The sequence below is a fragment of the Triticum urartu genome, chromosome 5A (genome assembly GCF_056163025.1).
Source record: "Triticum urartu cultivar PI428250 chromosome 5A, HENAU_Tu73, whole genome shotgun sequence".
NCBI lineage: Eukaryota > Viridiplantae > Streptophyta > Magnoliopsida > Poales > Poaceae > Triticum > Triticum urartu.
This window is the reverse complement of record NC_141877.1, coordinates 24366249-24438337: the sequence shown is the minus strand read 5'-3', so window position 1 is coordinate 24438337 and position 72089 is coordinate 24366249.

Genomic DNA, 72089 nt, shown 5'->3' with positions numbered 1-72089 from the left:
CACAGCGGGCGGTGTTGCTGGACTAGTTTTGACCTGTCGAATCATCTTGTTGTACCGGGATACCGAGTCTGATCGGTGGGTCCTGGGTGGAGGTCTATTTCTTCGTTGACCGTGAGAGCTTGTTATGGGCTAAGTTGGGACCCCCCTGCAGGGATTGATCTTTCGAAAGCCGTGCCCGCGGTTATGGGCAGATGGGAATTTGTTAATGTCCGGTTGTAGATAACTTGAACCTTAAATAATTAAAATGAATCAACTGAGTGTGTTGCCGTGATGGCCTCTTCTCGGCGGAGTCCGGGAAGTGGACACGGCGTTGGAGTTATGTTTGCGTAGACTACTCTATATAGTTTCCGCTCGTGCTTTGCCTCCTCTTCTCGCTCTCCTTTGCGAATAAGGTAGCCACCATATATGCTAGTCGCTTGCTGCAGCTCCACTTTACATTACCCCTTTCCTACCTATTAAGCTTAAATAGTCTTGATCGCGAGGGTGCGAGATTGCTGAGTCCTTGTGGCTCATAGATTACTATTACACCAGATGCAAGGACCGATGATACCTCTCCGGATGGCGCGTTCGAGCTGAAGTGGGAGTACGACGAGGACTCTCAGAGTTACTATGTGTCGTTTCCTGATGATTAGTAGGGATGCCTATTCGGGGCTAGATTCAGGGCCTAGTCGCTTGTTGGGGGTCTTTTCTATTTTGGTGCCGTAGTCAGGCCATGAGTGATTGTATGATGGATGTTATTTATGTACTTTGATGTGACGTGGCGAATGTAAGCCAACTATGCTATTATTCCCCTTTATATTATATATGTACTTGGGTTGTGTTATGATTCCCGACTTGCGACATTGCTTTCAATGCGCCTATGTCTCTAAGTCGTGCCTCGACATGTGGGAGACATAGCCGCATCGAGGGCGTTACAGCTTCGTCCTTGGAGTGCTCCGGACACCACCACCACCTGAAGATCAAGCCTGAGTGTCGACTTAGCACTATGCATTTTCTAGGAACTTTTTGGTAACTTGTTGCCAAAGGGGGAGAAAATGTATAGATCATAGGCTTCGAGAGAGAGTGTTGCTGTTATTCTCTCTTGTCTTATTTGGTGGTTTCTCGAACTTTATTTGCTTTTGTGTGAGATACTATGCCCTTATCTGTGTGAGACATCGATGATCATGTGTTTGATCATAAGGTACACTTAATGTTTGCTTAATATTATCATTCTATCCATCTTATGTGATCACTCACTATTCTTGGTGATGAGTGCATGTATTTCATTCTTATCATTTTTGAGCGCTCCACCAAGATGTATGTGACATGGAAGAGTAACCCATGACTCTAACTCCTTGTGCATTTGCAGTCCAAAGCAAATTTTAAATATGCACAAATTTAGGGGGAGCTCTTACTTGTCACATACTTCTCAAAGCGATGATGTATTTCATGATTATTAACATTTGTTGAAGCTTTGATCTTTATGTTGTCATCAATTACCAAAAAGGGGGAGATTGAAAGTGCAACTATCCCTAGGTGGTTTTGGTAATTCATAACAACATATAGCTCATTGAGCTAATGCTATTCCAAGATGATTATTTCAGGAAAGCTCAATGATTGGCATGGCATGGATGTGAAAGTGGAACCCTCAAAATGCTAAGGACAAAGAATTGGCTCAAGCTCAAAAGTTCAAGACTCTTCATTTTATATTTTAGTGATCCAAGATCACATCGAGTCTTTAGGAAAAGCCAATACTATCAAGGAGGGATGAGGTGTTGCTTAATGAGCCTCTTGCTTTATGTGCTTGGTGATATGCTGCAAAATCCTCAACCACTTTTCCATAGCCACAAATGACCTAAACTCTAAGCCAAACTCGGTCATACCGATTCTTTCAATCCGGCGCCACCGAGTTTCACTTGTCATTTGCCACTGCCAAACCCTAGCAATTCGGTCCTACCGATAAGGATCTCGGTCTCACCGAGATGGGATTGCAAACTCTCTGTTTCCCTTTCGTAACTTTTCGGTCTCACCGAAAGAGCGAATCGGTCCCACCGAGATTTCAATGTACATTCTCTGTTTCCTTCTTGTAACTTTTCGGTCTCACCGAAAGAGCGAGTCGGTCCCACCGAGTTTACCTGACCAACTCTCTGGTTAGCTTATTGCCAAACTCGGTCTCACCGAGTTTGTGTAATCGGTCTCACCGAGATTACGTTGTGCCCAAACCCTAACCGAATCGGTCCTACCGAGTTGCATGTCAGTCCCACCGAAATCTCTAACGGTCACTAGGTTTACCTTTTCGGTCCGATCGAGTTTGATGATTCGGTCCCACCGAGATTGGTAGATTGTGTGTAACGGTTGGATTTTGTGTGGAGGCTATATATACCCCTCCACCTCCTCTTCATTCGGAGAGAGAGCTATCAGAACACATACACCATTCCAACTCATATGTTCTGAGAGAGAACCACCTACTCATGTGTTGAGACCAAGATATTCCATTCCAACCATATGAATCTTGATCTCTAGCCTTCCCCAAGTTGCTTTCCACTCAGACCTTCTTTCCACCAGATCCAAATCCTATGAGAGAGAGTTGAGTGTTGGGGAGACTATCACTTGAAGCACAAGAGCAAGGAGTTCATCATCAACACACCATTTGTTACTTCTTGGAGAGTGGTGTCTCCTAGATTGGCTAGGTGTCACTTGGGAGCCTCCGACAAGATTGTGGAGTTGAACCAAGGAGTTTGTAAGGGCAAGGAGATCGCCTACTTCGTGAAGATCTACCGCTAGTGAGGCAAGTCCTTCGTGGGCGATGGCCATGGTGGGATAGAGAAGGTTGCTTCTTCGTGGACCCTTCGTGGGTGGAGCCCTCCGTGGACTCGCGCAACCGTTACCCTTCGTGGGTTGAAGTCTCCATCAATGTGGATGTAGGATAGCACCACCTATCCGAACCACGGGAAAAACATCCGTGTCTCCAATTGCGTTTGAATCCTCCAAACCCTTCCCTTTACATTCTTGCAAGTTGCATGCTTTACTTTCCGCTGCCAATATACTCTTCGCATGCTTTCTTGAATTGTGTGATGATTGGTTGACTTGTCCTAAGATAGCTAAAATCTGCCACGAACTAAAGTAGGGAAAAGGTTAAGTTTTTATTTGGTCAAGTAGTCTAATCACCCCCCTTCTAGACATACTTTCGATCCTACAGTGATGCTTAACCAAAATCCTATGTCTTCGAGTGAAGACTATGAGAGCGAATCTTGTTCAGAGTTGGACAAGTCAGCTTTGCTTGTAGCCCAAGTAAAGTTGCCGTGTGTGTTTGAAATTTGACCGTTGGAACATGTGTCAGTTCCTTAGTGACCCAGGGTCATTTCGGACAAATCAAGTCGGGTTGCCTAGTGGCTATAAATAGCCCACCCCCTACAACCATAGATGGTTGGCTGCTCAGAGTTAAAGTACGGCTTTTGTCGTTTGAGAGCAACCCACCTCGAAGCCTTTGAGAGAGAATTCCTTGAGAGGATAAAGCCCTAACCACCCAGAGCCAAAGAATGTTAGGCATCACTTAAGTCTTCTTGTCTGTGTGATCTGAAGACTTATTACACTTGAGGACTGTGAATCCTCCAGCCGGTTAGGCGTCGTGTTCTAAGCATCCAAGAGTCATTGTGGATCGCTGGTGAACAAAGTCTGTGAAGGTTCGGAAGTCTACCTTGAAGACTTACCAGAGTGATTAGGCGAGGAGTGGGTGTCCTTAGCTCAAGGGGAATAAGGTGAAGACGAGGTCTTCTGAGTTGAATCTCAGCCTCCCTAACCAGACGTACAATTGTCACAGCAACTGGAACTGGTCCAGCAAATCATTTTCTTCAACGAGTCACTGGTTTCATCCTTCCCTTCCCTTTACTTACTGTTGGTCCTTGTGAAGTCATTGTACGATTGCATCACCATTTGGCTTCACTGAGTGATTACTCGTTCTGATTGGCTTTACAATATCTTCCTACATGATCCTTACTGCCTAGCTGCTATTAGTCATTGAGCTTTCACTTCATTGAATACTTGACTATGGTTTGCCTAGTGTAGTCTACCTTCTGGTGCATGGTAATAGGTTTATTTCTATCGTTTGTTTTCGAAACTTCCATGTTTTGAAGACTTTCATAAAAATCTCCTATTCACCCCCCCTCTAGTCGATCACTAGCACTTTCAATTGGTATCAGAGCAAGGTACTCCCTTGTTCTGTGTGATTCGGTTTAACCACCTGGAGTTTTAGCTATGTCGACTACAGGGATAATCAAAGTCTCCGCCGCGTGCCCCGTCTTCGATGGAACTGAATATCCCTACTGGAAGAATAAGATGCGCATGCATCTTGAAGCCATTGATGTCGACCTATGGTATGTTGTCAAGAATAGCGTTCCCAAGGCTGGAGAAGGTGTCACTGCTGCTGATGTCAAGAAGTTCGTTCAACTGGACTCTACTGCCAAGAATATCATCTGTGGTCGTCTGACCAAAGGACAGTATGGCCGCGTGAGTGCTTTGGAAACATCTAAGCTAGTCTGGGACTGGCTCTCCAAGGTCAATGAAGGCATCTCAACCCAGAGAGATTAGAGATTCAGTGTCCTTCGCAACCTCTTCAACCGCTTCAAGAGAAATGACAATGAGAATGTCCAGCTCACGTTTGATCGACTCACGGACATCACAAATGAGCTTCAAGCCCTCGGCGCTACTAAGATCACCAAGCATGAAGTCGTCAAGACACTCTTGAGATCACTTGACAGTTCGTTTGACACCCTAGCCCTGATGATTTAAGAACGTCCTGATTTCAAGACACTCGATCCGTCTGACATACTTGAAAGACTCAACACACACGAGTTTTAGCTTTCTGAGAAAAGAGACATCTACGGTCCCAAGTATGGGCGAACTCGTGCCTTGAAGGCAAAGGTTGTCTCCTCATCTGAAGAAGAGTCTGACAGCAGTTCTGATGATCCTGAAGACATTGGAAGGGAGCTTGCTATGCTTGTGAAGAAGTTCCAAAAATTCACGAAGAAGAAAGGCTTCAGAAAGTCTTCACGATCAAGCTCAAGGAATGATGAAGCTTCTGCTCATGACTACAAGAGGAGAACATGTCACAAGTGCAAGAAACCTGGTCACTACATCTCTGAGTGTCCACAGTGGGACAATGAGAACAACAAGAAGAAGAAGAGCAAGGAGTATGACTCTGACGACAAGAAGAAGAAGAAATACTCAAAATCTTCTTCCAAGTCTTCCTCCAAGTCTTCATCATACAAGAAGAGCTCATCTGGCAAGGCACGTGCGTTTGTTGGCAAGGAAATGGACTCTGAGGATGAGTCCGCGTCTAAGGAGGCGGAGGTGGAGTCTGAGGAGGAGTCCGATTCTGGTGTTGCAAGTCTGGCTACAGCATACGTTGCCAAGTCCATCTTCAACACTGAAGACAATGACTTCATCACCGACACCGATGCAAATGACAAGGACTACTCCGCTCCTTCCTACTGCTTCATGGCACGTGCTGCCAAGGTAAACACACACACTACTCACTATCAAACATCTAGTGACGATGACTCTAATTGTGGTTCCAAACCCAGCTACAAAACACTTGCTAAAATTGCAACTGAACAACAGAAAACCATGGAACACATTCAAAAACTATTAGACAAAAGCGATGTTCTGTTAGATGCTGAAATGACTCGATCTTAGTCCTTAATTGAATACATAAAAAATCTTCACGTTAAGTATGAGGAACTTGAAAGTCGTCATGAAATGCTCTCAACAGCTCATGAAAGGCTTTCCTATGATTATCTTCAAAGGAAGCAAGATCTTGAGAAATTGAGAGCGGCTCATGAAGATCTTCAAAAGGAAAACGAGTCACTTCGCGCCGAACAGATCAGTTCAGCTCAGGAAGGATTTGAACCACCATGTCTTAAATGCATTGAGTGTGATAACGCTACTTCTGTTGCTGAATGCTCTACTACTGCTACTGTTGTAATATCTTCAACTGTTGATGTGGAAACTAACCCCTCTGCTGAGGACACCACTGCTATTGCTGATGAGAATGCTAGGTTGAAGACATTGCTGCTTGAAACAGGGATGTACAAAAGTCTCAAAGGGCATCAGACACTTTGTGATGTCCTCAAAAGGCAGATCCTGAACCGAAACCCTAGGAAAGAGGGTGTTGGGTTCGTAAGGAAAATGAATGCTGATGGCTCTTACTGGAAACCTGAGCAGTACCCCAAAACCACATGGGTTGCTGCAAAGGAACCTTCAGCAGATCCATCCACTCTATCTGGCTTCACTTGTGCTAACCCCATTGTTATTGATGAATCCTTTGATGCAAACTATAAACTGTTTAAGAATCAGAATGGTGAAGTGTTTGCCAGGTACATTGGTACTAACTGCAGGAATGGACCGCCTATGAAGAAGATCTGGGTGCCGAAAAGGTGTTTGGAGAATCTTCCTATGAATGTCATCATGACACCACAGGTGAAGAAGACAAACCCCAGACCACAGGCTTCATATGGTCCAAAGGCTTCATACAGACAAAGGACTCACCGGAGTCAAACTAACACAAATGTTTTGCAGGGAAGCCATACTCAGGCCTATGAATATGAGTGCAGTCCTTTAAACCACCATGTTCATAAGACCAAGAACTTTTCTGCTTATTCTTATGAGTACTACTGTCCACCTGCAAAGCTTTTTGCTAGGGCTCCAAAGCCAAAGTTCTCAGATGCTGCACTTAGACTCATTGCTTCGAAGCCACCCCTAAAGATGTGGGTGGCTAAGAAAGCTTAACTCTCTTTTGTAGGGAAATGTCTCCAGCCGAAAACCAAAATCGTCTGACACTATTGCTGAGGACCTTAAACATCTTGTAGGGCGCAAGATCAAATGCCCAAATGGTCTTACTATGTACTTTGTTTCTAAATCTCTTGCAACTTGCCCTATCAGTCCTAATCTCGACCTAAGCTTTAATAATCCACTGGTTCGTCAAATGTTTTTGCTTCACAATTCTCTTCGTGAAGCCTATCCCCCTAACTGGACTGTAGGGTATGACACCAGCTGCTTCAGAATGGATTATTGATAGTGGGTGTACAAATCACATGACTGGCAAGCGAAGCCTTCTCATGGACTCAAGTTTACGTCCATCAGACAAAGGTCACATCACATTTGCTGACACTGGTAAAAGCAAGGTATTGGGTCTAGGTAGAGTTGCAATCTCAATGGATCAACACATGGATAAAGTCATGCTTGTTGAATCCCTTGGTTTCAACTTAATGTCTGTCTCAATGCTTTGCGATTTAAACATGATTGTGATGTTCGGAAAATATCATTGCCTTGTACTAATGGAATCTGACAAGTCTCTAGTGTTTGAAGGGTATCGAAAAGATGATTTGTATGTGGTAGATTTCTCAGCAGGACCACAACTTGCAGTATGTCTTCTAGCAAAAGCTTCTGAATGCTGGCTCTGGCATCAAAGGCTAGGGCATGCTGGCATGAGGAACCTCCACACCCTTGCAAGGAAGAAGCATGTCATAGGCATCGAGGGCGTCAAGTTCAAGAAGGATCACTTATGCGGTGCCTGTGTAGCAGGAAAGATGACGAGGGCCAAGCATCCCTCGAAGACAATCATGACAACGACTCAACCCTTCGAACTGCTACACATGGATCTTTTCGGTCCCACTCATTACTCAACTCTTACTACTACCGCTTGTCTCTATGGCTTTGTCATTGTTGATGATTATTCAAGATATACTTGGGTGCATATAATCCTTTACAAGACTGAAGTACAGGATGTCTTCAGATGCTTCGCCAATCGAGCAATGAACAACTATGGCGCCAAGATAAAGCACATCAGAAGTGACAATGGCACCGAATTCAAGAACACTGGCCTTGATACATATCTTGATTCTTTGGGCATCACACATGAATTCTCAGCTCCGTACACGCCACAGCAGAATGGCGTCGTCGAACGCAAGAACAGAACACTTATTGAGATGGCTCGGACGATGCTTGATGAATACAAGACTCCAAGAAAATTCTGGCCTGAAGCCATTGACACTGCATGCCACATCATCAACCGTGTTTATCTTCACAAGCTTCTAAACAATACATCCTATGAGCTCCTTACTGGCAAGAAGCCAAATGTCAGCTACTTCAGAGTATTTGGCGCCAAGTGCTGGATCAAGGATCCACATCACACGTCAAAATTTGCACCAAAAGCACATGAGGGTTTTATGCTTGGATATGGAAAGGATTCGCACTCCAACATAGTCTTCAATCTCTTTCATTACAAAGTGGTTGAAACAGTGGATGTGCGGTTCAATGAAACTAACGGCTCACAAAGAGAGCAACTGCCAAATGTGCTAGATGAAGTTCCATCCAGTGAATCAACCAAACTTATGGGAACTGGAGAAATCATACCTTCTGAAGCTCAACCTGAAGAAGAACTTATCATCTCCGCACCTGATCAACCTGAAGACAATGCTCAGCCTGAAGACAATCCCTCTAACAATGATAATGATCAGCAAGAGCAAAATCTTCGTCCTGTACATCCTCGTGTTGCAAATGAAGTCCAGATTGAGAGAATAATTGATAGCATCAATGCACCAGGTCCACTCACTCGTTCAAGGGCAACACAGCTAGCAAATTTCTGTGGGCACTTCGCATTCGTCTCAATAACCGAACCTAAGAAAGTTGAAGAAGCCTTCATGGAACCTGAATGGATTCAAGCTATGCAAGAAGAGCTTCAATAGTTTGAGCTGAATAATGTATGGGAACTGGTTAAGCGTCCTGATCCTCGGAATCACAATATAATAGGCACCAAATGGATATATCGCAACAAGCAAGATGAGCATGGTCAAGTTGTTAGAAACAAAGCTCGTCTCGTTGCTCAAGGATACACTCAAGTTGAAGGGATTGACTTCGATGAAACATTTGCTCCTGTGGCTAGACTTGAAGCCATACGCATACTGCTGGCCTATGCAAATCATCATAACATACTTCTGTATCAAATGGATGTGAAGAGCGCTTTTCTCAATGGAAAGATTAAAGAAGAAGTGTATGTCGCACAACCACCTGGCTTTGAAGATCGAAAACATCCTGACATGGTATACAAGCTCAACAAGGCACTGTATGGCCTCAAACACGCCCCTCGGGGTTGGTATGACACACTCAAAGACTTCCTGAAGAGCAAAGGCTTCAAATCTGGTTCCCTCGACCCCACTCTCTTCACGAAGACATATGATGGTGAACTATTTGTGTGCCAAATATATGTGGATGACATTATCTTCGGCTGCACCAATCAGAAATACAATGAAGAGTTTGGATATATGATGCAAGAGCAATATCAGATGTCCATGATGGGTGAGGTGAAGTTCTTCCTTGGTCTTCAAATACGTCAGCAACGCAACGACATCCTTATATCTCAAGAGAAGTATCTCAAAGATTGCCTGAAGAAGTTTGGTATGCAAGACTGCAAAGGTTTCACAACGCCAATGCCAGCCAAACATTATCTGGGTCCCGACGACAATGGTAAAGAGTTCGATCAAAAGGTATACCGCTCCATGATTGGTTCCTTACTTTATCTATGTGCATCTAGGCCAAATATTATGCTTAGTGTTTGCATGTGTGCTCGATTCCAAGCGGCACCAAAGGAATCGCATCACTTAGCTGTGAAGCGAATTCTTCAATATGTGGCTTACACCCCAACTCTAGGATTATGGTATCCAAAGGGCTCAGAGTTTGAACTAGTTGGTTTCTCGGATGCTGATTATGCTGGTGACAAGGTGGATCGCAAGTCTACATCAGGCACATGTCATTTTCTGGGACGATCACTTGTCTGTTGGTCTTCAAAGAAGCAGAACTGTGTATCTCTCTCTACTGCTGAATCTGAATACATTGCTGCTGGATCTTGCTGCGCTCAGCTTCTGTGGATGAAGCAAACACTCAAAGACTATGGCATTCATCTGAAGCAAGTTCCACTCTACTGCGACAACGAAAGCGCCATCAAGATTGCCAACAACCCAGTTCAGCACTCGAAGACAAAACACATCGAAATTCGTCATCACTTTCTCAGAGATCATGTTGTGAAGGAAGATATTGATATCATACACATCAACACTGAAGAGCAATTGGCAGATATCTTCACCAAGCCCTTGGATGAGAAGAGATTTTGCAAGTTACGATGTGAGCTAAATATCTTGGAATCCTCAAATGTACTGTGATCAGGCATACATCCTAACACTTATGCATATTGATGACGTAGATGTGCAACACACGAAGTAAAGTATATCTTCAATCATTGAAGACATACATTCTAAGTGTGAATACATTAATGTGGAATTTGACTTCGGAGCGCCACGATAATTGTGCGCCGTGTCTGGGTCTAATACTTCCTATACGGTGGGTAACGCCACCACCAAATTATTCTGTTTGAAGTGTTTTACCCATGGCGTTACATTTGCTATGTCTTCACATTTTGTTTGTCTTCATTCTCAACTTGTCATGATTATCTTCACTATGTTGATTTGATTGTCTTTTTCACATATATATATATATATATATATATACATAGTGTTTTGTCCTCTACAACATTCACTTATAGCTATGTCTTCTTGTTGAATCTTTTGAACTAAGTAAATGTGATCGGACCCTAACCTCTCTATGCTTTCTATCTCAAACTCTATCTCTCCAAATCATATGCATTCTATTGAAACTGTCGAATGTCTTCTCTGCGTCATTGTCAGCAGAAGATACAGAGACAAACATTAAGTCCGTTTTCAATGCCAATTCCTTCACCTGAAACCCGGAGAAGTGGGAATGACCACCCGACAATCCAGGCGTGCATGGGAACGTGGAACAACCTCCGATAGGTTGCATGATGGCCACATGTTCTTCAGATTTGAATCGCCAAGGGCACCTGTGTAATAATGCTGTGCCGTCCCTGTCCCTATAAATACACGCCTCACCACAGTCATTATCCTTCTTCCACTCTCGCACGAACCCTAGCGCCACCGCTAGCCCTCGACGACGCCGGCGACGAAGCGCTTAGCTTCCGTGACCTCTCCGACGCCGTCTTCACGCCGGCCGCGGACATCGTCTTCTCCGCCGTCGCCGTAGGTGTCCTCCGTCGCCAAGTTAGGGCACGGACGATCGAACTACTCGGCCTCCTCTTCCATTCCGTCTAGCAGTTTCTTGTGTGGTAAATAAAACTTCCTTTTTACGGCCTCTTTGATCCTATAGATTTGTCACTTTCTACCACAAGCAGTTTCTGTTCACACAAGTTGGATCCACTTCATACTGCATCTCATATTATGCCTAGTATGTTCACTTATGCTTCACAAAGTAGTTAGATTCCTCACTTGTACTGATCTGTGGATTAGTACAAATCTGGAACCAACTCCTTATCTATGAGTGAATGTCTTCGCACGATGAGGTCAATGTCTTCTAAACTAATTTATCTTCAAAATCTTCTGAGAATGCATATGACCTCTTCCCCTTCCCTCGCACCTTAATGCTATCACAGGTACATGTCCGTGGGAGAATCCCTTGGTTCTCATAGTCTGCATTCATTTGCAGAATTCTTACAGCATCACATAAATTCTCCCGAAGCCAGTTCCTGTTTTCCAGCAAGCGAAAGCCCTTGAAGCCTTTGAACGTATTGAAGCCATTCAGTTTAAAGTTCATGGCTGTAGAGAAATCAGCAAGGAAGGGTGGCAGAAAGCGTCGAGGTGAGACATCAAGAGATCTGCCCGATGACCTCTCAGAACTGTACAAGACAGATCCAGAAGAGGATTACAATCAGCGCAAGACACAAATACAATGGATTCGACGATATTGGGCAGAACAGTGGTTCAAGTACAGATTTGTGACAAAGGAATATGCTGAAAAGAATGCCATCAATGCACCATGGGGAGACATCCTATACAAAAATCTTCAACCCAGGTCCAGAGATGAAGCCATTGAACAAGGCTTCTATCCCTGCATGGTCCGTGGACCACAGCCTGCGGATGCTGACCCATCGTCACTGCTCTGGTGTCGTGACGACAATCTTTTCAAGCACAACTTCCAGTTTGCCCAGAATTCGGCGAAGCAGAACAAGAAGTCATTGGGACTAGACTTCTACCCTGGTCCCTCTGCTCCCCGTGCAGATGGCACCCGTGATGCCGAACCCAATGTCGTCGGTCCGTTCTACAACCTGGATGGCCTCATCACTCACATCTCTGTTCAAGGTGTCAAAGTGGATCATTCTGATGATGATGCTGACACTGATGAAGCCCCAGCTTCTACTCCAAAGCCGCAGAAGTCAAAGCTGCCTAAAGCTTCAAAGCCTGCCTTAGCACCAAAAATCTCACGGGCGAAGCCACTGGCTACTGCACCTCGTGAATACAGTGTGCAGTATGAACATCTGTCACGCATCTCCAAGCCCCCGAGAGTCAAGATGCCTCTGCCACATACCAGCCAAGAACTGACTGCTGCTGCTATTCTGCGCAACGATACCATTGATCTATCCAGTGATGAAGATCTTGCAGATGACGCTCTTGAGCAACTGATCAAGAGCAAAGAAGAAGCAGAAATCTTCAACAATTTGCCTCTCTTTGACGTGGCAATCATCCACGACTTCATCGATGAGTGGTTTGACACGCCCAACCTTAGCTTTGAAGATCTGCAACTTCCCATTGGCCTCAGTGTCGCTTTCCATGGCGCCATTGCTTCAGAGTTAGCTATAGCCTAGCGCATCGTTGAACTGAAGCAGAAGATTGACTTTGAGAAAGCTCAGTTCAAGAAGCATATGGCCAAACTTAGTGTGCAAGAGGTCAAGAACTTCAACATCATGCCGCACGAGCTCAAAGAAGCCTTTCGCAAGAAGCGTGAAGACGCTCAAGGTTCTCGTGAGCGCATGAAGAGCCTGGCTGACAAGTGTGTGCAAGCCTACAATGAGGCTGAGAAGCGCAAGGCTCTTGGGTGTCCTGGCATTGACCCCAGGATGGCTGCAAAGCAGAAGAAGAAGAAGCCCGCTCTGGCCGAACCCGACGCACCAAGGCAGGAAGCACATCCCATTGTCTTCCCAACCAGCATGACTAGCTCGAAGCCAAAGGCCAGGTCTACCGCTTCAGACCTGAAGAAGACGAGGACAGCTAGGGCTGAAGCCACAAAGAGGAAACATTCTGAAGCCTCTGCTGCTGCTCCCTCCAAAAAGAAGCGCAAGACCAAGAAGGAATGGGCTGCTCCCACAGAGCTCTTAATTGTTGAACCTATCTCCATGGTTCGCCCTGCCGCTGAACATCAAGAGCACCAACTGACTGTCCATGAGCCTACTTTCGCAGAGGCTCATGAAGCTGAAGACATACCCGCAGCTGATCCCACCGCTGCTAAAGACATTGGTCATCATGACCATGTTGAAGATGATGTAGTTCCTCCTCAGATCGAGCACCAATAGGTATCATCGCCTGTGCTTACGCACAGCGAACTCATCAGCATTGGTCGTCCTCTGACGCCAATTGCTCAGGATGCAACATGGGCTGATCACCTACAATAACAGCAAGTCACACCACCCCGGCAAGAAGAATAAGATGACTTTGAGGCCCAGCCAACTCCATCTCCAAAGGCGTCGCCTACCTTACGCAGGCTTCGCAAAGGACCAAGGTCTCAAGTCTTCGAGTCTAAAGCTAAAACTGCTAAAGACATCCCGGCTACATCAGCCGATGACACCCAAGAAGAAGAACGTGTTCCTACTCCCCCAACTACTGAAGAAGTTGTTCTCGAGGAGAACGTGTTTGTGCCCGACCCTCCAGCTCATCAAATGGAGGTAGAAAATCTTGAGGCTGCCACCACCAACTCCAATGAAGCCACTGACGTTGTCATGGCTGAAGCAAATGTGGAGCCTGCACCAACCCAAGAACCAGAAGTCAGCGAAGCCAATGATACTACTGCTTCTGTTCCTGCGCATGCTGCTGTTCCTCAGTTTGACTATCATATTGAGCATAGGCCTTAGGTACAGAAGCCAATGCCAAGGTTGCCCAGGTTTCCAGGGCCTGCAATAGACCTGGATCCTTCAATGTCAACTGCTTCAAAGCAGACAACACCTTCTTCAATAGCTCCAAGAACCCCTACTCAAGGGAACGAATATATTCTGATCGGTTCTGGAGCTATCCGCAGCGAAGCTATTACTCCTGCATTCTGTACAATCAAGGTCGCATATTCCCACATATGCGTCTTGACACCGAAACAATAGCTGGTCTGCCCTAGCTGGAAGAAGCTCTGGATTGCTTCAAAGAGATTGGATTGTTGCCCTTCATCACCGACCAAGAGCGCTGGAATGAAGAGTTGCTGCTCCAATTTTATGCCACACTTCACATATGTGGTTACAACAGAGATCCGAAGACTTGGTCCTGGAGTGGATGACAGGAAATGTTCATCACGAAGCCAAAGCCTTTGATAACATTGAGCTCACTGGTCTGCCCACTCCTGGAGATCTCTATGAACCTGGATGTCAACTTCACAGTGAAGCTATGGAAAGCATCTTTTAGAGGCCTAAACCGAACATGAGTCAGATGCTCACTATGATGAAGCCTTTGCCATAAGATGCTGCATATCCTAAGGAGTTCTTTGTTGAAGACCTTGAGTATCTGCCAAGGACTATCTATCACATTATAAGGCGGACTCTCTGGCCCATCAAAGGATGTTCTCCACATGCAAAGCTGGAAGGTGCAATGAAGACTTTGGTATTCTATATTCTTCATGGCAAATGCTTCAATGCACAAGACTTCTTCATCCGCCAACTTGCTGCATCAGGATCTGATCTTTTTGGCTTGAAGTTCTATGCTCCATGGATAATGCGTCTGATTAAACTCCACTCAGCTATCTCATATCAGCCATCTGCTCGCAACAATCGGATCTTTCTGCATGATGTGGATATGTCTGTTGAAGCCATTTATCCTAAGCCTGCCAAGGAACCTCTCAGTCTTCAGAATGTGGAGCATCAAAGTTTCACTCAGAACATTGAAGGAGTTGAAGCAGTCACTCGTGTTTATCCTTTGGCAGGTACTACACGTGCACCTCATTGTGCTCTTACTGAAGCCACTGAAAGCACTATTGCCCAACGACCCAAGAAGCGATCTCGTGTTCTCAATGACCGAGAGCTTCTGGTTGCTCTTCATCAGAAACATGATAGGCATCATGACTGGCTGAAGCGCCAAATGCAAAGCCTCTTGGTGGATGTCAACCGCATTCGCAATCTTGCCACCAAGAATGCCTTTGTAGCCCATGAAACTTGTCGGCGTACATGGAAAGGGCTGACGCTTATGTGTCCTGAGGATGATCTTCAAGAGGATGGCTTCTCTTAACGTTTCAAGTTTGACTCCACACCTCTCATAAGGGCTGTGCTACGACGAACCCCATCTCTTGAAGACTCTGAGTTTTCTTCCTTTGCGGCAACTGTGAATGCCAGAGTGATCGAGGACGAAGATGATGCCACTTCACTGCCCCCTACTTCTGCACGCCTCGACACTGCCCCAAGTTCTTCTGCACCGCCGAACACCATCGTCGACCCTGCTGCCTCACCTACTCTTCGTGGGAACGAGTAGATGCTCTATGTCTTCAAACCTTTTTGGTCCTCACTGACAAAAGGGGGAGAAGCTTATGAGTTTGATAGTCTTCAAGCAGGTCCATATGGGCGGTTACTTTATGTCTTGCCTAGTGTTTACAACTCTCATTTTGATACATTTGGTTCTTTGAGTTGTAACACTTAAACTCGATGGTCGTGTGCTACTTAGTTGCTATTTTGTGATGCGATGATAAATTCCGCATGTGCGACGATAAATTCCGCACTTAGATCATTTTGCAGACGTCCATTTACCATTATGCATGTTCATTATCTTCACATACCTTTCATGCATGATGAATTGTCATCATAAGTTGAAGAGGATCTCCACAAGTACAACCTGCCATGTGCATTTGCATTCCAAAAGCAAATTACTTATATGCACATCTTCAGGGGGAGCCCTTGCAATTTATGAAGACAATTCCTTATCCTTTACAATTTCACATATTATATTCCCCGTTGAAAACTTCAACTAGTTTGTCATCAATCACCAAAAAGGGGGAGATTGTAAGTGCATCCAGTGCCACCCATAGTTGGTTTTGGAGTATTGACGACAAACCTAGTTGAGGGACTAATGTGTTTGTGAGAATTGCAGGATAACACAGGTAGAAGTCCCTCATTGATTCAGTTTTCCTACCAGAGATGACCCCTAAAAATGTATGAAGACACTGAAGTCAAAGGATGTATGTGAAGACATTCACATTGAAAACTATGACAAGAGAAGACATCGCATCAAGACTATGGAGCGCGAAGACTTAGATCTTTCGTAGTTCTTTTTCTTCTTTGTTGAGTCATAGGAACCAACGTACTGTTATGTGGGGTCCAAGAAAACCAGTTAGAATGACTGAAGTACTGTTATGTCAGGTCGGGTTGCCTAGTGGCTATAAATAGCCCACCCCCTACAACCATAGACGATTGGCTGCTCAGAGTTAAAGTACGGCTTTTGTCTTTTGAGAGCAACCCACCTCGAAGCCTTTGAGAGAGAAATCCTTGAGAGGATAAAGCACTAACCACCCAGAGCCAAAGAGTGTTAGGCATCACTTAAGTCTTCTTGTCTGTGTGATCTGAAGACTTATTACACTTGAGGACTGTGAATCCTCCAGCCGGTTAGGCGTCGTGTTCTGAGCATCCAAGAGTCATTGTGGATCGCCGGTGAACGAAGTCTGTGAAGGTTCGGAAGTCTACCTTGAAGACTTACCAGAGTGATTGGGCGAGGACTGGGTGTCCTTAGCTCAAGGGGAATAAGGTGAAGACGAGGTCTTCTGAGTTGAATCTCAGCCTCCCTAACCAGACGTACAGTTGTCACAGCAACTGGAACTGGTCCAACAAATCATTATCTTCAACGAGTCACTGGTTTCATCCTTCCCTTCCCTTTACTTACTGTTGGTCCTTGTGAAGTCATTGTACGATTGCGTCACCATTTGGCTTCACTGGGTGATTACTTGTTCTGATTGGCTTTACAATATCTTCCTACCTGATCCTTACTGCCTAGCTACTATTAGTCATTGAGCTTTCACTTCATTGAATACTTGACTATGGTTTGCCTAGTGTAGTCTACCTTCCGCTGCATGGTAATAGGTTTATTTCTATAGTTTGTTTTTGAAACTTCCATGTTTTGAAGACTCTCATAAAAATCGCCTATTCACCCCCCCTCTAGTCGATCACTAGCACTTTCACTACCAATACTAAGTTTCCAGGTGTGGTTGAATTGACAGCTCAGTTGCTAATACTTGAGAATATTCTTTGGCTCCCCTTGTGTCGAATCAATAAATTTGGGTTGAATACTCTACTCTCGAAAGCTATTGCAATCCCCTATACTTGTGGGTTATCAAGAATAATTTTTGGCGCCGTTGCCGGGGAGCATAGCTCTATTCTATGAGTCACTTGGGATTTATATCTGCTGGACACTATGAAGAACTTGAAAGATGCTAAGACAACAATTTATCCCTCAACTACGAGGGGAGGTAAGGAACTGCTATCTAGCTCTGTACTTGATTCACCTTCTGTTATGAGTAAGCTTGCGACACCTAAACCTGCTTCTGCTATTCGTTCTGATATGTCGCATGTTATTGATGATGCTACTTCTGCTATACATGATACTTATGATGAAACTACTTCTATGCTTGATACTACTGTGCCACTTGGTGATTTTCTCGAGGAACGACTTGCTAGGCCTGGAGAGATTGAAAATATTGAATCTGATTATAATGATGAAAGTGATGATGAAGAATCACTTGTTATTCCCGAGGCTTATTTATTTGATCAAGAAGCTTCTTTAGCTATTTTAGCTTGCAAAGATAGCTATGAACTCAAAAGGTTATTAGCTAAATGGAATAAGCAATCTCTAAATGCTAGGATGAAACCTGACCCTGCTTTTGCTACTTCACCTATCTGTGTTACTGATAATGATTATGAATTCTCTGTTGATCCTGATATAATTACTTTGGTTGAATCTGATCCTTTTCACGGTTATGAATCTGAAACTGTTGTGGCACATCTTACTAAATTAAATGATATAGCCACCCTGTTCACTAAAGATGAGAGAACTCGTTACTTTTACATCCTTAAAATATTTCCGTTCTCATTAAAGGGTGATGCTAAGATATGGTTTAATTCTCTTGATCCTGGTTGTGTGCGTAGTCCCCAGGATATGATTTACTACTTCTCCGCTAAATATTTCCCTGCTCATAAGAAACAAGCTACTTTGAAGGAAATATACAACTTTGTGCAAATTAAAGAAGAGAGTCTCCCACAAGCTTGGGGGAGGCTTCTCAAGTTTCTAAATGCTTTGCCTGATCGTCCTCTTAAGAAAAATGAAATACTTGATATCTTTTATAATGGACTAACCGATGCTTCCAGAGATTACCTGGATAGTTGTGTTGGTTCTCTTTTCAGGGAAAGAACACCGGATGAAGCTGAAATCTTATTGAATAATATGTTGACAAATGAAAATAATTGGGCACCTCCTGAGCCAGCTCCTGCTCCAATTAATGATCCTATTCCTAAACCAACTTCGAAGAAGAGAGGTGTTCTATCTCTCAGTCCCGAAGATATGCAAGTGGCAAAGAAATCTATGAAAGAAAAATGTATTAAAGCTGAAGATGTTAAGAATTTACCTCCTATTGAAGGAATACATGGTCTTAATTTACCGCCTATTGAAGAAACATATGATCTTAATCCATTATTTATTGAAGAACCTCTAGACCTCGATAACCCGACAGAGGTAGTAAAGGTAAATTCTCTCTATAGATATGATAAAGCTGAAATCCCTCCTGCTAAAATTGCTAGTCAATGCGTGGATGAGTTTGATAATTTTATGTTTAAGCAAGAAAACTTCAATGCTTATTTTGGTAGACAATTAAAACAAGATGCTGATATGATTGAATATTTGGGTGATTATATGGCTAATATTAGAGGTCAACTTAAACTTGTTAGCAAACATGCTTCTATGGTTACCACTCAAGTAGAACAAGTACTTAAAGCTCAAAATGAATTGCTCAATGAGATGAATAGTAAGAAAAATAATTATGTTGTTAAAGTGGCTACTAGAACTGGTAGAACGACTCAGGAACCTTTGTATCCTAAAGGCCACTCTAAGAGAATTGAGCAAGATTCTCAGAGAAATAATATTGATGCACCTAGTTCTTCTAAAAGGAAGAAAAAGAAAAATGATAGAACTGTGCAAACTTCTAGTGAACCTATTGCTGAACCACCTGATAATCCAAATGGTATATCTATGTCTGATGCTGAAACACAATCTGGCAATGAACATGAACCTAATGAAAATGTTAATGATGATGTTCATAATGATGCTGAACCTAGTAGTGATAATGATGTAGAAATTGAACCTGTTGTTGATCTTGATAACCCACAATCAAAGAATCAACGTTATGATAAGAAAGACTTTGTTCCTAGGAAACATGGTAAAGAAAGAGAGCCTTGGGTTCAGAAACCCATGCCTTTTCCTCCCAAACCATCCAAGAAAAAGGATGATGAGGAGTTTGAGCGCTTTGCTGAAATGATTAGACCTATCTTTTTGCGTATGCGATTAACTGATATGCTCAAAATGAATCCTTATGCTAAGTACATGAAAGATATTGTTACAAATAAAAGAAAGATACAAGAAGCTGAAATTTCCACCATGCTTGCTAATTATATTTTTAAGAGTGGAATACCAAAGAAACTTGGAGATCCAGGAGTACCTACTATTCCATGCTCCATTAAAAGAAACTATGTTAAAACTGCTTTATGTGATCTTGGAGCCGGTGTTAGTGTTATGCCTCTCTCTTTATATCGTAGACTTGACTTGAATAAGTTGACACCTACTGAAATATCTTTGCAAATGGCTGATAAATCAACTGCTATACCTGTCGGTATTTGTGATGATGTGCCTGTTGTGGTTGCAAACGTTACTATTTAACTGGACTTTGTTATTCTTGATATTCCCGAGGACGATAGTATGTCTATTATTCTTGGAAGACCTTTTCTTAATACTACAGGGTCTGTTATTGATTGCAACAAAGGCAATGTCACTTTTCATGTTAATGGTAATGAGCATACGGTACACTTTCCGAGGAAACAACCTCAAGTTCATAGTATCAATTCTATCTGAAAAATTCGATCGATTATATTTGGAGGTTTTGAATTTCCTCTTCCTACTGTCAAGAAGAAATATGATATACTTATTATTGGGGATGTGCATATCCCCGTTGAGGTAACCTAGTGTTATTCGAAATTTCTTCGGTTTCATGTAAATCAGAATGAGTTTGTTAACAAGACCTGATCAACCTTGTTAGTGGATTCCTTTTGACAAGCATGGGATGGATGAAACTAGAAGCACAACCTTCTGTACCCTCTCTATACTTTCTATTATTTAGTTGAAATAAAGTAAAAATAGTATTTTTTCTGTCTGTTTCCTGATTTATCCGTGCAATATAAAAATTTCCCGAAAATAAAAGTCCTCAGAATGACATGCCAATTTAATATGATTTTTTCGGGAATATTTGAGGATTTATGGTGCAAAAATTACCCAGGGGGGAGCTGCCACCTGATCACGAGGGTGGAGGGCGTGCCCTACCCCCCTGGGCGCCCCCCTGCCTCGTGGGCCCACGATGGCCCTCCTCCACTTATTCCTGCACCCATTCTCTTCTTCTTCCTCCCACAAACACGAAAACCAACTCAAGCACGAGTTCCAGCCCTCTTTGTTGCCATTTTCGATCTCCTTGCTCAAAGCACCTCTCACAAAACTGCTTGGGGAGATTGTTGCTTGGTATGTGACTCCTCCATTGGCCCAATTAGTTTTTGTTCCAGTGCTTTATTCATTGCAAAATTTTGCTGCTTAGGTGACCCTGTTCTTGAGCTTGCATGTCAAATTTATATGGTCAAAAGTAGTTTTGATGCATGATATAGGCTCTAGGCACTTGTAGGAGTGGTTGCTATCAATATTATTGAGTTTGGTTTACTTTTATTTTGAAGTTACTTAAAATTTCAGAATTTTTCAGAAAATGATGAAGAGACTTTTGAGGGGCTCATCGAGCCAAAGCTCGAAGGAGAAAGCACCGAAGCCTAAGTATAATTTGCCTCGCACCACGGAGGTTCGGGCGTGTGAATGGCCTTCCGAGGATTTCTTAAGAGCAGCCGGGATTTATGAAGATTTTCATGAGTTGGCTCAGACTGCAGGCCTTACCACTTTCCTCCACGACCAATGCGATCAATATCTCTTGCTCACAAATACCTTTGTGCAAAACTTTCATTTTCATTCTAAGAACTCACCACCTACAGTGGAATTTCATTTATATGATGAGGATAAGGAGATGTCACTTTATGATTTCTGTCGGATTTGTTTAGTCCCTTTTGGGGGCAAGACAGAAGAACCACATCGTGATGATGTGTAGGGATTTATTGACACTATCACTGTAGTGGAAACAAAGAAGGTTTCCGATGCACGAATCACTAGCATACATTTTCCTGTTTTACGCTACTTTGCATTATTTGCTAGTCGTTCCTTAATTGGTCGCGGAAACTGTGGAAACCTGAGTATCCCTGATATTATTATTTTGCACCATGGCTTATACGGTGATAACTCTTTTAGTATGGGCGGCATTATTGCTAGACGGTTAAGTATGAACCGTACTAAGGGTCCCATCTTTGGAGGCATTTATGCTTCACACCTCGCTGCACATTTTAACACACCTATTAGGCATTATGAGAAGGAAGAAAAGGTGTTTCCTCGTGTTTATTTAGATTATAAAAGTATGGTAGCACATGATTTTATTGTTAAGAATAGGGAATGAGAGCTTAAATATAATTGTTCTTTAATAAACATCATCCTAAGACTATTACCTTGCCTGCTCCTTCTTTGTTTGATTTGACTGTAGGCACGTACCGTGTTCTGTTGGCGGCTATTCATGCCTACCGGAACCCTGCACCAGCCCCGGAACCGGAACCACAAGAGGAGCCTCCACGACAGTCTGTTTATTCTTGGGATCCGGAGATGGCTGTCAGCCAATGGCAGTCAGAGTCTTCTTCATCACAGTACGACCCCAACAACTATTATTATGGATATCAGCCAGGCCAGCCGTGGCCATAGACCAACTTAGGCCAAAAGCCTAAGCTTGGGGGAGTACGTATTTCTCACCGACATTACATTTATGTTCACACACACTCATTGCTAGATGTCGGTGTTCATACTTTTTCATTATATCATCCATACTAGTTTATCTCCTTTTATGCTTTCTTCTTGTGTGTTTGATAAACCTTAAGAAAAACCAAAAAAAAGTAGTAGTTTACTTTTCTTGCTGTAGTAATAATTAAAAATAAAACCCAAAAATATTTCCCGTTCTTCTTTTGCTTGTTGGGAGCTTTCCCGTGTAAATAGTTTTATTTCTTTTCTTTTCTTTGGGGGTCAGTAGGAGAAGACCATGATTAAATTGTTGAAGTGGCTCTTATATGCTTTATTGTTGATTTAACCAAGAGCCCATATTTCTTTGCCTTCTCCTGTTTATTGAATGCTCGCAGCTTCCAGCTTAGTCCAATGCACGTGCACTCTTATTATTATTCACACTGTTCGGTCGTGCAAGTGAAAGGCAATTATGATGATATATGATGGACTGACTAAGATGAGAAAAGATGGTATGAACTCGACCTCTTTTGTTTTTGTAAATATGACGAGTTCATCGTTCTTGATTCAGCTTTTTATGAATAAACATGTTTGCAATGACAATTAGAGATCATAGTTGCTTGTGCCATGCTTGATTAGCTATGAGTTATCATGGTTTACCTTGCGTGCCAACATGCTATTGAGATGGTTATGATGTGGTATGATGGGGTGGTATCCTCCTTTGAATGATTTAAGTGACTTGACTTGGCACATGTTCATGCATGTAGTTGAAACAAATCAACATAGCCTTCACGATATTTATGTTCATGGTGGATTATATCCTACTCATGCTTGCATCCAATGTTTATTAATTTTAATGCATGTACATGGCTGTTGTCGCTCTCTAGTTGGTCGCTTCCCTGTCTTTTGCTATCCTTCACCTGTACTAAGCAGGAATACTGCTTGTGCATCCAATCCCTTAAACCCCAAAGTTATTCTAGATGAGTCCACTCTACCTTCCTATATGCGGTATCTACCTACCATTCCAAGTAAATTTGTATGTGCCAAACTCTAAACCTTCAAATAATCATCCGGTTTTGTATGCTCGAATAGCTCATGTATCAACTAGGGCTGTCTGTATCTTCCACGCTAGGTGGGTTATTCTCAAGAGGAGTGGACTCTGCTCCTCACTCACGAGAAAATGGCTGGTCACCGGGATGCCCAGTCCCATGCTTTATGCAAACTAAATCAAAATAATTGCAAAACAAAACTCCCCCTGGGACTGTTGTTAGTTGGAGGCACTCGTTGTTTTGAGGAAGCCATGGATTGATGTTTGTTGTGGAGGGGGAGTATAAACTTTACCATTCTGTTTGGGAACCGCCTATAATGTGTGTAGCATGGAAGATATCGCCATCTCTTGGTTGTTATGTTGACAATGAAATTATACCGCTCAAAATGTTAATTATCTCTATTTCAAAACCGAGCTTTGGCACCTCTACAAATCCCTGCTTCCCTTTGCGAAAGGCATATCTATTTACTTTTATGTTGAGTCATCACCCTCTTATTAAAAGCACTAGCTGGAGAGCGCAGCTGTCATTTGCATTCATCACCGTTAATTTATATTGGGTGTGACTATGATTGGATCTCTTTTACCATGCATTACAATGTCTAGTCAGTCCTTGATCTTTAAAGGTGCTCTGCATTTATGTTTTGCGGTCTCAGAAAGGGCTAGCGAGATACCATCTTGTTAAATCATATTATGATTGTTTTGAGAAAGTGTTGTCATCCGAGATTTATTATTATGGCTTGCTAGTTGATTATGCTATTGATATGGGTAATCATGGGACCTGAGAATTATTGCAAATATGGTTAGTTATAATCTTTGCTGAAAACTTGAATGCTAGCTTGACATATTTACAACAACAAGAGCAAACAGAGTTTGTAAAAGTTTTTCTTTATTTCTTTCAGTTTGTCAACTAAATTGCTTGAGGACAAGCAATGGTTTAAGCTTGGGGGAGTTGATACGTCTCCGTCGTATCTACTTTTCCAAACACTTTTGCCCTCGTTTTGGACTCTAACTTGTATGATTTGAATGGAACTAACCCGGACTGACGCTGTTTTCAGCAGAAGTGCCATGATGTTGTTTTATGTGTAGAAAACAGAAGTTCTCAGAATGACCTGAAACTCCACGAAATATCTTACAATAAATAATAAAAAATCCTCACCAAAGATGAAGACCAGGGGGTCCACACCCTATCCATTAGGGTGGGGGGTGCGCCTCCCCCCTAGGGCGCGACCCCTACCTCGTGGGCCCCCCCGGAGACATCCCGACTCCAACTCCAACTCTATACATCTGCTTTTGGGGAGAAAAAAATAGGAGAGAAGAATTCATCGCGTTTTACGATACGGAGCCACCGCCAAGCCCTAAAACCTCTCGGGAGGGCTGATCTGGAGTCCGTTCGGGGCTCCGGAGAGGGGGATTCGTCGCCGTCGTCATCATCAACCATCCTCCATCACCAATTTCATGATGCTCACCGCCGTGCGTGAGTAATTGCATCGTAGGCTTGCTGGATGGTGATGGGCTGGGTGAGATATATCATGTAATCGAGTTAGTTTTGTTAGGGTTTGATCCCTAGTATCCACTATGTTCTGAGATTGATGTTGCTATGACTTTGCTATGCTTAATGCTTGTCACTAGGGCCCGAGTGCCATGATTTCAGATCTGAACCTATTATGTTTTCATCAATATATGAAGGTTCTTGATCCTATCTTGCAAGTCTATAATCATCTATTATGTGTTATGATCCGTTAACCCCGATGTGACAATAATCGGGATACTTACCGGTGATGACCGTAGTTTGAGGAGTTCATGTATTCACTATGTGCTAATGCGTTGTTCCGGTTCTCTATTAAAAGGAGGCCTTAATATCCCTTAGTTTCCATTAGGACCCCACTGCCACGGGAGGGTAGGAGAAAATATGTCATGCAAGTTCTTTTCCATAAGCACATATGACTATATTCGGAATACATGCCTACATTACATTGATGAATTGGAGCTAGTTCTGTGTCACCCTATGTTATGACTGTTACATGATGAAACCACGTCTGGCATAATTATCCATCACTGATACGATGCCTACGAGCTTTCCATATATTGGTTTACGCTTATTTACTTTCCCGTTGGTATTGTTACAATCACTACAAAATACCAAAAACATTACTTTGCTTTTGTTACTCTTTTGTTACCGTTACCATCACTATCATATTACTTTGCTACTAAACACTTTTCTGCAGATACTAAGTTTCTAGGGGTGGTTGAATTGACAACTCAGCTGCTAATACTTGAGAATATACTTTGGCCCCCCTTGTGTCGAATCAATAAATTTGGGTTGAATACTCTACCCTCGAAAGCTGTTGCGATCCCCTATACTTGTGGGTTATCACTATCTAGGTAATCTCTGGAGGCATCGGTTTGTCCATTATAAAATATATCAAGTATTTCATTTTTCTTAAGAGGATGATCATTCAAAGCATTAAGTAATTGGAGAAGCCTCCCCCAAGCTTGTGGGAGACTCTCTTCTTCAATTTGCACAAAATTATATATATCCCTTGGAGCAGCTTGTTTCTTATGAGCAGGGAAATCTTTAGCAAAGAAGTAATAAATCATATCCTGGGGACTACGCACACAACCAGGATCAAGAGAATTAAACCATATCTTAGCATCACCCTTTAATGAGAACGGAAATATTTTAAGGATGTAAAAGTAACGAGTTCTCTCATATTTAGTGAACAGGGTGGCTATATCATTTAATTTAGTAAGATGTGCCACAATAGTTTCAGATTCATAACCATGAAAAGGATCAGATCCAACCAAAGTAATTATATCAAGATCAACAGAGAATTCATAATCCTTATCAGTAAGAAAGACGATAGGTGAAGTAGCAAAAGCAGGGTCAGGTTTCATTCTAGCATTTAGAGATTGCTTACTCCATTTAGCTAATACCCTTTTGAGTTCATTTCTATTTTTGCAAGCTAAAATGGCTAAAGAAGCTTCTTGATCAAAAACATAACCCTTAGGAATAATAACTGATTCTTCATCATCACTTTCATTAGTATCATCAGATTCAATATTTTCAATTTCTCTAGATCTAGCAAGTTGTTCATCAAGAAAATCACTAAGTGGCACAGTAGTATAAGGCATGGAAGTAGTTTCATCATAAGTGTCATGCATAGCAGAAGTGGCAATAACATGCGACATATCAGAACGAATAGCAGAAGCAGGTGTAGGTGTCGCAAGCTTACTCAAAACAAAAGGTGAATCAAGTGCAGAGCTACATGGCAATTCCTTACCTCCCCTCGTAGTTGAGGGATAAATCTTGGTTCTTGGATCTTTCAAGTTCTTCATAATGATAAGCAAATATATATCCCAAGTGACTCAAAGAATAGAGCTATGCTCCCCGGCAACGGCGCCAGAAAATAGTCTTGATAACCCACAAGTATAGGGATCGCAACAGTTTTCGAGGGTAGAGTATTCAACCCAAATTTATTGATTCGACACAAGGGGAGGCAAAGAATACTCTCAAGTATTAGCAGCTAAGTTGTCAATTCAACCACACCTGGAAACTTATTATCTGCAGCAACGTATTTAGTAGCAAAGTAATATGATAATAGTGGTAACGGTAGTAAAAGCAATGTTTTTGGTATTTTGTAGTGATGATAGCAATAGCAAGGGGAAAGTAAATAAGCGAAGAACAATATATGGAAAGCTCGTTGGCAATGGATCGGTGATGGAGAATTATGCCGGATGCAGTTCATCATGCAATAGTCATAACCTAGGGTGACATAGAAGTAGCTCCAGTTCATCAATGTAATGTAGGCATGTATTCGGAATATAGTCATACATGCTTATGGAAAAGAACTTGCATGACATCTTTTGTCCTACCCCCCCCCCCCCCCCCCCGTGGCAGCGGGGTCCTTATGGAAACTAAGGGATATTAAGGCCTCCTTTTAATATAGTACCGGAACAAAGCATTAACACATAGTGAATACATGAACACCTCAAACTACGGTCATCACCGGTAAGTATCCCGATTATTGTCACTTCGGGGTTAACGGATAATAACACATAATAGGTGACTATAGACTTGCAAGATAGGATCTAGAACACTCATATATTGATGAAAAAATCATAGGTTCAGATCCGAAATCATGGCACTCAGGCCCTACTGACAAGCATTAAGTATAGCAAAGTCATAGCAACATCAATCTTAGAACATAGTGGACACTAGGGATCAAACACTAACAAAACTAACTCGATTACATGATAGATCCCATCCAACCCATCACCGTCCAGCAAGCCTACGATGGAATTACTCACGCACGGCGGTGAGCATCATGAAATTGGTGATGGAGGATGGTTGATGATGACGATGGCGACGGATTCCCCTATCCGGAGCCCTGGACGGACTCCAGATCAGCCCTCCTGGGAGGTTTTAGGGCTTGGTGGCGGCTCCGTATCATAAAACGTGATGATTTCTTCCCTCTGATTTTTTTCTCCCCGAAACACAATATATGGAGTTGGAGTTGGAGTCGGAGAGGCAACAGGAGGCCCACGAGGTAGGGGGGCGCGCCCCCCACCCTAGTGGAGAGGTCGTGGCCCCCCTGGCCTTCATCTTTTGTAGGTATTTTTCATATTTTCTAAAAAGTTGCTCCGTGAAGTTTCAGGTCATTCAGAGAACGTTTGTTCCTGCACATAAATAACACCATGGTAATTCTGCTGAAAACAACGTCAGTCCGGGTTAGTTCCATTCAAATCATGCAAGTTAGAGTCCAAAACAAGGGCAAAAGTGTTTGGAAAAATAGATACGTTGGAGACGTATCTATAGCGCAAAAGAGACGAGCCTTTTGTGGCAATAAAATTTCATGCAGACGTCACTCCATGGTGGGCGCAAAGGCAGCCCCCTCCACCCATTTTGGATCATAATCAAGAGGAAGGTAACTGTTCTGAGGGGGATTCAGAAGCAGAAGACCACTCCTATTTACCCCATGAGGTCTTCGCTCAAACTTGGCATGTTGATGTTGGTTATATTATGCATATGGTGCCTTGCATTGCTTACTTTATACATCAAATATGTCAACTGCTTAGTTTATACATGCTTTGTGTGAATGCCATATGTTTAGTTTATTCATCGTTTATGTGAATTATGCAATGCCATCATGTTTAGCCAGGCATCATATATGTGAATTTTGCAATGCCATCCTGCTTAGCCAGTCATCTTATATGTGAATTATGTCAGGCCATCCTTTTTTTTCGTTACGTATTACATTTGTCAACAATGTTAGTATATTCAACTACTCTTCGTGTGCATCAGCCATTTGACACGGTGATGGAAAATTCTGGAGTGAAAACAAGGTCTTCAGAGCAGACTATGCTATCTGACGAAGCACATATCTCACTGGTTACGGATAGCTCCTCAGAGGAGGATTCAGAGACAGATGACCAGTCCTATGCCCCCCCCGAGGTGCATGCTCTAACTTGGCAGGGTTATGTTGCTCATATCGTGCGTATGGTATCTTGCATTGCTATGTCATTTGCTTAGTTTAGGCATGCTTTGTGTGAATGCCACATGTTTAGTGTCTAATTACCATATATGTGAATTATGCAATGCCATCTTTTTGCAAGACATTATATATGTGAATTATGCAATGCTATCTTGTTGCAAGGCATTATATATGTGAATTATGCAATGCCATGCTGTTTAGCCAAGCGTCATATATGTGAATTATATCATGTCGTCCTTTTTGTATTTCTCATTGCTTTTGTCGACAATGTTTGTATATTCAATTGCTCTTCCTGTCCATCAGCCATTTGAATTGGTGATGGAGAAGTCTAGAGTGAAAACAAGGTCTTCAGAGCAGACAATGCTACCTGGTGAAGCAGATATGTTGCTGGTTACAGATAGCTCTTCGGAGGAGGATTCAGAGGTAGATGACCAGTCCTATTATCCCCGTGAGGTGTATGCTCAAACTTGGCAGGGTTATATTACTCATATGATGCATATGTTGTATTGCAATGCTTAGTTTTTACATCATATACACGATGTTGAATGCCATCTCCTTAGTTGACACATCATATATGCGATTGCCCTCTGCTCACTTCCTTAGTATATAAATCATATATTTGAATTATATCATGCCATGATGTTTACATAGACAGCATGTATCTGAATTATGGCATGCCAACCCATTTTCTAAAGAACACAGTTCAAGATATCTTCCGATATTCCGATAAATCGGCCGATTAATCGCTTATCGTTGTCTAACCAATAAGATAAGTCAGTCGATAAACCAGCCGATATGGCGATAAATCGAACGATATGCTGATAAATTGGCCGATTTACCCATTATCATGGGTCGACCGATAAGTTCCCGATAAGCGATATCCCCAACATTGCTAAAGACATAATATAGTTATATCATCTCATCCTGTTCACATAGTCATCATATTTTGAATTATGTCATTCTATCCGTGAATTATATCATGCCATCATGTTTCCCTCGACAGCATGTTTGTGATTTATGGCATGCCAACCACTTTAATAGACACATTGTATAGTTATATGATACATCTCCAACTTATCTATAATTTTTGATTGCTCCATGCTATATTATCTACTGTTTTGGACATTATTGGGCTTTATTATCCACTTTTATATTATTTTTGGGACTAACCTATTAACCGGAGGCCCCGCCCAGAATTGCTGTTTTTTGCCTGTTTTAGGTTTTTGAAGAAAAGGAATACCAAACGGAGTCCAAATGGAATGAATCCTTCGGTAACATGATTTTCTCAACGAATAAGACCCAGGAGACTTGGACCATACGTCAAGAAAAGAAACAGGAGGCCACAAGGTAGGGGGGTGTGCCTGCCTACCAAAGGCGCAGCCTCCACCCTCGTGGGCCCCCTGTTGCTCCACCGACGTACTCCTTCCTCCTATATATATCCATATACCCCCAAATGATCAGATATGAAGCCAAGACCCTAATTCCACCGCCGTAACTTTCTGTATCCACGAGATCCCATCTTGGGGCCTGTTCCGTAGCTCCGCTGGCGGGGGCATCGATCACGGATGGCTTCTACATCAACACCATAGCCTCTCCGATGAAGTGTGAGTAGTTTACCTCAGACCTACGGGTCCATAGTTATTAGCTAGATGGCTTCTTCTCTCGTTTTGGATCTCAATACAATGTTCTCCCCCTCTCTTGTGGAGAGCTATTCAATGTAATCTTCCTTATGCGGTGTGTTTGTTGAGACCGATGAATTGTGGGTTTATGATCAAGTCTATCTATGAACAATATTTGAATCTTCTCTGAATTCTTTTATGTATGATTGGTTATCTTTTCAAGTCTCTTCGAATTATTAGTTTGGTTTGGCCTACTAGATTGATCTTTCTTGCAATGGGAGAAGTGCTTAGCTTTGGGTTCAATCTTGGAGTGTCCTTTCCTAGTGACAATAGGGGCAGCAAGGCACGTATTGTATTGTTGCCATCGAGGATAACAAGATAGGGATTTCTTCATATTGCATGAGTCTATCCCTCTACATCATGTCATCTTGTTTAAGGCGTTACTCTGTTTTAACTTAATACTCTAGATGCATGCTAGATAGCGGTCGATGAGTGGAGTAATAGTAGTGGATGCAAGCAGGAGTCGGTCTACTTGTTTCGGATGTGATGCCTATATACATGATCATGCCTAGATATTCTCATAACTATGCTCAATTCTGTCAATTGCTCAACATTAATTTGTTCACCCATCGTAGAATACTTATGCTCTCGAGAGAAGCCACTAGTGAAACCTATGGCCCCTGGGTCTATCTTTATCATATTGATCTCCTACTACCTAGTTATTTCCTTTGTTATTTACTTTGCCTTTATTTTACTTTGCATCTTTATCACCAAAATACCAAAAATATTATCTTTATCATATCTATCAGATCTCACTCTCGTAAGTGGCCCTATAGGGATTGACAACCCCTATTTGTGTTGGTTGCGCGGATTTATTTGTTTTGTGTAGGTACGAGGGTCTCGCGCGTAGCCTCCTACTGCATTGGTACCTTGGTTCTCAAAAATTGAGGGAAATACTTACGCTACTTTGCTGTATCATCCCTTCTTCTTCGGGGAAAACCAACGCAGTGCTCAAGAGGTAGCAAGAAAGATTTCTGGCGCCGTTGCCGGGGAGATCTTCGCATCACATACCCTTATCTCCCGCATTACATTATTTGCCATTTGCCTCTCGTTTTCCTCTCCCCCACTTCACCCTTGCCGTTTTATTCACCCTCTCTCTATATATCCTCCCTCTCTTTCTCTATTTGCCTCTTTTTGCTCGTTTGCTTTTTGTTTGCTTGTGTGTTAGTTTGCTTGCTTGTCACAATGGCTCAAGATAATACTAAATTGTGTGAGTTCACCAATACCAACAACAATGATTTTATTAGCACTCCGATTGCTCCTCTCACCGATGCTGAATCTTGTGAAATTAATACTGCTTTGCTGAATCTTGTCATGAAAGATCCGTTTTCCGGCCTTCCTAGTGAAGATGCCGCTACCCATCTAAATAGCTTCATTGATTTGTGTGACATGCAAAAGAACAAAGATGTGGATAATGATATTGTTAAATTGAAGCTATTTCCTTTTTCGCTTAGAGATCGTGCTAAAGCGTGGTTTTTGTCTTTGCCTAAAAATAGTATTGATTCATGGAACAAGTGCAAAGATGCTTTTATCTCTAAGTATTTTCCTCCCACTAATATCATCTCTCTTAGAAACGATATTATGAACTTTAAGCAACTTGATAATGAACATGTTGCACAAGCTTGGGAGAGAATGAAATTAATGATACGTAATTGCCCTACTCATGGTTTAAATTTGTGGATGGTTATACAATTTTTTATGCCGGATTGAATTTTTCTTCTAGAAATCTTTTAGATTCGGCCGCGGGAGGCACTTTTATGGAAATCACCTTAGGAGAAGCTACTAAACTCCTAGATAATATTATGGTTAATTATTCTCAATGGCATACTGAAAGATCTACTAATAAAAAGGTGCATGCGATAGAAGAAATTAATGTTTTGAGTGGAAAGATGGATGAACTTATGAAATTATTTGCTAATAAGAGTGTTTCTTCTGATCCTAATGATATTCCCTTGTATACTTTGATTGAAAATAATAATGAATCTATGGATGTGAATTTTGTTGGTAGGAACAATTTTGGTAACAACGCATATAGAGGAAATTTTAATCCTAGGCCTTATCCTAGTAATCCCTCTAATAATTATGATAATTCCTACAACAATTCTTATGGAAATTATAATAAGATGCCCTCTGATTTTGAATCTAATATGAAATAATTTATTACTTCGCAAAGAATTTTAATGCTATGATTGAAGAAAGATGCCCTCCCTCGTCGCCGCGCCGCCCTAGGCCGGACCCCGCCTCCTCGCCGGCCTCCACGCCAACTCCGGCCACCGCGGCCACGATCTCCGGCGACCTCAAGTCCGGCAGCTACAGTAACTCCGACGGCCTCGGTTTCCGTGCGATCCAGATTTGAGATCCACTCCTCTCGGTTGACTTTTCATCCCCGAAACCCTAATTATTTTGCAAACTTTGACTGTTCATATCTCCGCATCCATAGCTCCGTTTTGGGCATATGATATATCAAAATCTTCATCTCGACGAGTACATCATTTCATTCCATTGCATCATTTGCATTTGAGGTCATCTTGGTGCCCAAAATGCTGTTTGAAGGAGGCATCATGAGTTAAATTGCAGATCCGTTATCCCTACATTGACTTTTGTCATTTTTGCCATGATTATTGTGTGCATGATATGCCTGTGCCCCTTTGGGATGAATTGTTAAGCATGTTGTCTTCTTTCCAGAGGTGCTTCCCATGCATTTTTAGGATGTGTGTGTTGTCTTGTGCAAGCTTGCAAAGAGGGGTACCTGATTTTACTGATTTCAGGGACTTTGTGAAAATCACAAAGTCTGGGATGTTTTAGTTCACGATGCTATATGTCCAGCTTGTTTCCTAGTGACCCGTGCCTCTTTTGAGGATGATCAATAAGAGTGGTTTGTTAGGCTTGTTGTGATTAATCCATCCATGTCTTTACTTGTTATGTTGGAGCACCCTAGGTTGACTCAATCGAGCTCAACTTTTGCATAGTTGTTGTGTTGGGCAGATCGTGAACTCTTTTGCGATTTTGCCGGAGCTATTGCTAGTGATCCATGCATGCTATGCCATTGTTCTTGCCATGTCTAGCTAGAATTTTGTGCCTTCTTAATGGATATGTGCTTGCCTTGCCATGAATTGCACCGTAGTGAGAGCATCGAGCTCGTTTACATGCCTCCGTGAGTTATAATTTCAGCATGTCCCAGTTTTCACTAAGTCTGAAAACTGATTGTGTTTCATCGATGTTCGTGTGCTCGGTAGAGTATTTTGTGAACCCTTTTGGCCCCAGGTCATTTTGGGTGTGTTGTTAAGATTGTTGAGTAGCTCCATGCCATGCTCTTACTTGCCATGTTCAGGTTTTGCTTCATATTGTTTTGCTGCTCCGAAGGGAGCATCGTGGTCTGAAATTTCAGACTAGCGTTAATTTCGCTAAATCTGTTTTGCTTATTCAGTTTTGCCATGCTTGTTTGAAGCCCTTAATGGATGAATTTGCCTATGCCGCAGTCCTGGTGATTTGTTAAGCTTCTTGAGTGCATCACTGCCATGCAATTTGTTTTCATGTTTGGTGGCTGTAGCATGTTCGTTTCGTTGCATTTAGGAGCCTACTTGCTGTAAATCGCAGATCGGTTCGTTTCGTAAAACACTTGCCATTTCCAAACCGTAGCTCCGATTGCCATGATCTTTATATTGTTTTCAGGGGATTTCTTCCCCTCTATCCAGTGGCACACTTGGTTTTCCAAGTTGAGGCCAGGTTCATGCATTTCCTGTCACGTCTTGTTTTTTTTGCATCCCGCATCGCATCCCGCATAGCATATCATCTTTTCATATTATTGGTTGCCCTTGCACGTGGTTGATTGTATCCTTGTTGCTTGTTTGTGTTGTTGGGTAGAGCCGGGAGACGAGTTTGCTAACGAGGAGCCCGTTGAGTTTGCTTTTGAGGATCCAGTCAACTCTGACAACTGTGCAGGCAAGATGATCATACCCTCGAAATCATTACTATCTTTGCTATGCTAGTTTGCTCGATCTTTTGCTTTGCCAATGCTGCGATGCCTACCACTTGCTTGTCAGCCTCCCAATTGCCATGATTGAGCCTCTAACCCACCTTTGTCCTAGCAAACCATTGATTGGCTATGTACCGCTTTGCTCAGCCCTTCTTATAGCGTTGTTAGCTGCAGGTGAAGATTGGAGCCGTTCCTTGTTGGAACACTTATTTACTTGTTGGGATATCATTATATTGCTATGTTATCTTTATTCATCTATATACTTGGTAAAGGGTGGAAGGCTCGGCCTCTCGCCTAGTGTTTTTTTCCACTCTTGCCGCCCTAGTTTTTCGTCATATCGGTGTTATGTTCCCGGATTGTTGCGTCCCTTACGTGGTTGGGCTATAATGGGAACCCCTTGATAGTTCGCCTTGATTAAAGCTTTTCCAGCAATGCCCAACATTGGTTTTACCATTTGCCACCTAGCCTCTTTTTCCCTTGGGTTTCCGGAGCCCGAGGGTCATCTTATTTTAGCCCCCCCGGGCCAGTGCTCCTCTGAGTGTTGGTCCACCCTAGAGCACCGTGCGGGGCCGTCCCTCGGCAACTTGGGTTACGTTGGCTCCCGTACGCTTAGCTTATCCGGTGTGCCCTAAGAACGAGATATGTGCAGCTCCTATCGGGATTTGTCGGCACAGCGGGCGGTGTTGCTGGACTAGTTTTGACCTGTCGAATCATCTTGTTGTACCGGGATACCGAGTCTGATCGGTGGGTCCTGGGTGGAGGTCTATTTCTTCGTTGACCGTGAGAGCTTGTTATGGGCTAAGTTGGGACCCCCCTGCAGGGATTGATCTTTCGAAAGCCGTGCCCGCGGTTATGGGCAGATGGGAATTTGTTAATGTCCGGTTGTAGATAACTTGAACCTTAAATAATTAAAATGAATCAACTGAGTGTGTTGCCGTGATGGCCTCTTCTCGGCGGAGTCCGGGAAGTGGACACGGCGTTGGAGTTATGTTTGCGTAGACTACTCTATATAGTTTCCGCTCGTGCTTTGCCTCCTCTTCTCGCTCTCCTTTGCGAATAAGGTAGCCACCATATATGCTAGTCGCTTGCTGCAGCTCCACTTTACATTACCCCTTTCCTACCTATTAAGCTTAAATAGTCTTGATCGCGAGGGTGCGAGATTGCTGAGTCCTTGTGGCTCATAGATTACTATTACACCAGATGCAAGGACCGATGATACCTCTCCGGATGGCGCGTTCGAGCTGAAGTGGGAGTACGACGAGGACTCTCAGAGTTACTATGTGTCGTTTCCTGATGATTAGTAGGGATGCCTATTCGGGGCTAGATTCAGGGCCTAGTCGCTTGTTGGGGGTCTTTTCTATTTTGGTGCCGTAGTCAGGCCATGAGTGATTGTATGATGGATGTTATTTATGTACTTTGATGTGACGTGGCGAGTGTAAGCCAACTATGCTATTATTCCCCTTTATATTATATATGTACTTGGGTTGTGTTATGATTCCCGACTTGCGACATTGCTTTCAATGCGCCTATGTCTCTAAGTCGTGCCTCGACATGTGGGAGACATAGCCGCATCGAGGGCGTTACAGCTTCGTCCTTGGAGTGCTCCGGACACCACCACCACCTGAAGATCAAGCCTGAGTGTCGACTTAGCACTATGCATTTTCTAGGAACTTTTTGGTAACTTGTTGCCAAAGGGGGAGAAAATGTATAGATCATAGGCTTCGAGAGAGAGTGTTGCTGTTATTCTCTCTTGTCTTATTTGGTGGTTTCTCGAACTTTATTTGCTTTTGTGTGAGATACTATGCCCTTATCTGTGTGAGACATCGATGATCATGTGTTTGATCATAAGGTACACTTAATGTTTGCTTAATATTATCATTCTATCCATCTTATGTGATCACTCACTATTCTTGGTGATGAGTGCATGTATTTCATTCTTATCATTTTTGAGCGCTCCACCAAGATGTATGTGACATGGAAGAGTAACCCATGACTCTAACTCCTTGTGCATTTGCAGTCCAAAGCAAATTTTAAATATGCACAAATTTAGGGGGAGCTCTTACTTGTCACATACTTCTCAAAGCGATGATGTATTTCATGATTATTAACATTTGTTGAAGCTTTGATCTTTATGTTGTCATCAATTACCAAAAAGGGGGAGATTGAAAGTGCAACTATCCCTAGGTGGTTTTGGTAATTCATAACAACATATAGCTCATTGAGCTAATGCTATTCCAAGATGATTATTTCAGGAAAGCTCAATGATTGGCATGGCATGGATGTGAAAGTGGAACCCTCAAAATGCTAAGGACAAAGAATTGGCTCAAGCTCAAAAGTTCAAGACTCTTCATTTTATATTTTAGTGATCCAAGATCACATCGAGTCTTTAGGAAAAGCGAATACTATCAAGGAGGGATGAGGTGTTGCTTAATGAGCCTCTTGCTTTATGTGCTTGGTGATATGCTGCAAAATCCTCAACCACTTTTCCATAGCCACAAATGACCTAAACTCTAAGCCAAACTCGGTCATACCGATTCTTTCAATCCGGCGCCACCGAGTTTCACTTGTCATTTGCCACTGCCAAACCCTAGCAATTCGGTCCTACCGATAAGGATCTCGGTCTCACCGAGATGGGATTGCAAAATCTCTGTTTCCCTTTCGTAACTTTTCGGTCTCACCGAAAGAGCGAATCGGTCCCACCGAGATTGCAATGTACATTCTCTGTTTCCTTCTTGTAACTTTTCGGTCTCACCGAAAGAGCGAGTCGGTCCCACCGAGTTTACCTGACCAACTCTCTGGTTAGCTTATTGCCAAACTCGGTCTCACCGAGTTTGTGTAATCGGTCTCACCGAGATTACGTTGTGCCCAAACCCTAACCGAATCGGTCCTACCGAGTTGCATGTCAGTCCCACCGAAATCTCTAATGGTCACTAGGTTTACCTTTTCGGTCCGACCGAGTTTGATGATTCGGTCCCACCGAGATTGGTAGATTGTGTGTAACGGTTGGATTTTGTGTGGAGGCTATATATACCCCTCCACCTCCTCTTCATTCGGAGAGAGAGCTATCAGAACACATACACCATTCCAACTCATATGTTCTGAGAGAGAACCACCTACTCATGTGTTGAGACCAAGATATTCCATTCCAACCATATGAATCTTGATCTCTAGCCTTCCCCAAGTTGCTTTCCACTCAGACCTTCTTTCCACCAGATCCAAATCCTATGAGAGAGAGTTGAGTGTTGGGGAGACTATCACTTGAAGCACAAGAGCAAGGAGTTCATCATCAACACACCATTTGTTACTTCTTGGAGAGTGGTGTCTCCTAGATTGGCTAGGTGTCACTTGGGAGCCTCCGACAAGATTGTGGAGTTGAACCAAGGAGTTTGTAAGGGCAAGGAGATCGCCTACTTCGTGAAGATCTACCGCTAGTGAGGCAAGTCCTTCGTGGGCGATGGCCATGGTGGGATAGAGAAGGTTGCTTCTTCGTGGACCCTTCGTGGGTGGAGCCCTCCGTGGACTCGCGCAACCGTTACCCTTCGTGGGTTGAAGTCTCCATCAATGTGGATGTAGGATAGCACCACCTATCCGAACCACGGGAAAAACATCTGTGTCTCCAATTGCGTTTGAATCCTCCAAACCCTTCCCTTTACATTCTTGCAAGTAGCATGCTTTACTTTCCGCTGCCAATATACTCTTCGCATGCTTTCTTGAATTGTGTGATGATTGGTTGACTTGTCCTAAGATAGCTAAAATCTGCCACGAACTAAAATAGGGAAAAGGTTAAGTTTTTATTTGGTCAAGTAGTCTAATCACCCCCCTTCTAGACATACTTTCGATCCTACAGTGATGCTTAACCAAAATCCTATGTCTTCGAGTGAAGACTATGAGAGCGAATCTTGTTCAGAGTTGGACAAGTCAGCTTTGCTTGTAGCCCAAGTAAAGTTGCCATGTGTGTTTGAAATTTGACCGTTGGAACATGTGTCAGTTCCTTAGTGACCCAGGTCATTTCGGACAAATCAGGTCTGGTTGCCTAGTGGATATAAATAGCCCACCCCCTACAACCATAGATGGTTGGCTGCTCAGAGTTAAAGTACGGCTTTTGTCGTTTGAGAGCAACCCACCTCGAAGCCTTTGAGAGAGAATTCCTTGAGAGGATAAAGCCCTAACCACCCAGAGCCAAAGAATGTTAGGCATCACTTAAGTCTTCTTGTCTGTGTGATCTGAAGACTTATTACACTTGAGGACTGTGAATCCTCCAGCCGGTTAGGCGTCGTGTTCTAAGCATCCAAGAGTCATTGTGGATCGCTGGTGAACAAAGTCTGTGAAGGTTCGGAAGTCTACCTTGAAGACTTACCAGAGTGATTAGGCGAGGAGTGGGTGTCCTTAGCTCAAGGGGAATAAGGTGAAGACGAGGTCTTCTGAGTTGAATCTCAGCCTCCCTAACCAGACGTACAATTGTCACAGCAACTGGAACTGGTCCAGCAAATCATTTTCTTCAACGAGTCACTGGTTTCATCCTTCCCTTCCCTTTACTTACTGTTGGTCCTTGTGAAGTCATTGTACGATTGCATCACCATTTGGCTTCACTGAGTGATTACTCGTTCTGATTGGCTTTACAATATCTTCCTACATGATCCTTACTGCCTAGCTGCTATTAGTCATTGAGCTTTCACTTCATTGAATACTTGACTATGGTTTGCCTAGTGTAGTCTACCTTCTGGTGCATGGTAATAGGTTTATTTCTATCGTTTGTTTTCGAAACTTCCATGTTTTGAAGACTTTCATAAAAATCTCCTATTCACCCCCCCTCTAGTCGATCACTAGCACTTTCAATTGGTATCAGAGCAAGGTACTCCCTTGTTCTGTGTGATTCGGTTTAACCACCTGGAGTTTTAGCTATGTCGACTACAGGGATAATCAAAGTCTCCGCCGCGTGCCCCGTCTTCGATGGAACTGAATATCCCTACTGGAAGAATAAGATGCGCATGCATCTTGAAGCCATTGATGTCGACCTATGGTATGTTGTCAAGAATAGCGTTCCCAAGGCTGGAGAAGGTGTCACTGCTGCTGATGTCAAGAAGTTCGTTCAACTGGACTCTACTGCCAAGAATATCATCTGTGGTCGTCTGACCAAAGGACAGTATGGCCGCGTGAGTGCTTTGGAAACATCTAAGCTAGTCTGGGACTGGCTCTCCAAGGTCAATGAAGGCATCTCAACCCAGAGAGATTAGAGATTCAGTGTCCTTCGCAACCTCTTCAACCGCTTCAAGAGAAATGACAATGAGAATGTCCAGCTCACGTTTGATCGACTCACGGACATCACAAATGAGCTTCAAGCCCTCGGCGCTACTAAGATCACCAAGCATGAAGTCGTCAAGACACTCTTGAGATCACTTGACAGTTCGTTTGACACCCTAGCCCTGATGATTTAAGAACGTCCTGATTTCAAGACACTCGATCCGTCTGACATACTTGAAAGACTCAACACACACGAGTTTTAGCTTTCTGAGAAAAGAGACATCTACGGTCCCAAGTATGGGCGAACTCGTGCCTTGAAGGCAAAGGTTGTCTCCTCATCTGAAGAAGAGTCTGACAGCAGTTCTGATGATCCTGAAGACATTGGAAGGGAGCTTGCTATGCTTGTGAAGAAGTTCCAAAAATTCACGAAGAAGAAAGGCTTCAGAAAGTCTTCACGATCAAGCTCAAGGAATGATGAAGCTTCTGCTCATGACTACAAGAAGAGAACATGTCACAAGTGCAAGAAACCTGGTCACTACATCTCTGAGTGTCCACAGTGGGACAATGAGAACAACAAGAAGAAGAAGAGCAAGGAGTATGACTCTGACGACAAGAAGAAGAAGAAATACTCAAAATCTTCTTCCAAGTCTTCCTCCAAGTCTTCATCATACAAGAAGAGCTCATCTGGCAAGGCACGTGCGTTTGTTGGCAAGGAAATGGACTCTGAGGATGAGTCCGCGTCTAAGGAGGCGGAGGTGGAGTCTGAGGAGGAGTCCGATTCTGGTGTTGCAAGTCTGGCTACAGCATACGTTGCCAAGTCCATCTTCAACACTGAAGACAATGACTTCATCACCGACACCGATGCAAATGACAAGGACTACTCCGCTCCTTCCTACTGCTTCATGGCACGTGCTGCCAAGGTAAACACACACACTACTCACTATCAAACATCTAGTGACGATGACTCTAATTGTGGTTCCAAACCCAGCTACAAAACACTTGCTAAAATTGCAACTGAACAACAGAAAACCATGGAACACATTCAAAAACTATTAGACAAAAGCGATGTTCTGTTAGATGCTGAAATGACTCGATCTTAGTCCTTAATTGAATACATAAAAAATCTTCACGTTAAGTATGAGGAACTTGAAAGTCGTCATGAAATGCTCTCAACAGCTCATGAAAGGCTTTCCTATGATTATCTTCAAAGGAAGCAAGATCTTGAGAAATTGAGAGCGGCTCATGAAGATCTTCAAAAGGAAAACGAGTCACTTCGCGCCGAACAGATCAGTTCAGCTCAGGAAGGATTTGAACCACCATGTCTTAAATGCATTGAGTGTGATAACGCTACTTCTGTTGCTGAATGCTCTACTACTGCTACTGTTGTAATATCTTCAACTGTTGATGTGGAAACTAACCCCTCTGCTGAGGACACCACTGCTATTGCTGATGAGAATGCTAGGTTGAAGACATTGCTGCTTGAAACAGGGATGTACAAAAGTCTCAAAGGGCATCAGACACTTTTTGATGTCCTCAAAAGGCAGATCCTGAACCGAAACCCTAGGAAAGAGGGTGTTGGGTTCGTAAGGAAAATGAATGCTGATGGCTCTTACTGGAAACCTGAGCAGTACCCCAAAACCACATGGGTTGCTGCAAAGGAACCTTCAGCAGATCCATCCACTCTATCTGGCTTCACTTGTGCTAACCCCATTGTTATTGATGAATCCTTTGATGCAAACTATAAACTGTTTAAGAGTCAGAATGGTGAAGTGTTTGCCAGGTACATTGGTACTAACTGCAGGAATGGACCGCCTATGAAGAAGATCTGGGTGCCGAAAAGGTGTTTGGAGAATCTTCCTATGAATGTCATCATGACACCACAGGTGAAGAAGACAAACCCCAGACCACAGGCTTCATATGGTCCAAAGGCTTCATACAGACAAAGGACTCACCGGAGTCAAACTAACACAAATGTTTTGCAGGGAAGCCATACTCAGGCCTATGAATATGAGTGCAGTCCTTTAAACCACCATGTTCATAAGACCAAGAACTTTTCTGCTTATTCTTATGAGTACTACTGTCCACCTGCAAAGCTTTTTGCTAGGGCTCCAAAGCCAAAGTTCTCAGATGCTGCACTTAGACTCATTGCTTCGAAGCCACCCCTAAAGATGTGGGTGGCTAAGAAAGCTTAACTCTCTTTTGCAGGGAAATGTCTCCAGCCGAAAACCAAAATCGTCTGACACTATTGCTGAGGACCTTAAACATCTTGTAGGGCGCAAGATCAAATGCCCAAATGGTCTTACTATGTACTTTGTTTCTAAATCTCTTGCAACTTGCCCTATCAGTCCTAATCTCGACCTAAGCTTTAATAATCCACTGGTTCGTCAAATGTTTTTGCTTCACAATTCTCTTCGTGAAGCCTATCCCCCTAACTGGACTGTAGGGTATGACACCAGCTGCTTCAGAATGGATTATTGATAGTGGGTGTACAAATCACATGACTGGCAAGCGAAGCCTTCTCATGGACTCAAGTTTACGTCCATCAGACAAAGGTCACATCACATTTGCTGACACTGGTAAAAGCAAGGTATTGGGTCTAGGTAGAGTTGCAATCTCAATGGATCAACACATGGATAAAGTCATGCTTGTTGAATCCCTTGGTTTCAACTTAATGTCTGTCTCAATGCTTTGCGATTTAAACATGATTGTGATGTTCGGAAAATATCGTTGCCTTGTACTAATGGAATCTGACAAGTCTCTAGTGTTTGAAGGGTATCGAAAAGATGATTTGTATGTGGTAGATTTCTCAGCAGGACCACAACTTGCAGTATGTCTTCTAGCAAAAGCTTCTGAATGCTGGCTCTGGCATCAAAGGCTAGGGCATGCTGGCATGAGGAACCTCCACACCCTTGCAAGGAAGAAGCATGTCATAGGCATCGAGGGCGTCAAGTTCAAGAAGGATCACTTATGCGGTGCCTGTGTAGCAGGAAAGATGACGAGGGCCAAGCATCCCTCGAAGACAATCATGACAACGACTCAACCCTTCGAACTGCTACACATGGATCTTTTCGGTCCCACTCATTACTCAACTCTTACTACTACCGCTTGTCTCTATGGCTTTGTCATTGTTGATGATTATTCAAGATATACTTGGGTGCATATAATCCTTTACAAGACTGAAGTACAGGATGTCTTCAGATGCTTCGCCAATCGAGCAATGAACAACTATGGCGCCAAGATAAAGCACATCAGAAGTGACAATGGCACCGAATTCAAGAACACTGGCCTTGATACATATCTTGATTCTTTGGGCATCACACATGAATTCTCAGCTCCGTACACGCCACAGCAGAATGGCGTCGTCAAACGCAAGAACAGAACACTTATTGAGATGGCTCGGACGATGCTTGATGAATACAAGACTCCAAGAAAATTCTGGCCTGAAGCCATTGACACTGCATGCCACATCATCAACCGTGTTTATCTTCACAAGCTTCTAAACAATACATCCTATGAGCTCCTTACTGGCAAGAAGCCAAATGTCAGCTACTTCAGAGTATTTGGCGCCAAGTGCTGGATCAAGGATCCACATCACACGTCAAAATTTGCACCAAAAGCACATGAGGGTTTTATGCTTGGATATGGAAAGGATTCGCACTCCAACATAGTCTTCAATCTCTTTCATTACAAAGTGGTTGAAACAGTGGATGTGCGGTTCGATGAAACTAACGGCTCACAAAGAGAGCAACTGCCAAATGTGCTAGATGAAGTTCCATCTAGTGAATCAACCAAACTTATGGGAACTGGAGAAATCATACCTTCTGAAGCTCAACCTGAAGAAGAACTTATCATCTCCGCACCTGATCAACCTGAAGACAATGCTCAGCCTGAAGACAATCCCTCTAACAATGATAATGATCAGCAAGAGCAAAATCTTCGTCCTGTACATCCTCATCTTGCAAATGAAGTCCAGATTGAGAGAATAATTGATAGCATCAATGCACCAGGTCCACTCACTCGTTCAAGGGCAACACAGCTAGCAAATTTCTGTGGGCACTTCGCATTCGTCTCAATAACCGAACCTAAGAAAGTTGAAGAAGCCTTCATGGAACCTGAATGGATTCAAGCTATGCAAGAAGAGCTTCAATAGTTTGAGCTGAATAATGTATGGGAACTGGTTAAGCGTCCTGATCCTCGGAATCACAATATAATAGGCACCAAATGGATATATCGCAACAAGCAAGATGAGCATGGTCAAGTTGTTAGAAACAAAGCTCGTCTCGTTGCTCAAGGATACACTCAAGTTGAAGGGATTGACTTCGATGAAACATTTGCTCCTGTGGCTAGACTTGAAGCCATACGCATACTGCTGGCCTATGCAAATCATCATAACATACTTCTATATCAAATGGATGTGAAGAGCGCTTTTCTCAATGGAAAGATTAAAGAAGAAGTGTATGTCGCACAACCACCTGGCTTTGAAGATCGAAAACATCCTGACATGGTATACAAGCTCAACAAGGCACTGTATGGCCTCAAACACGCCCCTCGGGCTTGGTATGACACACTCAAAGACTTCCTGAAGAGCAAAGGCTTCAAATCTGGTTCCCTCGACTCCACTCTCTTCACGAAGACATATGATGGTGAACTATTTGTGTGCCAAATATATGTGGATGACATTATCTTCGGCTGCACCAATCAGAAATACAGTGAAGAGTTTGGATATATGATGCAAGAGCAATATCAGATGTCCATGATGGGTGAGGTGAAGTTCTTCCTTGGTCTTCAAATACGTCAGCAACGCAACGGCATCCTTATATCTCAAGAGAAGTATCTCAAAGATTGCCTGAAGAAGTTTGGTATGCAAGACTGCAAAGGTTTCACAACGCCAATGCCAGCCAAACATTATCTGGGTCCCGACGACAATGGTAAAGAGTTCGATCAAAAGTTATACCGCTCCATGATTGGTTCCTTACTTTATCTATGTGCATCTAGGCCAAATATTATGCTTAGTGTTTGCATGTGTGCTCGATTCCAAGCGGCACCAAAGGAATCGCATCACTTAGCTGTGAAGCGAATTCTTCAATATTTGGCTTACACCCCAACTCTAGGATTATGGTATCCAAAGGGCTCAGAGTTTGAACTAGTTGGTTTCTCGGATGCTGATTATGCTGGTGACAAGGTGGATCGCGAGTCTACATCAGGCACATGTCATTTTCTGGGACGATCACTTGTCTATTGGTCTTCAAAGAAGCAGAACTGTGTATCTCTCTCTACTGCTGAATCTGAATACATTGCTGCTGGATCTTGCTGCGCTCAGCTTCTGTGGATGAAGCAAACACTCAAAGACTATGGCATTCATCTGAAGCAAGTTCCACTCTACTGCGACAACGAAAGCGCCATCAAGATTGCCAACAACCCAGTTCAGCACTCGAAGACAAAGCACATCGAAATTCGTCATCACTTTCTCAGAGATCATGTTGTGAAGGAAGATATTGATATCATACACATCAACACTGAAGAGCAATTGGCAGATATCTTCACCAAGCCCTTGGATGAGAAGAGATTTTGCAAGTTACGATGTGAGCTAAATATCTTGGAATCCTCAAATGTACTGTGATCAGGCATACATCCTAACACTTATGCATATTGATGACGTAGATGTGCAACACACGAAGTAAAGTATATCTTCAATCATTGAAGACATACATTCTAAGTGTGAATACATTAATGTGGAATTTGACTTCGGAGCGCCACGATAATTGTGCGCCGTGTCTGGGTCTAATACTTCCTATACGGTGGGTAACGCCACCACCAAATTATTCTGTTTGAAGTGTTTTACCCATGGCGTTACATTTGCTATGTCTTCACATTTTGTTTGTCTTCATTCTCAACTTGTCCTCATGATTATCTTCACTATGTTGATTTGATTGTCTTTTTCACACACACATATATATATATATATACATAGTGTTTTGTCCTCTACAACATTCACTTATAGCTATGTCTTCTTGTTGAATCTTTTGAACTAAGTAAATGTGATCGGACCCTAACCTCTCTATGCTTTCTATCTCAAACTCTATCTCTCCAAATCATATGCATTCTATTGAAACTGTCGAATGTCGTCTCTGCGTCATTGTCAGCAGAAGATACAGAGACAAACATTAAGTCCGTTTTCAATGCCAATTCCTTCACCTGAAACCCGGAGAAGTGGGAATGACCACCCGACAATCCAGGCGTGCATGGGAACGTGGAACAACCTCCGATAGGTTGCATGATGGCCACATGTTCTTCAGATTTGAATCGCCAAGGGCACCTGTGTAATAACGCTGTGCCGTCCCTGTCCCTATAAATACACGCCTCACCACAGTCATTATCCTTCTTCCACTCTCGCACGAACCCTAGCGCCACCGCTAGCCCTCGACGACGCCGGCGACGAAGCGCTTAGCTTCCGCGACCTCTCCGACGCCGTCTTCACGCCGGCCGCGGACATCGTCTTCTCCGCCGTCGCCGTAGGTGTCCTCCGTCGCCAAGTTAGGGCACGGACGATCGAACTACTCGGCCTCCTCTTCCATTCCGTCTAGCAGTTTCTTGTGTGGTAAATAAAACTTCCTTTTTACGGCCTCTTTGATCCTATAGATTTGTCACTTTCTACCACAAGCAGTTTCTGTTCACACAAGTTGGATCCACTTCATACTGCATCTCATATTATGCCTAGTATGTTCACTTATGCTTCACAAAGTAGTTAGATTCCTCACTTGTACTGATCTGTGGATTAGTACAAATCTGGAACCAACTCCTTATCTATGAGTGAATGTCTTCGCACGATGAGGTCAATGTCTTCTAAACTAATTTATCTTCAAAATCTTCTGAGAATGCATATGACCTCTTCCCCTTCCCTCGCACCTTAATGCTATCACAGGTACATGTCCGTGGGAGAATCCCTTGGTTCTCATAGTCTGCATTCATTTGCAGAATTCTTACAGCATCACATAAATTCTCCCGAAGCCAGTTCCTGTTTTCCAGCAAGCGAAAGCCCTTGAAGCCTTTGAACGTATTGAAGCCATTCAGTTTAAAGTTCATGGCTGTAGAGAAATCAGCAAGGAAGGGTGGCAGAAAGCGTCGAGGTGAGACATCAAGAGATCTGCCCGATGACCTCTCAGAACTGTACAAGACAGATCCAGAAGAGGATTACAATCAGCGCAAGACACAAATACAATGGATTCGACGATATTGGGCAGAACAGTGGTTCAAGTACAGATTTGTGACAAAGGAATATGCTGAAAAGAATGCCATCAATGCACCATGGGGAGACATCCTATACAAAAATCTTCAACCCAGGTCCAGAGATGAAGCCATTGAACAAGGCTTCTATCCCTGCATGGTCCGTGGACCACAGCCTGCGGATGCTGACCCATCGTCACTGCTCTGGTGTCGTGACGACAATCTTTTCAAGCACAACTTCCAGTTTGCCCAGAATTCGGCGAAGCAGAACAAGAAGTCATTGGGACTAGACTTCTACCCTGGTCCCTCTGCTCCCCGTGCAGATGGCACCCGTGATGCCGAACCCAATGTCGTCGGTCCGTTCTACAACCTGGATGGCCTCATCACTCACATCTCTGTTCAAGGTGTCAAAGTGGATCATTCTGATGATGATGCTGACACTGATGAAGCCCCAGCTTCTACTCCAAAGCCGCAGAAGTCAAAGCTGCCTAAAGCTTCAAAGCCTGCCTTAGCACCAAAAATCTCACGGGCGAAGCCACTGGCTACTGCACCTCGTGAATACAGTGTGCAGTATGAACATCTGTCACGCATCTCCAAGCCCCCGAGAGTCAAGATGCCTCTGCCACATACCAGCCAAGAACTGACTGCTGCTGCTATTCTGCACAACGATACCATTGATCTATCCAGTGATGAAGATCTTGCAGATGACGCTCTTGAGCAACTGATCAAGAGCAAAGAAGAAGCAGAAATCTTCAACAATTTGCCTCTCTTTGACGTGGCAATCATCCACGACTTCATCGATGAGTGGTTTGACACGCCCAACCTTAGCTTTGAAGATCTGCAACTTCCCATTGGCCTCAGTGTCGCTTTCCATGGCGCCATTGCTTCAGAGTTAGCTATAGCCTAGCGCATCGTTGAACTGAAGCAGAAGATTGACTTTGAGAAAGCTCAGTTCAAGAAGCATATGGCCAAACTTAGTGTGCAAGAGGTCAAGAACTTCAACATCATGCCGCACGAGCTCAAAGAAGCCTTTCGCAAGAAGCGTGAAGACGCTCAAGGTTCTCGTGAGCGCATGAAGAGCCTGGCTGACAAGTGTGTGCAAGCCTACAATGAGGCTGAGAAGCGCAAGGCTCTTGGGTGTCTTGGCATTGACCCCAGGATGGCTGCAAAGCAGCAGAAGAAGAAGCCCGCTCTGGCCGAACCCGACGCACCAAGGCAGGAAGCACATCCCATTGTCTTCCCAACCAGCATGACTAGCTCGAAGCCAAAGGCCAGGTCTACCGCTTCAGACCTGAAGAAGACGAGGACAGCTAGGGCTGAAGCCACAAAGAGGAAACATTCTGAAGCCTCTGCTGCTGCTCCCTCCAAAAAGAAGCGCAAGACCAAGAAGGAATGGGCTGCTCCCACAGAGCTCTTAATTGTTGAACCTATCTCCATGGTTCGCCCTGCCGCTGAACATCAAGAGCACCAACTGACTGTCCATGAGCCTACTTTCGCAGAGGCTCATGAAGCTGAAGACATACCCGCAGCTGATCCCACCGCTGCTAAAGACATTGGTCATCATGACCATGTTGAAGATGATGTAGTTCCTCCTCAGATCGAGCACCAATAGGTATCATCGCCTGTGCTTACGCACAGCGAACTCATCAGCATTGGTCGTCCTCTGACGCCAATTGCTCAGGATGCAACATGGGCTGATCACCCACAATAACAGCAAGTCACACCACCCCGGCAAGAAGAATAAGATGACTTTGAGGCCCAGCCAACTCCATCTCCAAAGGCGTCGCCTACCTTACGCAGGCTTCGCAAAGGACCAAGGTCTCAAGTCTTCGAGTCTAAAGCTAAAACTGCTAAAGACATCCCGGCTACATCAGCCGATGACACCCAAGAAGAAGAACGTGTTCCTACTCCCCCAACTACTGAAGAAGTTGTTCTCGAGGAGAACGTGTTTGTGCCCGACCCTCCAGCTCATCAAATGGAGGTAGAAAATCTTGAGGCTGCCACCACCAACTCCAATGAAGCCACTGACGTTGTCATGGCTGAAGCAAATGTGGAGCCTGCACCAACCCAAGAACCAGAAGTCAGCGAAGCCAATGATACTACTGCTTCTGTTCCTGCGCATGCTGCTGTTCCTCAGTTTGACTATCATATTGAGCATAGGCCTTAGGTACAGAAGCCAATGCCAAGGTTGCCCAGGTTTCCAGGGCCTGCAATAGACCTGGATCCTTCAATGTCAACTGCTTCAAAGCAGACAACACCTTCTTCAATAGCTCCAAGAACCCCTACTCAAGGGAACGAATATCTTCTGATCGGTTCTGGAGCTATCCGCAGCGAAGCTATTACTTCTGCATTATGTACAATCAAGGTCGCATATTCCCACATATGCGTCTTGACACCGAAACAATAGCTGGTCTGCCCTAGCTGGAAGAAGCTCTGGATTGCTTCAAAGAGATTGGATTGTTGCCCTTCATCACCGACCAAGAGCGCTGGAATGAAGAGTTGCTGCTCCAATTTTATGCCACACTTCACATATGTGGTTACAACAGAGATCCGAAGACTTGGTCCTGGAGTGGATGACAGGAAATGTTCATCACGAAGCCAAAGCCTTTGATAACATTGAGCTCACTGGTCTGCCCACTCCTGGAGATCTCTATGAACCTGGATGTCAACTTCACAGTGAAGCTATGGAAAGCATCTTTTAGAGGCCTAAACCGAACATGAGTCAGATGCTCACTATGATGAAGCCTTTGCCATAAGATGCTGCATATCCTAAGGAGTTCTTTGTTGAAGACCTTGAGTATCTGCCAAGGACTATCTATCACATTATAAGGCGGACTCTCTGGCCCATCAAAGGATGTTCTCCACATGCAAAGCTGGAAGGTGCAATGAAGACTTTGGTCTTCTATATTCTTCATGGCAAATGCTTCAATGCACAAGACTTCTTCATCCGCCAACTTGCTGCATCAGGATCTGATCTTTTTGGCTTGAAGTTCTATGCTCCATGGATAATGCGTCTGATTAAACTCCACTCAGCTATCTCATATCAGCCATCTGCTCGCAACAATCGGATCTTTCTGCATGATGTGGATATGTCTGTTGAAGCCATTTATCCTAAGCCTGCCAAGGAACCTCTCAGTCTTCAGAATGTGGAGCATCAAAGTTTCACTCAGAACATTGAAGGAGTTGAAGCAGTCACTCGTGTTTATCCTTTGGCAGGTACTACACGTGCACCTCATTGTGCTCTTACTGAAGCCACTGAAAGCACTATTGCCCAACGACCCAAGAAGCGATCTCGTGTTCTCAATGACCGAGAGCTTCTGGTTGCTCTTCATCAGAAACAGGATAGGCATCATGACTGGCTGAAGCGCCAAATGCAAAGCCTCTTGGTGGATGTCAACCGCATTCGCAATCTTGCCACCAAGAATGCCTTTGTAGCCCATGAAACTTGTCGGCGTACATGGAAAGGGCTGACGCTTATGTGTCCTGAGGATGATCTTCAAGAGGATGGCTTCTCTTAACGTTTCAAGTTTGACTCCACACCTCCCATAAGGGCTGTGCTACGACGAACCCCATCTCTTGAAGACTCTGAGTTTTCTTCCTTTGCGGCAACTATGAATGCCAGAGTGATCGAGGACGAAGATGATGCCACTTCACTGCCCCCTACTTCTGCATGCCTCGACACTGCCCCAAGTTCTTCTGCACCGCGGAACACCATCGTCGACCCTGCTGCCTCACCTACTCTTCGTGGGAACGAGTAGATGCTCTATGTCTTCAAACCTTTTTGGTCCTCACTGACAAAAGGGGGAGAAGCTTATGAGTTTGATAGTCTTCAAGCAGGTCCATATGGGCGGTTACTTTATGTCTTGCCTAGTGTTTACAACTCTCATTTTGATACATTTGGTTCTTTGAGTTGTAACACTTAAACTCGATGGTCGTGTGCTACTTAGTTGCTATTTTGTGATGCGATGATAAATTCCGCATGTGCGACGATAAATTCCGCACTTAGATCATTTTGCAGACGTCCATTTACCATTATGCATGTTCATTATCTTCACATACCTTTCATGCATGATGAATTGTCATCATAAGTTGAAGAGGATCTCCACAAGTACAACCTGCCATGTGCATTTGCATTCCAAAAGCAAATTACTTATATGCACATCTTCAGGGGGAGCCCTTGCAATTTATGAAGACAATTCCTTATCCTTTACAATTTCACATATTATATTCCCCGTTGAAAACTTCAACTAGTTTGTCATCAATCACCAAAAAGGGGGAGATTGTAAGTGCATCCAGTGCCACCCGTAGTTGGTTTTGGAGTATTGACGACAAACCTAGTTGAGGGACTAATGTGTTTGTGAGAATTGCAGGATAACACAGGTAGAAGTCCCTCATTGATTCAGTTTTCCTACCAGAGATGACCCCTAAAAATGTATGAAGACACTGAAGTCAAAGGATGTATGTGAAGACATTCACATGGAAAACTATGACAAGAGAAGACATCGCATCAAGACTATGGAGCGCGAAGACTTAGATCTTTCGTAGTTCTTTTTCTTCTTTGTTGAGTCATAGGAACCAACGTACTGTTATGTGGGGTCCAAGAAAACCAGTTAGAATGACTGAAGTACTGTTATGTCAGGTCGGGTTGCCTAGTGGCTATAAATAGCCCACCCCCTACAACCATAGACGATTGGCCGCTCAGAGTTAAAGTACGGCTTTTGTCTTTTGAGAGCAACCCACCTCGAAGCCTTTGAGAGAGAAATCCTTGAGAGGATAAAGCCCTAATCACCCAGAGCCAAAGAGTGTTAGGCATCACTTAAGTCTTCTTGTCTGTGTGATCTGAAGACTTATTACACTTGAGGACTGTGAATCCTCCAGCCGGTTAGGCGTCGTGTTCTGAGCATCCAAGAGTCATTGTGGATCGCCGGTGAACGAAGTCTGTGAAGGTTCGGAAGTCTACCTTGAAGACTTACCAGAGTGATTGGGCGAGGACTGGGTGTCCTTAGCTCAAGGGGAATAAGGTGAAGACGAGGTCTTCTGAGTTGAATCTCAGCCTCCCTAACCAGACGTACAGTTGTCACAGCAACTGGAACTGGTCCAACAATTCATTATCTTCAACGAGTCACTGGTTTCATCCTTCCCTTCCCTTTACTTACTGTTGGTCCTTGTGAAGTCATTGTACGATTGCGTCACCATTTGGCTTCACTGGGTGATTACTTGTTCTGATTGGCTTTACAATATCTTCCTACCTGATCCTTACTGCCTAGCTACTATTAGTCATTGAGCTTTCACTTCATTGAATACTTGACTATGGTTTGCCTAGTGTAGTCTACCTTCCGCTGCATGGTAATAGGTTTATTTCTATAGTTTGTTTTTGAAACTTCCATGTTTTGAAGACTCTCATAAAAATCGCCTATTCACCCCCCCTCTAGTCGATCACTAGCACTTTCACTACCAATACTAAGTTTCCAGGTGTGGTTGAATTGACAGCTCAGTTGCTAATACTTGAGAATATTCTTTGGCTCCCCTTGTGTCGAATCAATAAATTTGGGTTGAATACTCTACTCTCGAAAGCTATTGCGATCCCCTATACTTGTGGGTTATCAAGAATAATTTTTGGCGCCGTTGCCGGGGAGCATAGCTCTATTCTATGAGTCACTTGGGATTTATATCTGCTGGACACTATGAAGAACTTGAAAGATGCTAAGACAACAATTTATCCCTCAACTACGAGGGGAGGTAAGGAACTGCTATCTAGCTCTGTACTTGATTCACCTTCTGTTATGAGTAAGCTTGCGACACCTAAACCTGCTTCTGCTATTCGTTCTGATATGTCGCATGTTATTGATGATGCTACTTCTGCTATACATGATACTTATGATGAAACTACTTCTATGCTTGATACTACTGTGCCACTTGGTGATTTTCTCGAGGAACGACTTGCTAGGCCTGGAGAGATTGAAAATATTGAATCTGATTATAATGATGAAAGTGATGATGAAGAATCACTTGTTATTCCCGAGGCTTATTTATTTGATCAAGAAGCTTCTTTAGCTATTTTAGCTTGCAAAGATAGCTATGAACTCAAAAGGTTATTAGCTAAATGGAATAAGCAATCTCTAAATGCTAGGATGAAACCTGACCCTGCTTTTGCTACTTCACCTATCTGTGTTACTGATAAGGATTATGAATTCTCTGTTGATCCTGATATAATTACTTTGGTTGAATCTGATCCTTTTCACGGTTATGAATCTGAAACTGTTGTGGCACATCTTACTAAATTAAATGATATAGCCACCCTGTTCACTAAAGATGAGAGAACTCGTTACTTTTACATCCTTAAAATATTTCCGTTCTCATTAAAGGGTGATGCTAAGATATGGTTTAATTCTCTTGATCCTGGTTGTGTGCGTAGTCCCCAGGATATGATTTACTACTTCTCCGCTAAATATTTCCCTGCTCATAAGAAACAAGCTACTTTGAAGGAAATATACAACTTTGTGCAAATTAAAGAAGAGAGTCTCCCACAAGCTTGGGGGAGGCTTCTCAAGTTTCTAAATGCTTTGCCTGATCGTCCTCTTAAGAAAAATGAAATACTTGATATCTTTTATAATGGACTAACCGATGCTTCCAGAGATTACCTGGATAGTTGTGTTGGTTCTCTTTTCAGGGAAAGAACACCGGATGAAGCTGAAATCTTATTGAATAATATGTTGACAAATGAAAATAATTGGGCACCTCCTGAGCCAGCTCCTGCTCCAATTAATGATCCTATTCCTAAACCAACTTCGAAGAAGAGAGGTGTTCTATCTCTCAGTCCCGAAGATATGCAAGTGGCAAAGAAATCTATGAAAGAAAAATGTATTAAAGCTGAAGATGTTAAGAATTTACCTCCTATTGAAGGAATACATGGTCTTAATTTACCGCCTATTGAAGAAACATATGATCTTAATCCATTATTTATTGAAGAACCTCTAGACCTCGATAACCCGACAGAGGTAGTAAAGGTAAATTCTCTCTATAGATATGATAAAGCTGAAATCCCTCCTGCTAAAATTGCTAGTCAATGCGTGGATGAGTTTGATAATTTTATGTTTAAGCAAGAAAACTTCAATGCTTATTTTGGTAGACAATTAAAACAAGATGCTGATATGATTGAATATTTGGGTGATTATATGGCTAATATTAGAGGTGAACTTAAACTTGTTAGCAAACATGCTTCTATGGTTACCACTCAAGTAGAACAAGTACTTAAAGCTCAAAATGAATTGCTCAATGAGATGAATAGTAAGAAAAATAATTATGTTGTTAAAGTGGATACTAGAACTGGTAGAATGACTCAGGAACCTTTGTATCCTAAAGGCCACCCTAAGAGAATTGAGCAAGATTCTCAGAGAAATAATATTGATGCACCTAGTTCTTCTAAAAGGAAGAAAAAGAAAAATGATAGAACTGTGCAAACTTCTAGTGAACCTATTGCTGAACCACCTGATAATCCAAATGGTATATCTATGTCTGATGCTGAAACACAATCTGGCAATGAACATGAACCTAATGAAAATGTTAATGATGATGTTCATAATGATGCTGAACCTAGTAGTGATAATGATGTAGAAATTGAACCTGTTGTTGATCTTGATAACCCACAATCAAAGAATCAACGTTATGATAAGAAATACTTTGTTCCTAGGAAACATGGTAAAGAAAGAGAGCCTTGGGTTCAGAAACCCATGCCTTTTCCTCCCAAACCATCCAAGAAAAAGGATGATGAGGATTTTGAGCGCTTTGCTGAAATGATTAGACCTATCTTTTTGCGTATGCGATTAACTGATATGCTCAAAATGAATCCTTATGCTAAGTACATGAAAGATATTGTTACAAATAAAAGAAAGATACAAGAAGCTGAAATTTCCACCATGCTTGCTAATTATATTTTTAAGAGTGGAATACCAAAGAAACTTGGAGATCCAGGAGTACCTACTATTCCATGCTCCATTAAAAGAAACTATGTTAAAACTGCTTTATGTGATCTTGGAGCCGGTGTTAGTGTTATGCCTCTCTCTTTATATCGTAGACTTGACTTGAATAAGTTGACACCTACTGAAATATCTTTGCAAATGGCTGATAAATCAACTGCTATACCTGTCGGTATTTGTGATGATGTGCCTGTTGTGGTTGCAAACGTTACTATTTAACTGGACTTTGTTATTCTTGATATTCCCGAGGACGATAGTATGTCTATTATTCTTGGAAGACCTTTTCTTAATACTACAGGGTCTGTTATTGATTGCAACAAAGGCAATGTCACTTTTCATGTTAATGGTAATGAGCATACGGTACACTTTCCGAGGAAACAACCTCAAGTTCATAGTATCAATTCTATCTGAAAAATTCGATCGATTATATTTGGAGGTTTTGAATTTCCTCTTCCTACTGTCAAGAAGAAATATGATATACTTATTATTGGGGATGTGCATATCCCCGTTGAGGTAACCTAGTGTTATTCGAAATTTCTTCGGTTTCATGTTAATCAGAATGAGTTTGTTAACAAGACCTGATCAACCTTGTTAGTGGATTCCTTTTGACAAGCATGGGATGGATGAAACTAGAAGCACAACCTTCTGTACCCTCTCTATACTTTCTATTATTTAGTTGAAATAAAGTAAAAATAGTATTTTTTCTGTCTGTTTCCTGATTTATCCGTTCAATATAAAAATTTCCCGAAAATAAAAGTCCTCAGAATGACATGCCAATTTAATATGATTTTTTCGGGAATATTTGAGGATTTATGGTGCAAAAATTACCACGGGGGGAGCTGCCACCTGATCACGAGGGTGGAGGGCGTGCCCTACCCCCCTCGGCGCCCCCCCTGCCTCGTGGGCCCACGATGGCCCTCCTCCACTTATTCCTGCACCCATTCTCTTCTTCTTCCTCCCACAAACACGAAAACCAACTCAAGCACGAGTTCCAGCCCTCTTTGTTGCCATTTTCAATCTCCTTGCTCAAAGCACCTCTCACAAAACTGCTTGGGGAGATTGTTGCTTGGTATGTGACTCCTCCATTGGCCCAATTAGTTTTTGTTCCAGTGCTTTATTCATTGCAAAATTTTGCTGCTTAGGTGACCCTGTTCTTGAGCTTGCATGTCAAATTTATATGGTCAAAAGTAGTTTTGATGCATGATATAGGCTCTAGGCACTTGTAGGAGTGGTTGCTATCAATATTATTGAGTTTGGTTTACTTTTATTTTGAAGTTACTTAAAATTTCAGAATTTTTCAGAAAATGATGAAGAGACTTTTGAGGGGCTCATCGAGCCAAAGCTCGAAGGAGAAAGCACCGAAGCCTAAGTATAATTTGCCTCGCACCACGGAGGTTCGGGCGTGTGAATGGCCTTCCGAGGATTTCTTAAGAGCAGCCGGGATTTATGAAGATTTTCATGAGTTGGCTCAGACTGCAGGCCTTACCACTTTCCTCCACGACCAATGCGATCAATATCTCTTGCTCACAAATACCTTTGTGCAAAACTTTCATTTTCATTCTAAGAACTCACCACCTACAGTGGAATTTCATTTATATGATGAGGATAAGGAGATGTCACTTTATGATTTCTGTCGGATTTGTTTAGTCCCTTTTGGGGGCAAGACAGAAGAACCACATCGTGATGATGTGTAGGGATTTATTGACACTATCACTGTAGTGGAAACAAAGAAGGTTTCCGATGCACGAATCACTAGCATACATTTTCCTGTTTTACGCTACTTTGCATTATTTGCTAGTCGTTCCTTAATTGGTCGCGGAAACTGTGGAAACCTGAGTATCCCTGATATTATTATTTTGCACCATGGCTTATACGGTGATAACTCTTTTAGTATGGGCGGCATTATTGCTAGACGGTTAAGTATGAACCGTACTAAGGGTCCCATCTTTGGAGGCATTTATGCTTCACACCTCGCTGCACATTTTAACACACCTATTAGGCATTATGAGAAGGAAGAAAAGGTGTTGCCTCGTGTTTATTTAGATTATAAAAGTATGGTAGCACATGATTTTATTGTTAAGAATAGGGAATGAGAGCTTAAATATAATTGTTCTTTAATAAACATCATCCTAAGACTATTACCTTGCCTGCTCCTTCTTTGTTTGATTTGACTGTAGGCACGTACCGTGTTCTGTTGGCGGCTATTCATGCCTACCGGAACCCTGCACCAGCCCCGGAACCGGAACCACAAGAGGAGCCTCCACGATAGTCTGTTTATTCTTGGGATCCGGAGATGGCTGTCAGCCAATGGCAGTCAGAGTCTTCTTCATCACAGTACGACCCCAACAACTATTATTATGGATATCAGCCAGGCCAGCCGTGGCCATAGACCAACTTAGGCCAAAAGCCTAAGCTTGGGGGAGTACGTATTTCTCACCGACATTACATTTATGTTCATACACACTCATTGCTAGATGTCGGTGTTCATACTTTTTCATTATATCATCCATACTAGTTTATCTCCTTTTATGCTTTCTTCTTGTGTGTTTGATAAACCTTAAGAAAAACCAAAAAAAAAGTAGTAGTTTACTTTTCTTGCTGTAGTAATAATTAAAAAGAAAACCCAAAAATATTTCCCGTTCTTCTTTTGCTTGTTGGGAGCTTTCCCGTGTAAATAGTTTTATTTCTTTTCTTTTCTTTGGGGGTCAGTAGGAGAAGACCATGATTAAATTGTTGAAGTGGCTCTTATATGCTTTATTGTTGATTTAACCAAGAGCCCATATTTCTTTGTCTTCTCCTGTTTATTGAATGCTCGCAGCTTCCAGCTTAGTCCAATGCACGTGCACTCTTATTATTATTCACACTGTTCGGTCGTGCAAGTGAAAGGCAATTATGATGATATATGATGGACTGACTAAGATGAGAAAAGATGGTATGAACTCGACCTCTTTTGTTTTTGTAAATATGACGAGTTCATCGTTCTTGATTCAGCTTTTTATGAATAAACATGTTTGCAATGACAATTAGAGATCATAGTTGCTTGTGCCATGCTTGATTAGCTATGAGTTATCATGGTTTACCTTGCGTGCCAACATGCTATTGAGATGGTTATGATGTGGTATGATGGGGTGGTATCCTCCTTTGAATGATTTAAGTGACTTGACTTGGCACATGTTCATGCATGTAGTTGAAACAAATCAACATAGCCTTCACGATATTTATGTTCATGGTGGATTATATCCTACTCATGCTTGCATCCAATGTTTATTAATTTTAATGCATGTACATGGCTGTTGTCGCTCTCTAGTTGGTCGCTTCCCTGTCTTTTGCTATCCTTCACCTGTACTAAGCAGGAATACTGCTTGTGCATCCAATCCCTTAAACCCCAAAGTTATTCTAGATGAGTCCACTCTACCTTCCTATATGCGGTATCTACCTACCATTCCAAGTAAATTTGTATGTGCCAAACTCTAAACCTTCAAATAATCATCCGGTTTTGTATGCTCGAATAGCTCATGTATCAACTAGGGCTATCTGTATCTTCCATGCTAGGCGGGTTATTCTCAAGAGGAGTGGACTCTGCTCCTCACTCACGAGAAAATGGCTGGTCACCGGGATGCCCAGTCCCATGCTTTATGCAAACTAAATCAAAATAATTGCAAAACAAAACTCCCCCTGGGACTGTTGTTAGTTGGAGGCACTCGTTGTTTTGAGGAAGCCATGGATTGATGTTTGTTGTGGAGGGGGAGTATAAACTTTACCATTCTGTTTGGGAACCGCCTATAATGTGTGTAGCATGGAAGATATCGCCATCTCTTGGTTGTTATGTTGACAATGAAATTATACCGCTCAAAATGTTAATTATCTCTATTTCAAAACCGAGCTTTGGCACCTCTACAAATCCCTGCTTCCCTTTGCGAAAGGCATATCTATTTACTTTTATGTTGAATCATCACCCTCTTATTAAAAGCACTAGCTGGAGAGCGCAGCTGTCATTTGCATTCATCACCGTTAATTTATATTGGGTGTGACTATGATTGGATCTCTTTTACCATGCATTACAATGTCTAGTCAGTCCTTGATCTTTAAAGGTGCTCTGCATTTATGTTTTGCGGTCTCAGAAAGGGCTAGCGAGATACCATCTTGTTAAATCATATTATGATTGTTTTGAGAAAGTGTTGTCATCCGAGATTTATTATTATGGCTTGCTAGTTGATTATGCTATTGATATGGGTAATCATGGGACCTGAGAATTATTGCAAATATGGTTAGTTATAATCTTTGCTGAAAACTTGAATGCTAGCTTGACATATTTACAACAACAAGAGCAAACAGAGTTTGTAAAAGTTTTTCTTTATTTCTTTCAGTTTGTCAACTAAATTGCTTGAGGACAAGCAATGGTTTAAGCTTGGGGGAGTTGATACGTCTCCGTCGTATCTACTTTTCCAAACACTTTTGCCCTCGTTTTGGACTCTAACTTGTATGATTTGAATGGAACTAACCCGGACTGACGCTGTTTTCAGCAGAAGTGCCATGATGTTGTTTTATGTGTAGAAAACAGAAGTTCTCAGAATGACCTGAAACTCCACGAAATATCTTACAATAAATAATAAAAAATCCTCACCAAAGATGAAGACCAGGGGGTCCACACCCTATCCATGAGGGTGGGGGGTGCGCCTCCCCCCTAGGGCGCGACCCCTACCTCGTGGGCCCCCCCGGAGACATCCCGACTCCAACTCCAACTCTATATATCTGCTTTCGGGGAGAAAAAAATAGGAGAGAAGAATTCATCGCGTTTTACGATACGGAGCCGCCGCCAAGCCCTAAAACCTCTCGGGAGGGCTGATCTGGAGTCCGTTCGGGGCTCCGGAGAGGGGGATTCGTCGCCGTCGTCATCATCAACCATCCTCCATCACCAATTTCATGATGCTCACCGCCGTGCGTGAGTAATTCCATCGTAGGCTTGCTGGATGGTGATGGGCTGGGTGAGATATATCATGTAATCGAGTTAGTTTTGTTAGGGTTTGATCCCTAGTATCCACTATGTTCTGAGATTGATGTTGCTATGACTTTGCTATGCTTAATGCTTGTCACTAGGGCCCGAGTGCCATGATTTCAGATCTGAACCTATTATGTTTTCATCAATATATGAAGGTTCTTGATCCTATCTTGCAAGTCTATAATCATCTATTATGTGTTATGATCCATTAACCCCGATGTGACAATAATCGGGATACTTACCGGTGATGACCGTAGTTTGAGGAGTTCATGTATTCACTATGTGCTAATGCGTTGTTCCGGTTCTCTATTAAAAGGAGGCCTTAATATCCCTTAGTTTCCATTAGGACCCCACTGCCACGGGAGGGTAGGAGAAAATATGTCATGCAAGTTCTTTTCCATAAGCACATATGACTATATTCGGAATACATGCCTACATTACATTGATGAATTGGAGCTAGTTCTGTGTCACCCTATGTTATGACTGTTACATGATGAAACCACGTCTGGCATAATTATCCATCACTGATACGATGCCTACGAGCTTTCCATATATTGGTTTACGCTTATTTACTTTCCCGTTGGTATTGTTACAATCACTACAAAATACCAAAAACATTACTTTGCTTTTGTTACTCTTTTGTTACCGTTACCATCACTATCATATTACTTTGCTACTAAACACTTTTCTGCAGATACTAAGTTTCTAGGGGTGGTTGAATTGACAACTCAGCTGCTAATACTTGAGAATATACTTTGGCCCCCCTTGTGTCGAATCAATAAATTTGGGTTGAATACTCTACCCTCGAAAGCTGTTGCGATCCCCTATACTTGTGGGTTATCACTATCTAGGTAATCTCTGGAGGCATCGGTTTGTCCATTATAAAATATATCAAGTATTTCATTTTTCTTAAGAGGATGATCATTCAAAGCATTAAGTAATTGGAGAAGCCTCCCCCAAGCTTGTGGGAGACTCTCTTCTTCAATTTGCACAAAATTATATATATCCCTTGGAGCAGCTTGTTTCTTATGAGCAGGGAAATCTTTAGCAGAGAAGTAATAAATCATATCCTGGGGACTACGCACACAACCAGGATCAAGAGAATTAAACCATATCTTAGCATCACCCTTTAATGAGAACGGAAATATTTTAAGGATGTAAAAGTAACGAGTTCTCTCATATTTAGTGAACAGGGTGGCTATATCATTTAATTTAGTAAGATGTGCCACAATAGTTTCAGATTCATAACCATGAAAAGGATCAGATCCAACCAAAGTAATTATATCAAGATCAACAGAGAATTCATAATCCTTATCAGTAAGAAAGACGATAGGTGAAGTAGCAAAAGCAGGGTCAGGTTTCATTCTAGCATTTAGAGATTGCTTACTCCATTTTGCTAATACCCTTTTGAGTTCATTTCTATTTTTGCAAGCTAAAATGGCTAAAGAAGCTTCTTGATCAAAAACATAACCCTTAGGAATAATAACTGATTCTTCATCATCACTTTCATTAGTATCATCAGATTCAATATTTTCAATTTCTCTAGATCTAGCAAGTTGTTCATCAAGAAAATCACTAAGTGGCACAGTAGTATAAGGCATGGAAGTAGTTTCATCATAAGTGTCATGCATAGCAGAAGTGGCAATAACATGCGACATATCAGAACGAATAGCAGAAGCAGGTGTAGGTGTCGCAAGCTTACTCAAAACAAAAGGTGAATCAAGTGCAGAGCTACATGGAAATTCCTTACCTCCCCTCGTAGTTGAGGGATAAATCTTGGTTCTTGGATCTTTCAAGTTCTTCATAATGATAAGCAAATATATATCCCAAGTGACTCAAAGAATAGAGCTATGCTCCCCGGCAACGGCGCCAGAAAATAGTCTTGATAACCCACAAGTATAGGGATCGCAACAGTTTTCGAGGGTAGAGTATTCAACCCAAATTTATTGATTCGACACAAGGGGAGGCAAAGAATACTCTCAAGTATTAGCAGCTAAGTTGTCAATTCAACCACACCTGGAAACTTATTATCTGCAACAACGTATTTAGTAGCAAAGTAATATGATAATAGTGGTAACGGTAGTAAAAGCAATGTTTTTGGTATTTTGTAGTGATGATAGCAATAGCAAGGGGAAAGTAAATAAGCGAAGAACAATATATGGAAAGCTCGTTGGCAATGGATCGGTGATGGAGAATTATGCCGGATGCAGTTCATCATGCAATAGTCATAACCTAGGGTGACATAGAAGTAGCTCCAGTTCATCAATGTAATGTAGGCATGTATTCGGAATATAGTCATACATGCTTATGGAAAAGAACTTGCATGACATCTTTTGTCCTACCCCCCCCCCCCCCCCCGTGGCAGCGGGGTCCTTATGGAAACTAAGGGATATTAAGGCCTCCTTTTAATATAGTACCGGAACAAAGCATTAACACATAGTGAATACATGAACACCTCAAACTACGGTCATCACCGGTAAGTATCCCGATTATTGTCACTTCGGGGTTAACGGATAATAACACATAATAGGTGACTATAGACTTGCAAGATAGGATCTAGAACACTAATATATTGATGAAAACATCATAGGTTCAGATCTGAAATCATGGCACTCAGGCCCTACTGACAAGCATTAAGTATAGCAAAGTCATAGCAACATCAATCTTAGAACATAGTGGACACTAGGGATCAAACACTAACAAAACTAACTCGATTACATGATAGATCCCATCCAACCCATCACCGTCCAGCAAGCCTACGATGGAATTACTCACGCACGGCGGTGAGCATCATGAAATTGGTGATGGAGGATGGTTGATGATGACGATGGCGACGGATTCCCCTATCCGGAGCCCTGGACGGACTCCAGATCAGCCCTCCTGGGAGGTTTTAGGGCTTGGTGGCGGCTCCGTATCATAAAACGTGATGATTTCTTCCCTCTGATTTTTTTCTCCCCGAAACACAATATATGGAGTTGGAGTTGGAGTCGGAGAGGCAACAGGAGGCCCACGAGGTAGGGGGGCGCGCCCCCCACCCTAGTGGAGAGGTCGTGGCCCCCCTGGCCTTCATCTTTTGTAGGTATTTTTCATATTTTCTGAAAAGTTGCTCCGTGAAGTTTCAGGTCATTCAGAGAACGTTTGTTCCTGCACATAAATAACACCATGGTAATTCTGCTGAAAACAACGTCAGTCCGGGTTAGTTCCATTCAAATCATGCAAGTTAGAGTCCAAAACAAGGGCAAAAGTGTTTGGAAAAATAGATACGTTGGAGACGTATCTATAGCGCAAAAGAGACGAGCCTTTTGTGGCAATAAAATTTCATGCAGACGTCACTCCATGGTGGGCGCAAAGGCAGCCCCCTCCACCCATTTTGGATCATAATCAAGAGGAAGGTAACTGTTCTGAGGGGGATTCAGAAGCAGAAGACCACTCCTATTTACCCCATGAGGTCTTCGCTCAAACTTGGCATGTTGATGTTGGTTATATTATGCATATGGTGCCTTGCATTGCTTACTTTATACATCAAATATGTCAACTGCTTAGTTTATACATGCTTTGTGTGAATGCCATATGTTTAGTTTATTCATCGTTTATGTGAATTATGCAATGCCATCATGTTTAGCCAGGCATCATATATGTGAATTTTGCAATGCCATCCTGCTTAGCCAGTCATCTTATATGTGAATTATGTCAGGCCATCCTTTTTTTCGTTACGTATTACATTTGTCAACAATGTTAGTATATTCAACTACTCTTCGTGTGCATCAGCCATTTGACACGGTGATGGAAAATTCTGGAGTGAAAACAAGGTCTTCAGAGCAGACTATGCTATCTGACGAAGCACATATCTCACTGGTTACGGATAGCTCCTCAGAGGAGGATTCAGAGACAGATGACCAGTCCTATCCCCCCCCCCCGAGGTGCATGCTCTAACTTGGCAGGGTTATGTTGCTCATATCGTGCGTATGGTATCTTGCATTGCTATGTCATTTGCTTAGTTTAGGCATGCTTTGTGTGAATGCCACATGTTTAGTGTCTAATTACCATATATGTGAATTATGCAATGCCATCTTTTTGCAAGACATTATATATGTGAATTATGCAATGCTATCTTGTTGCAAGGCATTATATATGTGAATTATGCAATGCCATGCTGTTTAGCCAAGCGTCATATATGTGAATTATATCATGTCGTCCTTTTTGTATTTCTCATTGCTTTTGTCGACAATGTTTGTATATTCAATTGCTCTTCCTGTCCATCAGCCATTTGAATTGGTGATGGAGAAGTCTAGAGTGAAAACAAGGTCTTCAGAGCAGACAATGCTACCTGGTGAAGCAGATATGTTGCTGGTTACAGATAGCTCTTCGGAGGAGGATTCAGAGGTAGATGACCAGTCCTATTATCCCCGTGAGGTGTATGCTCAAACTTGGCAGGGTTATATTACTCATATGATGCATATGTTGTATTGCAATGCTTAGTTTTTACATCATATACACGATGTTGAATGCCATCTCCTTAGTTGACACATCATATATGCGATTGCCCTCTGCTCACTTCCTTAGTATATAAATCATATATTTGAATTATATCATGCCATGATGTTTACATAGACAGCATGTATCTGAATTATGGCATGCCAACCCATTTTCTAAAGAACACAGTTCAAGATATCTTCCGATATTCCGATAAATCGGCCGATTAATCGCTTACCGTTGTCTAACCAATAAGATAAGTCAGTCGATAAACCAGCCGATATGGCGATAAATCGAACGATATGCTGATAAATTGGCCGATTTACCCATTATCATGGGTCGACCGATAAGTTCCCGATAAGCGATATCCCCAACATTGCTAAAGACATAATATAGTTATATCATCTCATCCTGTTCACATAGTCATCATATTTTGAATTATGTCATTCTATCCGTGAATTATATCATGCCATCATGTTTCCCTCGACGGCATGTTTGTGATTTATGGCATGCCAACCACTTTAATCGACACATTGTATAGTTATATGATACATCTCCAACTTATCTATAATTTTTGATTGCTCCATGCTATATTATCTACTGTTTTGGACATTATTGGGCTTTATTATCCACTTTTATATTATTTTTGGGACTAACCTATTAACCGGAGGCCCCGCCCAGAATTGCTGTTTTTTGCCTGTTTTAGGTTTTTGAAGAAAAGGAATACCAAACGGAGTCCAAATGGAATGAATCCTTCGGTAACATGATTTTCTCAACGAATAAGACCCAGGAGACTTGGACCATACGTCAAGAAAAGAAACAGGAGGCCACAAGGTAGGGGGGTGTGCCTGCCTACCAAAGGCGCAGCCTCCACCCTCGTGGGCCCCCTGTTGCTCCACCGACGTACTCCTTCCTCCTATATATATCCATATACCCCCAAATGATCAGATATGAAGCCAAGACCCTAATTCCACCGCCGTAACTTTCTGTATCCACGAGATCCCATCTTGGGGCCTGTTCCGGAGCTCCGCTGGCGGGGGCATCGATCACGGATGGCTTCTACATCAACACCATAGCCTCTCCGATGAAGTGTGAGTAGTTTACCTCAGACCTACGGGTCCATAGTTATTAGCTAGATGGCTTCTTCTCTCGTTTTGGATCTCAATACAATGTTCTCCCCCTCTCTTGTGGAGAGCTATTCAATGTAATCTTCCTTATGCGGTGTGTTTGTTGAGACCGATGAATTGTGGGTTTATGATCAAGTCTATCTATGAACAATATTTGAATCTTCTCTGAATTCTTTTATGTATGATTGGTTATCTTTTCAAGTCTCTTCGAATTATCAGTTTGGTTTGGCCTACTAGATTGATCTTTCTTGCAATGGGAGAAGTGCTTAGCTTTGGGTTCAATCTTGGAGTGTCCTTTCCTAGTGACAATAGGGGCAGCAAGGCACGTATTGTATTGTTGCCATCGAGGATAACAAGATAGGGATTTCTTCATATTGCATGAGTCTATCCCTCTACATCATGTCATCTTGTTTAAGGCGTTACTCTGTTTTAACTTAATACTCTAGATGCATGCTAGATAGCGGTCGATGAGTGGAGTAATAGTAGTGGATGCAAGCAGGAGTCGGTCTACTTGTTTCGGACGTGATGCCTATATACATGATCATGCCTAGATATTCTCATAACTATGCTCAATTCTGTCAATTGCTCAACATTAATTTGTTCACCCATCGTAGAATACTTATGCTCTCGAGAGAAGCCACTAGTGAAACCTATGGCCCCTGGGTCTATCTTTATCATATTGATCTCCTACTACCTAGTTATTTCCTTTGTTATTTACTTTGCCTTTATTTTACTTTGCATCTTTATCACCAAAATACCAAAAATATTATCTTTATCATATCTATCAGATCTCACTCTCGTAAGTGGCCCTATAGGGATTGACAACCCCTATTTGTGTTGGTTGCGCGGATTTATTTGTTTTGTGTAGGTACGAGGGTCTCGCGCGTAGCCTCCTACTGCATTGGTACCTTGGTTCTCAAAAATTGAGGGAAATACTTACGCTACTTTGCTGTATCATCCCTTCTTCTTCGGGGAAAACCAACGCAGTGCTCAAGAGGTAGCAAGAAAGATTTCTGGCGCCGTTGCCGGGGAGATCTTCGCATCACATACCCTTATCTCCCGCATTACATTATTTGCCATTTGCCTCTCGTTTTCCTCTCCCCCACTTCACCCTTGCCGTTTTATTCACCCTCTCTCTATATATCCTCCCTCTCTTTCTCTATTTGCCTCTTTTTGCTCGTTTGCTTTTTGTTTGCTTGTGTGTTAGTTTGCTTGCTTGTCACGATGGCTCAAGATAATACTAAATTGTGTGAGTTCACCAATACCAACAACAATGATTTTATTAGCACTCCGATTGCTCCTCTCACCGATGCTGAATCTTGTGAAATTAATACTGCTTTGCTGAATCTTGTCATGAAAGATCCGTTTTCCGGCCTTCCTAGTGAAGATGCCGCTACCCATCTAAATAGCTTCATTGATTTGTGTGACATGCAAAAGAACAAAGATGTGGATAATGATATTGTTAAATTGAAGCTATTTCCTTTTTCGCTTAGAGATCGTGCTAAAGCGTGGTTTTTGTCTTTGCCTAAAAATAGTATTGATTCATGGAACAAGTGCAAAGATGCTTTTATCTCTAAGTATTTTCCTCCCGCTAATATCATCTCTCTTAGAAACGATATTATGAACTTTAAGCAACTTGATAATGAACATGTTGCACAAGCTTGGGAGAGAATGAAATTAATGATACGTAATTGCCCTACTCATGGTTTAAATTTGTGGATGGTTATACAATTTTTTATGCCGGATTGAATTTTTCTTCTAGAAATCTTTTAGATTCGGCCGCGGGAGGCACTTTTATGGAAATCACCTTAGGAGAAGCTACTAAACTCCTAGATAATATTATGGTTAATTATTCTCAATGGCATACTGAAAGATCTACTAATAAAAAGGTGCATGCGATAGAAGAAATTAATGTTTTGAGTGGAAAGATGGATGAACTTATGAAATTATTTGCTAATAAGAGTGTTTCTTCTGATCCTAATGATATTCCCTTGTATACTTTGATTGAAAATAATAATGAATCTATGGATGTGAATTTTGTTGGTAGGAACAATTTTGGTAACAACGCATATAGAGGAAATTTTAATCCTAGGCCTTATCCTAGTAATCCCTCTAATAATTATGCTAATTCCTACAACAATTCTTATGGAAATTATAATAAGATGCCCTCTGATTTTGAATCTAATATGAAATAATTTATTACTTCGCAAAGAATTTTAATGCTATGATTGAAGAAAAATTGCTTAAGATTGATGATTTGGCTAGGAACGTTGATAGAATTGCTCATGGTGTTGATTCTCTGAAACTTAGATCTATTCCACCTAAGCATGATATCAATGAGTCTCTCAAAGCCATGAGAATTTCCATTGATGAGTGCAAAGAAAGAACCGCTAGGATGCGTGCTAAGAAGAATGCCTTTACAAACGCGTGTTCTTCTTGTTCCTATGAAAATAATGATGAAGATCTGAAAGTTATTGATGTGCCCCCTATTAAATCCTTTTTTTGCAATATGAACCTTGATAATGATGGGACTGAATATGATACACCTTTACCTAGAAGGCATTCTAAGAATTCGGAATTTGTTGATCTTGATCCTAAATTTGATAAAAGCGGGATTGAAGAAATTAAAACCCTAGATGTTGCTAAACCCACTATTATGGATTTCAAGGAATTTAACTATGAAAATTTCTCTTTGATTGATTGTATTTCCTTGTTGCAATCTGTGCTAAATTGTCCTCATGCTTATAGTCAAAATAAAGCGTTTACTAAACATATCGTTGATGCCTTGATGCAATCTTATGAAGAAAAACTTGAATTGGAAGTTTCTATCCCTAGAAAACTTTATGATGAGTGGGAACCAACTATTAAAATTAAAATTAAAGATCATTAATGATATGCTTTATGTGATTTGGGTGCTAGTGTTTCCACAATTCCAAAGACTTTGTGTGATTTGTTAGGTTTCCGTGATTTTGATGATTGCTCTCTAAACTTGCACCATGCGGATTCCACTATTAAGAAAACTATGGGAAGAATTAATGATGTTCTTATTGTTGCAAATAGGAATTATGTGCCCGTAGATTTTATTGTTCTTGACATATATTGCAATCCTTCATGTCCTATTATTCTTGGTAGACCTTTCCTTAGAACGATTGGTGCAATTATTGATATGAAGGAAGGAAATATTAGACCTTTCCTTAGAACGATTGGTGCAATTATTGATATGAAGGAAGGAAATATTAGATTCCAATTTCCATTAAGGAAAGACATTGAACACTTTCCTAGAAAGGAAATTAAATTACCTTAGGAATCTATTATGAGAGCCACTTATGGATTGCCTACCAAAGATGGCAATACCTAGATCTATTCTTGCTTGTTATGCCTAGCTAGGGGCGTTAAACGATAGCGCTTGTTGGGAGGCAAACCAATTTTATTTTTATTCCTTGATTTTTGATCCTGTTTAGTAGTAAATAATTTATGTACACTCTGTTTTGGTTGTGTTTTTTGTGTTTAATTAGTGTTTGTGCCAAGTACAACCGTTGGGAAGACTTGGGGAAAGTCTTGTTGAACTTGCTGTAAAAAACAGAAACTTTAGCGCTCATGAGAACTGCTGTCATTTTTATTTGGTAAGTGATATTTAGTTAATTGTTTTTGAAGATGATTAATAGGTATATTCCTCACGTCCAGAAATTTATTTTGGAATTTTTGGGGTTCCAGATCTTGCGCTAGCTACAGATTACTACAGACTGTTCTGTTTTTGACAGATTCTGTTTTTCGTGTGTTGTTTGCTTATTTTGATGAATCCATGACTAGTAAAATAGTTTATAAACCATAGAGAAGTTGCAATACAGTAGGTATAACACCAATATAAATAAATAATGAGTTCATTAAAGTACCTTGAAGTGGTCTTTTATTTTCTTTCGCTAACGGAGCTCACGAGATTTTCTACTTTATGTTTTGTGTTGTGAAGTTTTCAAGTTTTGGGTAAAGATTTGATGGATTATGGAACAAGGAGTGGCAAGAGCCTAAGATTGGGAAGACCATGGCACCCCCAAGATAATATAAGGACACCTAAAAGCCAAAGCTTGGGGATGCCCCGTAAGGCATCCCCTCTTTCGTCTACTTCTATCGGTAACTTTACTTGGAGCAATATTTTTATTCGCCACATGATATGTGTTTCGCTTGGTGCGTCTTGTATGATTTGAGTCTTTATTTGTTAGTTTACCACAATCATCCTTGCTGTACACACCTTTTGAGAGATCCATACATGATTTGGACTTTGTTAGAATACTCTATGTGCTTCGCTTATATCTTTTGAGTTATATAATTTTGCTCTAGTGCTTCACTTATATCTTTTAGAGCACGGTGGTGGATTCGTTTTATAGAAACAATTGATCTCTCATGCTTCACCTAGATTATTTTGAGAGTCTTAAATAGCATGGTAATTTGCTTAAAATCCTAATATGCTTGGTATACAGGATTAATAATAAAACTTTCTTATGAGTGTGTTGAATACTATGATAAGTTTGATGCTTGATAATTGTTTTGAGATATGAAGATGGTGATATTAAAGTTGTGCTAGTTGAGTAGTTGTGAATTTGAGAAATACTTGTGTTGAAGTTTGTGATTCCGGTAGCATGCACATATGGTGAACCGTTATGTGATGAAGTCGGAGCATGATTTGTTTTTTGATTGTCTTCCTTATGAGTGGCGGTCGGGGACGAGCGATGGTATTTTCCTACCAATCTATCCCCCTAGGAGCATGCGCGTAATACTTTGCTTTGATAACTTGTAGATTTTTGCAATAAGTATATGAGTTCTTTATGACTAATGTTGAGTCCATGGATCATACGCACTTTTCTTCCTTCCACCATTGCTAGCCTCTCTAATACCGAGCACCTTTCACCGGTATCATACACCCACCATATACCTTCCTCAAAACAGCCACCTGTCGGGGGTGCTGATCCCACGGATACCTATGGGACCACGGCGGACCGGGCCCCTTTCGGTTCGGCAGGGGGCGGAGAGAGCACGAAGAGCAGATCGAGGCGATGCGCACGAGCGACACGATCGGTTTACCCAGGTTCGGGCCGCACGGATGCGTAAAACCCTACTCCTGCTTGTGATTGTATTGGTTTCTTGCTCGGGAGCACTGATTGCTACAGTACCCACCAGCAGCTAGCCAGACCGAGCGTGAGAATGATTCTCCCCCTTCTACGTTTCGCATGGGCCTCCTTTTATATGTCTAAGGGGTCACCGACAGGTGGCAACATAGATGAGGGTAAAAGTGGAAAGATGTTGTGGTAGGTACAACCGCTTACAACAGTGTATCATACCTAACCCTGACGACAGGGGACAAAGGCATTAAATGCCTGTCTGCGTCGCCTAGATGGTACAGAAAGGAACCGCCAGGGATGCCATTGCTTGCCACGATGGCAATCTTGTCAGCGCCACTTGCCACTGTGTACCTCTAGCTGCACAGCCTCCCGCCACGTATGCCTGGAAGGGTCCCAGAGCGACACGATGGTGGATGTGCTGGAGCGCAGGCACAGAGTGGGGGCTTGCCGCGGCAAGCACCTTGCCGCGGCAAGCGCCTTGCCGCAGTTGTTGTCTTGTCGCATCCGGGAGCTTGTCGCTCACCGGGCCTTGCCGGGTCGCGTGGTGCATTGCGGCAAGTTCCTTGATAAGCCTTGGTTGGCCTTCCCAGCAAGCTCCTCTTGCCGGGGCCTTGTCTCCTTCCCGGCAAGCTCCTCTTGCCGGGGTCTTGGATACTTTGTTCTTGAATGGTTCCAAAGGAACCACGGAGGGCCTTGGCGGTCACCCGGCAAGCCTTGCCGCGGGACGCTGTGACTGCCCGTGCACAAGCTCGGGATACTAAGGTACCCCTACTTTAGTACACCGACAGGAGCCCCCGGGCCTGGGCCATACACGGTGCCGAGCGCTGTTGGGCCTGACCCAAAACAGGGCATGGGCACGCGCGGCCTAGGTTACGCCGTATCTCACTCCGTATCCACCGCGCCCTCCCCGAACGGCACGCGTCGAACGCGGCGTCGTGGGAGAGATCGTGGGTGGTTCTTTATTAGGAAAGGCGGAACGTCCGCCACCTTCCCCTTTATAAGCAAGGGGAAGCAGGGGTTGTGCGCCCACTCGCCCCTTTTCCTCTCCAATCTCAGAAGCCTCCGCCCCGTCTCCGTCTTCCCAAAGCAGCAAGAGAGCAGCGCCCTGCCCCCCCCCCCCATCGCCGCCAGCATAACCTACGCCGTCGACCTCCTCCACCACCTCCGCCATGGCTCCGAAAGCCGACAAGGGGAAGGCCGTGAAGACAACTGAGGCGTAGCGGCTTGCGGCACTGCGGAAGAAGTGGGCCATCTTCCCCCCCCCCCCCACAATCTTGGCGCGAAGGAGCTGAAGGAGTACTACTACCTCTTCTGGTCGACGGAGACGCGAGCACACCCGAGCACCAAGGTACTCCCAGCCACAGCTCACAAAATGGCTCCGCAAGGATATCCCTTCTTCGCTGTGTTCTTCTACTGCGGGCGCTGCCCGCCCTTCTTGGAGTTCTTTTGTGACATCATGAACACCTATGGCTTCTGCCTCCTTGACTTCACTCCCAACGCCGTCCTGACCATGGCAGTTTTCGCACACCTTTGCGAAAACTTTGTCAGAG